Below are 72,089 nucleotides of genomic sequence, written 5' to 3'. Positions count from 1 at the left end.
ACTTGTACAATCTTGATGTCTTTGAATAAGCGTTCTTAGATCACTGTCAACCAAGTGTTCTCAAAATGACAAACTGGCTCGGCGGAAGAATTGGTGGTGATTGTCATTCTCACTGGTTAGAAGGAGTTATATTTCTTCTTGGTGAATTCCCTAACAACTTTAATCCTAATACATATGTACTTTAAGATATTGATGTTTTTCTCATAACAACTTTGTTACTGTGAATGGTAGTGATTTATGATAAACTATTTGCAAGTAGATATTTGATAAAAGGATTTTTCTTAAAGCTCTCTGTAAAATTTCTAGAATGATAATAAGTGTAAAGTTTAGATGGTAAAGCTTTGATTAAATATTTTCATGGAAATAAATGTACAAAAAGATATATTATGATGCTACAATAAAAGTCTATGTGTAAAATAATAATAATAGTAATTCCATTGTAGAAACAAGTTAGTTCCCATTATTGGGCTAGAAGTCCAAATCAGGATCAATCCTTATTTCTATAAATAAGTATACCTAAGTACCATTGAAGGACAAATGGCAGGTCGTGGTAGGAGCCCAGGTCCCGCCTGCAGTACTGGTAGTAATCTTTTAAAAGGAAAAAGGAATTATAAGAAACAAAAACCTATATTATGTAATTTGTCAATAGACAGAGTTATATGATACCTGAAAAAATATATGGTACAATAAATTCTACAAAAAAAGATATAGCCCTACTCATGTTCCCATATTATACAACTAAAACATAAGGAAGTTTCAGAATAAAAGACATGGTTTATTGTTGGTACAACTTAAATCATATACTTAGAGGGTATCAAATCCTATGCTAATATATATACATATACTTTCAAAAAAACAAGAAAAGGCATTGAGACAATGCTCGTTGGGAACATAATACCCCAATATTGAACAAAAATGGAAATAATATAGTATACACAATTGGAATAGAAACATAATGCAGTCATCACTTGAAAAGGAGAATTTCACCATAACATTCAGATACAATCGACCAAAAAATATAAGCATGTGCACATAATTTAAACAGTGATAATACCATAAGAATAACATATATCCATAAAATAAATACAAGTATAAAATTTGGTGAACCCAAACACATGTCCTGGATCATAGAAAAGGAAGCTTCTATCAAAAGAAAATAATACCCTAACATTGCAAACTCTTGTGTCAAAATGTTGCTCGAAATTGAATAATAACAACAAGATTTGTTATTCCCTAGGGTTATGGTTACCAAAAATAAAATAAAGGGATGTAATGTTATAAAGAAAATCCTTGAGATAGAGTTCTGGAAATGAAAATTAAAGGAAATCAACTGAAATAAATTATATATTCAGTTACCAACAACAAGGTTAGACCAAACCCTCAGCAAGAGGTAAGCAATTCTTTAAAATAAAAGAGTCAAATTATCATTCAAATTGTAACTACATTCTAGCCTCTATTTCAAAATATTCCTTAAAACCCTGAGAGATCACAACCCATTACCATTTAAATATTTAGGAAATAGAGAAGGAAAAACTTCGAAGTGATAAGGTATTAACCTGAAAAACCTGGAAAAAAAGAAAGAAGCCCGTAAGGACTGACATGTTGAATGGTGGAATCTTAATAGCTCCAAATATATCAACAAAATTGTATTAAATAGTACAGGAAACAAAACCCTCACCTGTAGAGGTAGCACACACAAAAAAAGAAATGTAAAGGGTTAATTCATGCAAGGGTTTGTATGAATATGATTGAAGGAAGTTTAGACTAAACATTAATTGAAAATTACCTTACGATGGATTTTCAACAAGCAAGGAGGTTCAAATTAAAGGAAAAAAGGGAAAATTGACTACATCTAATTATGTCAAGATATGCAGCATGCACAACAATAAGGATAAAGTGAACAAAAAACAAACTATTCCTAGTCCCTCACCCGGAGGATTGAAGCCTTGAACCCTATTACTCGAGGAAACTTATGCCTTATCACTCTTGTCACAATCATAACCTGGGGATTCAATAACCATAGGGGAGTAATAAGTGACCTTGTAATATACGTTGTCACATGAAATTGCAAAGATGATTGTAGTGAAAACCTTAGGTTTATTTGCTTTTGATAGAGGCCAACAGGGAGGAGGAACCCCAAAACCCATTAAGGTTTGTTACATAGTTGAAACAATGGAAAAGAGAATGAGACTGAGTGGTGGCGAGGGCAGGGAGGTGGGGTGGTTACCTCTTAACCACCCTGCTCATATGGTGATCCTTCGATTAGAATCCTAGTAATCCAACGATGCCAATTACTCCAAGTGTTGAGTGTTAGTACTCTACAAAGGGAAAGTCTATGCGAAACAACTAGCACTTTAGAGAATTCTATTCTCATCTTAAAGATTAGTTCTTTAGCCCTCCCAACAGGAAATGTGATTGTGACTATAGTCAATGGGCACATGCGGCCAATAACATTTGCAATTTATTGCAAACTTCACAAAATTGAGACTTAGGAATATATAATCATAACACAGTAATGAATACGTGCATGCTCACCCTTATTAAAAATAAAAACATACATATATGTATATTGATGTCTGTAATATATAATTTTCATTTGACTATATCAACCTAAGGAAGTATGTTCCTTATTCGTTTTAATTAAGAACAAAAATTACCATGAGGAAAGTCATTACGTAATTTTTTTTTTTTACTTGTGGTGTTAATGAGAAGTGGATGTTACAAGTGGTATCAGAGCCATGGTTTCTATGTTGTGTCTTGTTTGGGAAAGTAAATGAATAACAAAAGAATATTCACGTTCACAAAGAAAGCACGATGAGGAGAGGAACCAAAAATACACCACCAGTAAGACCATCCATAGGATCTAGTCCAATACCATTTACAGATGCGAACTCTAAAATATGGGTTCAATTGAGAGAAGAGTCCTAGATCCCAAATGCTATGCTATTAGGAAAAATTCAACATTAAGGGATAAAATGGAAGGTTTTAGGGTTGATAATGGAAGATTGATGCGAGAAGAAGAGAGGATTATGAAAAGTCTTATAGATAGGAAAAATCACAAAAAGTCTATTCCAAGCCCTCATAATGGGAATAGAGATGAAGCATATAGATAGAGAAATGATGAAATGTGGGAGACAAGTCATAACCAAGAATCTAAGGGAGGTAGAGATGAAAATGAACAAGAAATTGATAATGTTTGCGAGAGATTTTTCGGCGAAAATCACATGATCCTAAATATTACTAATTAAATTAATAAAATAATTTTGACCCCGATCCTAGAGTCGAACTAGCCGTTGGTCAAGTTAGCCATTGGAGGCTCTGCTCAGACTATTTAACATGTTAAGCTGGATCTGTTTCTTCAACTTGTCCTGACGATGAACCACACTAGTTGGTTCGAAACGCGTCGACAAATGGTATTCCATGTGATTTTCGCCGAAAAATCTCTCGCAAACTTGATATGGATCATGGAAGCCTGAACTCTAAAATTGATAATGATTTTGATAAGAAAATGGAAAAAAGATAGAAAAATCAATTGCAGGGAGAATTTAAGAAAATTAAACTCTCGACATTTGATGGTGAGGCAAAATAAGTTTTTGAAGCTTGGTTAATTAATATGAATAAACATTTTCAAATTTACGAGTATGACAACAATTTAAAGGCTAGGTTATAAATCTACCAACTTCAAGGGAAATCCACTTTATGGTGGTAAGAGATTAAGACTATGTGAGGGATTGATGAACAAGAAGCAACTTTGGAAAAATTTCAGAAACGTTTTAAAGATAAATATTTAACGAAACAATTTTTTGACAAGAAAGAAAAGGAGTTTCATGCCTAAAATTGGGGCAACTTTCTATGGATGAATTTATGACCAAGTTTACATATTTATTAATAAGTATTCCCTATATACATGAGAAAAAGATAAAGTGAAACATTTCATTAGTAGTATGCTTATATTCATGAAGGAGCGTTTGGAATTTGACAATACCAAAACTAGGGATGAAGCTATTCAGAAAGTTCGAATATGCTACCAACATATGAAACAAAATGGGGAAGGTGGTAAGAACTGGTTGAAAAAGAAAGGACAGAAGAATTTTCATAGTGACAAGAACATAAGAGTTGACAACCACAAAATTTCACATAAAAATCAGCAAAAAAAGTTCTCTGAGAAATACCAGCAGAAGCTCTGACCACAAAATGAGCCTAAACTGGAAGAATTACCCAATAAACCAGACTTCATCTAGACATGGAAACCCCCATTGCAGTGTTGGGGTTGTGGGGAACCACATTACTATTAAAAAAATCCCCATTGTACCAGAATAAAACAAGATGCTAACAATCAAGAAACATCTATAGTTGGAGAGGCGGAAAGAAAGATACTGAAAATTAATTTTTCTTTGGAAGATCATTAGGTTGAGTATCAACCTATGGGTTTTTTAGACTTATTAACTTGTGAGTGATACAACTAGCCACAGAAGCTTAGAGAAGGGTGATTTCTAAGGTAAAAAATTTCCCTGTTGAAATAACAGGTCAACAAATTAAGCTAAATCTAAATATGTTGCGTTTAGGGTCCTATGATATCCTAATTGGTATGTACTAGTTAGAAGGACATTGGTCCTTGGTAAAATGTAAGGATAAAACTATTAATTTCCTTATTGAGGAGGGTGTTAGGCAAGTGATTTAGGGGGTGAGGAGGCCTATAAACTTGTGAACAATTACAACCTCACAATTAGGAAAATGTATTAAGAAATGTTTTTTAGTATATGTTGTCCAAGTAGGATATACTAATTCTAAAGACAAGACAAACCACCTTAGAAAATTTACCAATGGTTCAAGATTTTGCTAATGTGTTTCCAAAGAAAATTATGGGGTTGTCTCCTAAGAAAGATATTGATTTCACTATAGAATTTGTCTCGAGAGATACCCCGGTGTCAAAGGTTCGCTACCACATGAGGAGCCCAAATGTGTCACCTTGGGGAGCCGTTGTGTTGTTTTTTAAAAAGAAAGATGGCACTTTGAGACTACATATTGACTATCGACAACTAAGAAATTTAACTCTTAAAAACAAATATCCATTGCCTAGAATTGGTGATCTGTTTGGACAAGTCAAAGGTGTTACAATGTTTTTTAAGATTGATTTGCGGTTAGGTTATTATCATATAAGAATGAAAGAGGACATATGTAAAATGACATTTAGGACTCGTTATGGTCATTATGAGTTTTTTGTCCTATCATTTGGGATTACTAATGCCCCGAAGTCATTTATGAGTCTTATGAATGGTATTTTCCATCAATACCTAGATAGATTTGTCTTAATTTTTATTGATGGCATTCTCATCTATTCAATGAGCTTGGAGGATCATAAGAAACATTGACAAGTAGTAATATAGAATCTCAAAGAACATAAACTATATGATGAGTATAATAAGTGTAATTTTTACAAGGATCATATACAATATTTGGGATATATCATCTCATCAGAGAGAATAGTTGTGGACCCCAAGAAAATCAAAATTCTTATGAAGTGGCATGTTCCCAAAAAAATTCTAGACCTTCGATCCTTTATAGGTCTATATGGTTATTAGCATCGTTTCATAGAGGGATTTTCTAGAATTATCTCATCTTATCACCTCCTTGTAGAAGAACGGAAAATATTTTAAGTGGACAATGAAATGTCAACATAGTTTTGAACAATTGAAACATTTAAAAACTACAACCCGGTGCTAACAATTGAATACCCAGAAAAATAATTTGTAGTTTACAAAAATGTATGCCAAGAAGGAGTAGGAGGGGTATTGATGCAGGATGATAGAGAAATTGCTTATGAATCTTAGAAACTAAAAGATAACAAGCAAAGATATTGATTGTGAGAATAATTTTGGCAAAATCACATAAAGAATCATTTGTTGCCCGGTCAAATATAACCGTTGGAGGACCTACATGCACTATTTAACTGATCGCTCAGATTTGTTCTTCAACTTGTCCTGACGATGAACCACACTAGTTGGTTCGAAACACGTCGACAAATGATTCTTTATGTGATTTTTCCGAAATTATTCTCACAATCAAAGTATGGATCACAGAAGTCTAAACTCTTTAAGCAAAGATATTTTTGTTTATGAATTACAGTCGACTTTTGTAGTTCATGCCATAAAGGTATGGAGATATTATTTGATAGGTAAAATTTTCATTCTAAGGGTTGACCATAGTAGTTTAACTAGTTTCTTCAAGTAGCCCAACCTTAATGCACATCAAGTACATGATAAAACATGCAAGTACAATTTTTATTAACAAATGATTTACATTTATAGTACATGTTGTGATTGTTGGGTTTCACATCCCAAGGTCTCTTGGACTCCTTTTGTCCATTCGGCTTCCACACTAACCCATTGAGGATTAGGTGTCCAACATTCCCCCCCTTAATCCGAAGGGTTATGTATGAGTCCAAGAAGAGAGCTGTAATACAAAATGTGCAAAAATGCATGGCAGTACTAGGCTGAATGTGCTCTATGAAATGTTGGTATAAAGGGCGGTGGTTTAAGGATGACCACCAACACTGGAATGCTTAGTGCAGTTCCTGGAACTCTTCCAAAACTGGCAAGAAACTGAAGTCTTCTGCTAGAGGAAGTGCTCCTATTGTTTTAAAGAGGGAAACCTTCAACCATGAAACGGAGGTCTCACCCCGCATAAAAGGGAGAACTTCAACTTGAAAAGGGAAGTCTCAACTTGTGATGGTTTAAGGATGACCAAAAACTCTGGAATGCTTAATGCAATTCCTGGAACTCTTCCAAAACTGGAAAAAAGCTGGAGTCTTCTGTTAGAGGAAGTGTCCTCAATTTTGTTCCTGGAATTCTTCCGAAACTGGCAGAAAGTTGAAGACTTCTGCTAGAGGAAGTGTCCCAGATTGCCAACTAAAGGCATGTTCATGGGCATCTTTGTTTCTGTCTACAACTCTAAAACTGGTGTGGCAGGTTGTGGCTCAGGCTCGCTTGATGTGACTTTGAAGCTTGTAGATGACCATCATTTCCCCCCCCCCGTCAGATACAAGGTGAGATGATGGAGAAAACTCAAGTGCAAGATTGTTCAATACTCTGGAACAAGTTCTGAAATGCGTTTGGAATATCTTCTTGGCTGTTGATGCCCATTGCCAAGAAGCGATCCATCCAAGATGAATCTTTGTTCTTGCAGGACATTTATTTCTGAAGCATCTGTGTGAAGAATGACTGGTTTTATGACAGTGCTTACATGGATGAAGATCAAAACAGTGATCTTTCAAATGGCCAACTCGGTCATAGTGTTGGCATTTCACATTCTGTTGTTGTTGTTGTTGTTGTTGTTGTTGTGGAAGAGGGGCAGAATCTAGAATAGCTGGAGGTGAACTGTCATGAATGAATCCAGCACTCTGAAACTGAATGGGCTTTGAGTAGTTAGGAATATGAAAGGACAAGTCCTTGTCATATCCAAGACCAGTTCTGTGCTTGTTGTAGACAAGCTGTTCCCAAGGTCTAATGATGGGCTTGGGAAGTGCAGACTGAGTTTTTGCATCTGCATGAAAATCTGTTGTTTTATTGGGCACTAGATCTGAATGAACTTCAACAATATTGTCTTGTTGTTTATGGGAGTCTATATCAATCTTCTGAACAGAAATAGGTTCAAAATGATGACTCCACTGTTGTAATTCTTCCTGCTGTAGCTTTGTCTCAAGCTGCAAAAACTCAATATTCTCTTGTACATTATGCAAACAGGTTCTAATGTTAACAAGAGAAGTTTTGCTTATTCTTACTGTACCATGATCAGAGGAATGTATCAGAGTTTTTAAGAACTCCAATACTTCACCAATTCTAGCTATTTTATTCATTGTCAAAATTACACTGATCACAACTATGAACTTGTAGAGAAAAATCAACACTCACTCGCCATATGTCAATACAATTGGATTTTACAACAGATTGCAATTGTCTTCAAAATAGTGATGGCTCTCGATTTCAGTTGTGTTTGGTTATATAAGCAAGACTTAGTCGTTGTATGTTGCAGGAGTTTTCAAAGTTACATATATACAAGTAGCAACCAAATATATTCTATGCCACAGTTCGTAGTTTTCGAGTTCAATGATCCTCAGCAACAAAGATCCTTTGCTTTCCCGGATGTAGATGTCGATATGTGAGGAAAATATTAGGTCGTAGCTTTTCTCACCGAATGTATGAAATGATGAGAAGTTTCCTCTTCTATAATGAAACGCCAATGCACATCCTGTTTTCTGCATGAGCCTCAATTCTTTTGGCAGAAAATCTTAAGTTGTTGATGTAAATGCCAAATCCATATGATCCTTATTGCACCTGTGTTGTTCCAGCTTGTTTGACCAACATTAATAATGTGAACTCATCCAGGTTAAATATAACGATCCTCCCACGTACAACAGTGAATAATATATCAACCTTTAATGTTTAAAGATACAACCTAGGAATTGGCCCACAGAAATGGAGATGACAACATCCTCTTTCCTGGAATGGAACTCAGTCTAGCAATTCTAGAAAAATTCGTCAACAGAAATGAACTTAGCTACACTGTCCAATTCACGCAACAAATAATTTTTCGTTTAAACATACTGATAACCATTGCAACGTTTGATGCTCGATCTATTTCCTGCAGCCCTAGCTCTTACATCCATCAGAAAAAGAAAAAAAAAAAGTCCACGGCTTGTCTGAACAATGTCTGCACCACCCAAAAATTAAAAATACAGATTTTGAGGGGGTACGTTATCCAATAATGCACTGTATACACAGTAGGGAAACTCGATCAAGACTATCGATTTAGAGATCGATATCCGTCCCTTCATAGATGATTGAATGCGATCTTTGAAAATGAAATCGGCTCTACCTTTAATAAAATTCGATCACTTCTTAGCGTGTTATGCCAAGCGAGTTCCTCAAGAAATTGGCTTCACTGATGTGATTCGACAACTTTCGCCCTTGCAATAAAGCAATAGTCCAGTTTTGCAAGCAATTAGATGTCGGCCCAGTTCTTTTGCTGCTACGAATTTAGACATAAATTTGGCTACTACAGGATCAATTCAACATGGACCACGTCAATCCACTGTGGAACACATCTTGGTATAGTGAAAATTTATGTCCAGGAGATCCTACTTGGCCAAGTCGAAGGAATCATGCAAATTAAATTCACCCAACATAGAGATATCCCTCGGCGTCAAGGATTGAGGCTTAATAACTCGCCTTTGTGACCATACAATTCGTCGGCAAAGGAAACCTCAAATTCATCTTATATTCAGTGGATGCAATGGAGCAATGGCTTATGAAGATTCATGAACATGGCCCTCTGATATGATAAAAATTAGTCTAAGAGAAATGCAAGCTCGGCCCTTGATCTTGCGGACGGCTGGAGGGGCGTTTGAGCTTCAGGGTCCTCTCCAGCTTTTCTTCGAATCTGACTTCGTCCAGGACTTGGGAAAGCAGAATCCGTGCGATGCCAACCAATGGTTTGGTGTGCTCTAAGGTCTTTTCGTGCACGACTTCTATGGTCAGTTCAGCATCTTCTAGGGACCTATTGCAAATTCTAAAGACTGTATCCGACTATTTTTGCTATCATTCAAGAATTGACAATTCTGACCTCAGGTGCCTCCACGCAAGACAGATGCTGCGTTGGTAAAGATGTGTAATCCAATGTCACGTTCCAAACGTAAATCCAATGTCAGATTACAAGACCAACATGTATACAATGTTCAGAAAAAACACAAAGAACGTTTTTCAAATGTCAGATTACAGGAGAATATAAAACGTTTATGACACTGACGCAGTGACACAGTGTTTGCAGCAAGTCTGTTGATAGAGGGCGTTCATCATAGAGATTCAACGCTCTAGTTCTGGAAGACCAAGAGACGTTACACTCATAAAAAAACGTGCTAACAATGATGAGTGCTAGCGGATGCCACGACAGTTTTTGTAATTGTAGAAGCATGTAACTCTTATCAATCCTGTCGATTACGTTACACGAAATCTATCATTACTTTATCTTCATTGCTGGAGAATACTAATGGCTACCAATTATGGAACATTCCGGTGGATACACAACCTCCCAAAACAAATGGTTCAGATATCCATTACTCTTCTTCAAAATAATTCATCAAGTTTTTTTTTCTTCGAAAAGGAATCCAACACTGACAGTCTCGGTATGTGGGATATATCGACACTTTAAAAAGCAATCTATTAAACATGAAACACACAGTGATATGGAGGCAGCTTGACAGAGGGAGGACTAAGGTATGCGCGCAGTGGAATAACATGTATAGCATGTCAGGCCATACGTTACAAAAAACGGTTGTTAACCAATGCAATAACGTAACTGCAATGACACCAGTATAATAAAATTTCAGAGCTAGAAATGGTAGTATGGAGATAGTGTTAACGTATGAGGTCTGCGTATGCAACGTTTTGAATATGGAGTGTCTGGTAGTGCAACATGTGCCTCAGATTTGGGCGCATTGATTTCCCAAGATTTCAGTTTTCCATCTTGAATGTTATTGTGAATTTCGCAAATGACTGCTCCATCATCGATATTACCGGTTGGAGAGTAGATGTACCAGGAGGACGGGTTATTACTGTTTATATTTCTGAATCAGCGCTCTACAAGACCGCTTTTGACTATACAGTCTCCATTATGACTGTAAGATTACATCGAGTCAAGCATATTCTAGATATACATCTTCAAGACGAGCTTCAGGATCACGCAGCTGCTATGGCCACCCAATTCATTAGATGTTGCTACTAGCAAATGAGAGAGAGTGCCAAAGTGCACAACCTTCAATTCAGGGTTTGTAACAGGAGTTTGACGCATACCATGACCATCAAGGTTTCAACACACAGAGATGCATAAGTGAAGACATTTCAGAGTTACACATAAAGAATTCATCAGAGGATTAATGCATTATTCAAACGCATAGGTGGTGCAATAGTCAATGTACAGAGAGATGTATAAGCAATGTGCAACTGGGAATATAGTCGTCAGAAAGGAGTTAAAAACACCATTTTTGATATTTATCTGAGAGAAGGAAAAAACAAATGTGAATTACGCAGAGAGACATAGATGAGAAACTTTTTGTATTCCCATGAACTACACTCAGACTTCAATCTCAATGAGCAATATGAATTTATCCTAACAAATGATCACAAACCCACAAGCTTCATTAAGACATAGAAGCGTTGGTTTACACAGGCCACAAAAACAAGTGGCTTACACAATATTGAGAAGGTTATGAATGTACCATCTCTAATACCATGTTAAACACACATGGGCTGCAAGAATAATTTGAAGGATAAAACATGCAAGTACAATTTTTATTTACAAATGATTTACATTTATAGTACATGTTGTGACCGTTGGGTTTCACACCCCAAGGTCTCTTCGACTCCTTTTGTCCATTCGGCTTCCACACTAACCCATTGAGGATTAGGTGTCCAACACTTAGCAAGTTTGATTTTGACATTAAACATCTAAAAGGGAAAGAAAAACAAGTGGCTGATGCATTAAGTAGGAAGCTACACTGTGCATACGAAATTTCCTATAGTCAAATAGAATTGAACTTTTTAGATCAGATTAAAGAGGATGTTGTAAAATATCTAAAATATGATTTTTTATGGAAGAAAACTAAACAAGCAAGCAACTCTAAAAAATAGCTTGAATATGTTATTAATAAAAGTAATTTATTGACCTATAGGGAAAGAATATATGTTCCTAATAAACAGACTATTAGACAACTAACTCTGGATGAATTTCATAGGAGCCCTTATGTTTCCCATCCTAGATATCAAAAATCATTTTCTGGAGTAACGAATAATTATTTTTGGCTGGCCATGAGAAAACACATTGTAGAATATTTAAATAAGTGTCTGGAGTGTCAACAAGTTAAAGCTGAGCACCAACACCCAACTGGTGTACTTCACCCATTACCCATTCCTGAGTGGAAATAAGACACTATTACATTAGACTTCATTACATGTTTTCCTAGATCAAATAAGTAAAATGATTCAATTATGGTTGTGATGGTCAAACTGAGTAAATATGCACACTTTATACTTGTGTAGTCTACTATAAAATTGTCCAAATCGCAGATATATTCATGAAAGAAATCTTCTGGTTACATGGTATACGTAGAGTGGTGATTTCCAATAGAAATGTGAATTTCACTTCTATATTTTGGAAGGCTCTTTTTACTAGATTGGGTACCCAAGTCCAATTCAGTACCACATGCCCTCTATAGACAGACGAGAAAACCAAATGAGTGAACCAGGTACTTGAAGTTATGTTAAGGATGTATGTTATGGAAGACTACCTCCACCTAGTAGAATTTTCATATAACAACAATTATCACGCCTCATTAAAAATAAGTCCTTTTGAAGTGTTATAGGGAAGGAAATGCAATACACCTATCAATTATAGAAATCCTAAAGATAAATTGATACTAGGACATGATATGCTAGCGAAATGGAACAAATTGTAAGAAACATTTGGTAGAATGTAAGGGCTGCCCAAGACAGGAAAACTGCTTATGCATATAGAAAGAGGACTTATAGAGAATTTTGAGTAGGAGATCATGTATATGTGAGGGTGGAACCCAAAAGGAACACCTTGAGGTGGGGTAGTTGTGAAAAACTAGCTCACCATTTTTGTGGCCCTTTCCAAATATTGGAAAGAATTGGACTTATAACATACTAGCTCATACTACCTAGTCACATATGAATCCACAATGTGTTTGAAAATTCATTGTTAAAGAAGTATGTATATGATCCTAGACATATCATTAATTGGCATGAGGTGCATGTAAAAATTAAACATTATTAAATGTTATGATATGTATATGTCTTTTGTTTGAAGATTGATATAAAGTAATGAAAATCTTTACGATTATGAAACAGGTCGAACCAAATGAAGAATTTCTAGTAGAGCCTCTGTGTATTCTTGATCAGAGAAAAATAATGTTATGGAGGCGGGATATCACTTAGGTTAAAATGTAGTGGAGGCACTTTAGCCCGGAAGAGGCTAACTAGGAGGATGAAAGTTTTATAAAAAAAGCATATTTTGGCCTGTTCCAAGGGCAAGGTTGAACACCTGGGATAGTGTTTCTCATGGGGGGGGGGAGATGTAATGCCCCTTATTTATTGTAAATATTATATTTACTTTTACTACATGGACTTGGTAAATCGTGGGAAAAATGGAAATCTTAGTGGAAAACTTTAATGTTTGAAATTTTATTTAAATTTTATTTTAAAAGCTTATGACAAGTCTTGGAATTCATGGGGAAAAGACACTAAATGAATTTTTTTTCACTCACCAGACAATTATAGGACATTTAGTTCCTTCCCTAGAGATAAATCATCTCAGTTAGGAAAAGAAACCAAGGATGGTGTGAGAGAAACACTTGAGGCATCTACAAAGGATGAAGAGAAAACTATTGGTCATTGGATAAACCAAGGCTCCCCGTGTGTTTCACGACATGAACTTACTACCTCTCGTGGATTCTTATCTCTGGAAATGCGATTTTTGACTAACACCTGAGGGTTTTGGTCTAATGGCAATCGTGATTCCAAACAAGTGGTATCATAGCATAGGTCATGAGTTCGATACACACTCAACTCATGTTGGGGGAGATATTGTTGGACATTGGATAAACCAATGCTCCCCATGTGTTTCATGACATGGACTAACTGCCTCTCATGGATCCTTATCTCTAGCAATGCGATCGTTGACTAACACCTATGAGTTTTTGTCTAATGGAAATCATGATTCCCAAAAAAAACTTATACACTGAACAAGACATTATTAAGGTAAGGCAAGACACTACAAATTAGGGTATTCTTGAGTTGGTTGGTGGCCAGTGGAAACCCTAAGAAATACTTGTGAGTCTCTAAGTTCTTTCGATGGACTTCTATGGTCTTGATGCCTTTAAACAGACCTTGTTAGGTCACTATCAAGCAAGTGTTCTAGGAATGAAAATCTAGCTAGGGTGGAGAATTGGTGGTGATTACCATTCTCATTGGATGTGGTTGGGAAGAGTGTTCTTCCTTCCTTGTGAATTTCCTAACAATCTTAATCCTAATAGATAAGTACTTTAAGATATTGATGTTTCTCTGAGAATAACTTTGTTATTGTGAATGGTAGTAATTTAAGATAATATGTTTGCAAGTAGAGATTTGACAAAAGGATTTTTCTTGAAGCTCTATGTAAATTTTCTAGAATGGAAATAAGTAAGGTTTTGATGGTAAATCTTTGATCAAATATCTGCATCGAAATAAATGTATAAAAAGATGTATTTTTATGCTACAATAGGAGCTTGTGTGTAAACTAATAATAATAGTAATTCCATTGTAGAAACAGGTTATTTCCCATTATTGGAAAAGAAATCCAAATCAGGATCAATCCTTATTTCTATAAATAATTATACGTAAGTACCATTGAAGGACAAAATGGAAGATCCAAGCAGGATGTCCCACTTGTGGTACTAGTGGTAATCTTTTAAAAAGATAAAGAAATTATAAGAAACAAAGAACTGTATTAAGTAATTTGTCAATAGACAGAGTTATATGATACCTGAAAAAAATACATGGGACAATAAATTCTATAGAAATAAAACCCCTACCCATGTTCCCATATTATACAACTACAACATCAAGAAATTTCAAAATAAAAGACAGAGGTTATTGTTGGTACAGTTTCAATCAAATACTTTGAGGGTATCAAATCCTATACCAATATATATACATATACTTTATATATATATATTCATATACTGAGACAATGTTAGCTAGTAGTGAACAATTATACCCTAAGATTGAACAAAAATGGAAATAATATAGTATACAGAGGTAGAATAGAAACAAAATGCAATCATCACTTGAAAAATAACATTTCAGCATAATATTAAGACACACTCAGACGGTAAATATAAGAATGTACATATAAGTTAAACACGGATAATACCATAAGAGTAACATATATCCATATATAAATACATGTATAAAATTTGGTGAACCCAAAAACATCTTCTGGGTCATAGAAAAGGAAGCTCCTCTCAAAATAAAATAATACCCTAACATTGCAAACTCTTGTGTCAAAATGTGGCTCGAAATTGAATAATAACAACAAGATTTTTTATTCCCTAGGGTTAGGGTCACCAAAAAAAAATTAAATGGACACGTACTATTATAAACAAAATCCTTACGAGAGTGTTATGGAAAAACAAATTAAGAAAATTAAGTGAAATAATTTATATGTTCAGTTACCAACAACAATTTTAGACCAAACCCTCCATGGGAGGTAACCAATTCTTTTAAATAAAAGAGTCAAATTATCCTTCAAATTCTAACAATTACATGATAGCCACTATTTCAAAATTTTCCTTAAAACCCTAAGAGCTCAGGACCCGTTACTATATAAAAATTTAGGAAATAGAGAAGGAAAAACTTTGAACTAATAAGGTATTAACCCAAAGAACCTAGAAAGAAAGAAAGAAGCCCTTACGATTGGCATGTCAAATGGTCGAATCCTGATAGCTATAAAGATATCAACAAATTTGTATTAAGTAGTACATGAAATAAGACTCTCACTTGTATAGGCAACACACACAAAAAAAAGAAATGTAAAGGGTTAATCCATGCAAGGGTTTGTAAGAATTTGAGTGAAGGAAGTTTAGACTAACATTAATTGAAAATTACCTTGCAATGACCTGTCACAGAGTGAACAAGTTCGCACTCTAGGACAAAAGAAAAGTTAGACTGCATCTAATTCTGTCAAGATATGCATCATGCAAAACAACAAAGATAAAGCGAATAGAAAATAAATTATTCTTATCTCTCACCTAGAGGATTGACACCTTGAACCCCATTACTTGAGGAAACTTACACCTTATCACTCTTTGCGCAATCATAACCTCGGGATTCAATAACCAGAATGGAGTAATAAGTGACCCTGTAATATAGTTTGTTGCATGAAATTGCAAGGATGACGGTAGTGAAAACCTTAGGCTTACCTATGTTCGACATAGGACAATAGAGAGGAGGAACCCCAAAAATCGTTACGGTTTATTGTAGAGTTGCAACAACAATAGAGAGAATGAAATTGAACGATAACGAGGGCAGGGAGGGGGGTTAGTCACCCCTTAAACACCACGGTCATATGATGACCGTCTGATCAGAACCCTAGTAATCCAACAATGTCACTTACTCCAAATGTTAAGTGCTAGTGTTGTACAAAGGGTAAGTCTATGTGACACAGATGAAATTTTAGAAAATTCTATTCTCATCTCAAAGATTTGTGCCTTAGCCCTCCAACAAGCCATGTGACGATGAGTATAACCGATGGACACATGTAACGAATAACATTTGCAATCTATTACGAAATTCAAAAAATTAAAACTTAGGAATATATAATCATAACATAATAATAAATACATGGCCCCTCACACTTGTTAAAAATAAAAACATACATAAATGTATATTAATACTTGTAATATATAATCTTCATTTAACTATATTAACGTATGCAAGTATTTTCTTTATTCGTTTTAATTAAAAAAAAATACCAAAATTATTTTTTACTTATCAGTGGATGTTACAACAAATTTTATTAAATTAAATTAAATATTAATATTAATATTAATAAAAAAATATTTTCATTTAAAAGATATAATTTAATAATTATATATATATAGATAAATATGAATGATAATTGTGAAATTCCATAAATTTAAAACCAGTCTTATAATAATTGGGATGTAGTATATTTATATTTTACATTAACACAACTCAAATTTACAAATGTTTTTAATTATTATATTTTCAGACCCATGACACGGTTAAAATTATTAAATTGAATTTTTGTTTTATGTTTGTTAATATAAATTATAACTTTGTGTCTTCATTGAATGTTTGTTTTTATGTTTTATAATATAACTTATAACTTTGTGTTTTCATTGTATGATCATCACGAGGAAAGCACATTGTTGGGTCATGATAGACAAATGATATTTACAATGGAAACATTAGTAGATGCTACGAGAAACTTTCATGATGATAACAAGCTCGGAGAGGGCGGCTTTGGCCCTGTATACAAGGTAACATAAGCTAAGAAAGCTATCACTAGTCACTATAACAGTCTTAGATTATAGAAAATATGCAGTTGCTCTAATTTTATTTTTTATACTTAAATGAAAGTGATAAGATTATCAAAAATGTAATTTGAAATGAATAAGAAGATGATGTTGAAAATAATTAAGTTACAAAACTTGAAAATATTATACATAATGAAATTTATGTAAACTTGTTAAGTGTAAGAATATTTTGAATCAGATTAGATCTTAAATATTATATGTATGGATTTTAATATTGATTATTTTTTTTCTAATTTTTATATTATAATATTAGAAAATAATGAAATAAAATTTTATTATAGTGTTTTAATATTTTCCATTTCATTTTAGTTTTCGATTTTATTTATATGATTTTTGAACCTCACGAATTATAAGTGAGTTTGATCATCACTAATTAGAAGTGTGTTGGTTGAAACCAATTAAGTAATTTGAAAACAAAAGATACAATTTACAAAATCATTACATCAAAATATAAAAATGTTGGAGGGTTCCAAGTATAAAGTGCAACGAATGCTATTGATATAATTGGTTGAGAAAATAAATTCCCGAAAGATGTTAAAAATAAAATCTAAATTAATAAATCTTAAAAGGATAATGTGTTTTTTAATTCGATTTTTCGTTTTAAGAAATTACTTCTTTGCTTGTCACCATTTTGTGTAGTAAATTGGTAGGTCTTGCAATCATTCCTTTAAGCTTTATCATTTAGAAGCTATAACTAATTTGAAATAGGAAAAGTTTGAAAATGACAAATACATGCTTCATGAGATAATACATAAAGAATTTGGAAAATAAATCATTTTTAGAAAATGAAATATTGTATCTTACTTGTCTTGTAGGAATGGTTTTCTTTTTGAGCTTTGGAATGGTCTATTTTTTGAGCTGTGAGCTAGGGAACTCATCTTTGTCATTGGAATATTATGGATTTGATAGTCATATAGACTAAGAACTTCCAAAATAAAAATTACATGATGGAAATAATGAATATCACGCTACAACAATGTAAGTAAATACACAACATAGTTTATACCAAACTTTTTCATGGTATTTTATTAAATAAAGTGGTTAATGCTCATAAGCCTTGTAAAATCACAAAGCCAACTCTTATATACTTTGGGTTCTTTGTACTTACTATCATAAACTACAGAATAACAAATTATATTGAGACCAAAATACCCATTGTTTCATTCTTGGATCCTGTTGGAGGAGCTAGTCGACTAAGTCAACTAGCTTAGTCGAGTTGGTAATCCACATTGTAAAGTTGGTCGACTCTCTAGTCGAGTCGATAGTATAAGTCTGATAGTTTGAGTCATTTCTAATAGATAAATTGTCTCGAATGAATATATAGATGTGTTACAGATCCAATTGGGCACATAAACCCCAACCCACGGATCAGTGCTATTAGGGCCCATCAAACCGTAACTCAGTTGTTACATGCCCTAAATGAAGTCAACCATCAGAATGCCTCCTTCCCAAGAGATTCCATGACTAAAATCATCCAAAAACTACCTCTAAGACGATCATCGCAGGCAGGCCTTCATTAGGTTACGCTACAGTGTAGTGCACATGAGCGCTCTTTGGTCTGCGCTGGGCGAATTTGAGCGAAATTTCATTGGGGTTTGGGAATATTATTATTCATTGGGTGCATCTAGAAGCTTCCCAAGTTTATCTACTCCTTTGAGCTCGAATTTGGATGAGGCAGGGAGTTAAGGAACATCAATCTCTTTATCCCTTCCTCCATGGAACTAAATTCTAAGTTTGGGAGGGCATTCATTATCACCATTTATGGCATAACTTTCTTCATTCACCTATAAAAAGACCACTCATCTAAGTGATCAGGGGCTGGAAATCATTGAATTATAGGGAGACGTTGTTAGTATGAAACTTGAGTTGGTTTCAAGTATTGTAATGATGTCAAAATATATTGCTTGTTATGAGGAGAGGATGGGATTGAACTGGAGGAGTGATACTGAATCAAGCAAATTGGGTTGTAACTTTTCCTTTTACTAATAAAGTGTTCAAAGCTTTTTCCATATGTTTGTATTGTCCATTGATGCTTTCATATGTGTATTATGAACTTTATTCCATTCTATGTTTAATCAATATATCATTATCATATGCTTTGAATAGTTTTTGTCTTTTATCTGTGTGCAGGTACTTTTCAAGCAGATTAACTATGAAAAGGAGCGATAGAATTGGTCAAGGGAGATAAGGAGTAAGTGAAAGCTATAGGTAGGTTTCTTTACTGTCTTATTTAATCTATTGGTTATAGAAAAGGTAGAGAATGCTTTGCACTATTGTTCTAGACTTAGCTACTAGTCTATGGGTTTAAGCGTTTATCCGTAGCCACTAAAACTTCCAAAAAAAATTGGTGACTCCACTGGGGAGTGATCATCCATCTTAGTAGCTTATCAACCTCTTTAGACTCCTTGACATACTTTACTTGTTGTACTTCAGCCTTTTGCATTGAATTTTGGTCAAAATTTGAGGTTAGATGACTTTTAAGTGGCCTCACAGGAATCAACGAATGCTAGCCTTAGAGACAGTGCGCTGCAATGCACCCTCCAGTTAGAGACACTACACTACAACGCAGTTACTCCCTCTTTGGCCTGCGTTGATCTTCCTAGGGTCATATTCCCACCCTTGGAATTAAATTTTTTGACAAAATTCTTCTGATTGTTTGTTTGTTGATTGTAAATGGATGTCATTTATCAGAAAATAGGTTTTCATCTCCTTAGCCGGCCCTACTTAGACTAGGATTGATAAATGTTTCTTATGTATTTACTTTGTCATTTTCAATCTATAGTCGAAAGTTAGTTTTTGGTTGATTGATCTTTGTCAAAAGAAAGTGTCGTAAAATCATCTTTTCCTTCAAAAGTTGAATTGTTGTAAAGTCCTCATTCATGAAAGATCGATTGATTGATGTATGCATATGATTAGTATTTTCATTGAAAGTGTTGTAATTCCTCATTTCTTTGAAAATGAAAGTGTCGTAAAGTCTTCCTTTCCTTGAAAAGAAATTGTCGCAAAATCGTCATTTTTATGAAAAGAATTTATTAATCGATTGTACATTAGTTTTCCTTTTTGTTCATTCACATTAAGGGAAATCGAAAAGAAATACATGCATGTTGCATTGAAAAAGTTTGTGTGTGTGCTGATAGGAATAGTGTAGGGAATTTGCATTTAGATTGTGCTCTTTGGTCTTTGATCAAAAGAAATCGGATTGCTCTATCCCTAAGTAGCTAGGGTTTTCATCGTTAAATTGAATGGAAAGAATACTTATCATGATAGTTGCATTTCTAGGAATTTTAGAATACATCACGTGGTGAACTTGAAAGGAAAATTCCTAAGAATATCGACTTAAAATTTATCTAAATTCACCTAATTGAGAATTGTCATTAACGAGAACATTTAGTGGTTCTAGGCTAGAGACGTGTTCCGACATCATAAAACAAAGCAGCTGTCACTAACTTGTCTGCAATACATCCTGAGTGTGATACCTCATTCCACGTATGTGAGTATATCGTAGCTCGTCCATGTACCTTTGGGTATATAGGGCGGTGTTACAGTACGTAATGTATATGGGAATGATCTCATTGTGCGGTTTTGCATTAGACATCGCTTATATAGATTGGGCCTCCATGTAGTTTCGGTATATATGGGAGGAAAACACTAGGTTTCTATCCATCCTTAGGTAACCGAGTCGACCGCCTTGTATACTGTGATACACTGAACACAACATTCAGGGAGATTACCTGCCCGTACTTCTTGGTTCGCCGGGAGGTATTTTGCAGTTCACAGTTACTTGGTAAACCTTTTGACTAGATTATCTTTTTTTTGTTTTGTTATGGTACTTTGATTAAAATAAATTTAATTGACTGTGGATAACCTCCTCCACGCTCGCTCCTTAGTTGATATTAGGTTGAAACATATGGCGATAAATCTGGAGTTCACTGATCAAGGAATTCCTTTTGATGGGAATCTTAGTCCTTTTCCTTCTTTTGAAAATATTGGTGCTCCTTATATGGCTACATTATCCCTACCGAGACTTACCATTGGCTTGCCAGTATGGTTGTTTTCAACCTCCTTGGTTCAAAATGTCATGATTTCTCCACAATCAAGTACACCTCCAACTGGACAAAATCAACCTCCAGTTGATCCTAAAGTTGACCATTTGCCTTCTTCCTCAGTTGTTTCTTCCTCCCCTTCTTCCTCTTCGCCTGGTGAAAGTATTGGTACTAGTAACTAGGTGGCTAAGAAGAAGAAGAAAGGGAAGAAGAAGAACAAGAAGAAGAAGAAGCAAATTCAACAGAGGGGCAACCAAGCAACCATTGCTTTGAATGCAACATCTGATGAGAAACCGCTCGTCAAGCCTCACAAAGTTCGATATCCATGCAAACTTTGTACGGGACACCATCTTCTTCCAAATTGTCCTGATATTCCTAAGATATTAGAAGAATGGTCTTCCCGTTCACATCATCCTGTGTCGTCAACTTCTCGAGATCATGTTGGTGATACACCGTTAACTAGTGGTAGTAAAGTTCATGGAAAGGAGGGAAAAATCAAGTTTCTCTATAGGTTATGTGAAGGGAATCACCCCATTCACCTTTGTCCCTATCTAGATGAAGCCAAAAAAGTGTTGGATAACCATCCTACTTCACCACAGTGACTTCCATCCGGTTACAGGAGACTCTCCTATGTCCTTCACTAGTTGGTGAATTGACTAACCAAAATCAACCATCGGTCAAACCCACTCTCTCTGAAAGTGAATACTATGAGTCTATACCCGACCCAAATCAATAGGTCGAGGTAACAGTTGACCTGATTTCACCTTCAGTAAATCATACCTTTCCCGAAGAGAGTGAATATGATACCACTCAAGTTCATTTTTTTTCTTCAGATTCTAATGAGCTTGGGGGCAATCCTCCTATTCCATTAAGACAGGAGGAAAATCCTCCCGCTATCATAACTTAAGGGGTTAATTCTCCCATTTCTATGGTACCCCCTCCAAGTAGTCTAGTCAGTTCCTTTGATTGGAATCGACTGGCAGGATTCCACATTCCTTCTTATGTGCCTTTAGAGATCATAGTACAAGTTTGTAATATGATTATGTCTCGCACTATTATAGATGAAGGTACCTTAGTGAGTATCCTTTCCTCAACTGCTTGGCAAGTGCTCGGTTTGCCGCCACTTGTGCCTGTCACCCAGAATCTATTGGCTTTTAACAAAGGAACCGGTCAACCATTAGGGATCCTCCCTCAGTTACCTATTACTTTGGGAGGAAAAATTGCTTATCTAAACATGATGGTAGTCCCAAGCCCTTTAGATTACAACTTACTTCTCGGGCGGGACTATGTTTATGACATGGGAGCTATTGTTTCAACACTCTTTCGAGTGATTTGTTTCCTGCATGAAGGCAGAATTGTCACTATTGACCAAATTTCATTTTCCAATCCAAATATGCCTCCCAGTCGACCATCTCCCCTAAATGGTCCTTTTGTACCAATGGTATCATCCCCGCTACGGGTTAATTATGTGGCAACCTGTTCCATACCTACATCAACTGACGATCAATTCAATGATGTTGTACATCATGTACTGGGGGCATTAGAACTAGATCTCACCTTCATGACCTCATATGGGTCGTGAAACAAGGGGTATGAGGATAGTTCATGGTCTTGTGTCAACCTCAGTAAAAAATGAAACCAAGGATATGAGGATAGTTCCTGGTCTTGTGTCGACCTCATTAAAAAATGAAACAATGAATATGAGGATAGTTCTTTTACTCTGTCAACCTCGTTAAAAAATGAAACAAAGAATATGACGATAGATCATGGTCTTGTGTCAACCTCATTAACAAATGAAACAAGGAATCAGAGCAAAGTTCCTTGTCTTGTGTCAAGCTCATTAAAAAATGAAACAAGGTCCCCTGGAGCAAAGTTCCAAGTCGAGCCTCTGATTAGATCTCCTAAAATCCCAATTGAGTCTTTCACTTGATCTTGTAAAAGAACCTTCATTCCATCCACCTGATAGCCACAAGTAGTCTACTTGGGTGAATGTAATGAAGCTTGGGGGGCATGCACCAAGTGGTAAAGTTAAGTTTCCCTGTAGGTTATGTGAAGGGAATCACCCCATTTACCTTTGTCCCTATCTGGACGAAGCCGAAAAGGTGTTGTATAACCATCCTTCTTCACTGAAGCGACTTCCATCTGGTTACAGAAGACTCTCCCTTTCATCATGTTCGGGGCATGTAAACTAATCTCAATCATAATTTTTCATTTTAAGCTTGTGTAAAAATGAAACTGAATCCAAGCATAGTTTTTTGCTTCAAGCTTGTGTAAACATGAAACTGAACCCAAGCATAGTTCCCTATGGTTCAAGCTTGTGTAAAAATGAACCCATTTCCATTTTTAACCCTCGTGATTTCCATTCTATCAACCTCTTTCATCATATGATCCTTGGTTCTTTTCATCCCATCGCCACCATCCCTTTGGCCGATCATACGCGTTCACTTGGTTGTTTTACCCTTTTTGAGGAACAATTGCAATGAGTGGTCTTATTAGCTAGCCTCTTCACACAAATCAACATGTTTTGAGAAGTTCCAACATCTTTGGAACTAGTTGCTATCCTAGACACCACTCGTTCCTCAAAATGGAGTCCTCTTTAAGCTCTTTTCAGACTCTCTAAATATGAAAAGATTGTTGAGCGCTTGTCCTCTCCAACTCATTAACACACTGGAAACGATATCTCTCTTGTATTATTTTATGCTTTTTCAGGCTTGAGAGATTAATTTACGAAAAATAACTTGTGGAGATTTCTTTTTGTCCCTTTTCAAACTATCTAAACATGAAAGGGACCAAGTTATCTTTGTCGTTAAACTCGTTAAAAACATCAAATAGCGACAAAACTCTTCATCTAGACAAGACTGAGTTTCACCTTAACTAGACTCATTAAAGCATCGAATAATGATGGATTCACCCGAAGGGTGGAATTATACAACAGGCATATGTTATCTTCCTCAAGCTTGATAAAAATAAAGAGGTACTGGTCAGCAATGATTAGGGAAAACTGGAAAAAGGGGAAAACACTTTATGGTAGCAAGTCGCTCTTGAACATGACACTTTCACCTCATCGGTGTGACTATGTGGGTTGGGTCATTCAGCTTGATGGTTATCACACCCTTGGTATATCATACCATCCATTACTTTGTTTTGGGTCAATGCTACCAATTCATCTTAGTGTCGCTGACATGTTCAAGAGAAATCATTCAGTTCAAACTTCATCCTTTGCAATACCGTAAACCTTTATTTTCATTACTGCCATTCCTGAACCTTCTTGCGTCAGTCGATTTTTCATCTCCAAAATCATTTACCTCATTTCATGTCGTTTACATGTGATACATCAAGGCCCTCCTGCAACGAGTCACTTCTTATCGACATCAGCACATCATCCAAGAAGTTGACTTAGAAACACCCCTTCAGTACCTTGAAGCTTGCATACATCAATGGTAGGTTTCTCGCTTTTGTCGATAGGTTTACATCACTGGCCTTCGACCGAAAGACTTTGTATGGTGTTTGACATCAAATCATTTATTCACACCATGCGAAATGTACTGTAGTACCTTGAGGATCATTATCATTATCAGTGATTCCTCTCGCGTCTTTTAACGGCTTATATCATTGGCTGGTAATCAGACGATGTCTTCCCATGTTTAACTTCACATCATCTATTCACATGGTTAGACTTGTACTTGAGCAAAAGATTGAATGAGATTGAAGACCCCAGATCTAGTTTCATCCATCCGGGCTGCGATATTCTCAGGAGTACTAAATCAGATGTACAATGGCCTTATATTCATGGTCATCCATTCATGGGTCTATATCTGTAGATGACTATATTTATACATGTTATGAAATTTTATAAGCTAAGAATGGGTATGCCTTCCCTCAGCAAGTTCATGAGAAAAAAATCAAATTATCTGATATATGTATTGTAATTGATGCAAGTCACCTTTCGCTTCGAAACTTCTCTCCACATGATAATACATTTCACTCAACATACATATTTACGACTTCATGCTTTAGGGGGAAACTGTTACAGATCCATTTGGGCACATCAACCCCAACCTACGGATCAGTACTATTAGGGACCATCAAACACTAACTCAGTTTTTACATGCCCTAAATGAAGTCAACCATCAAAATGCCTCCTTCCCAAGAGATTCCATGACTGAAATCATCCAAAAACTGCCTCTAAGAAGATCAACGTAGGTAGGCCTTCATTAGGGTGTGCTGCAGTGCAGTCCAGTACATTGTTTGGGTGCTATGTAGCACACTTGAGCCCTCTTTGGTCTGCGTTGGGAAAATTTGAGCGAAATTTCATTGGGTTTTGGGAATATTCTTATTCATTGGGTGCATATAGAAGCTTCCCAAGTTTATCTACTCCTTTGAGCTTGAATTTGGATGAGGTAGGGAGTTAAGGAACATCAATCCCTTTATCCCTTCCTCCATGGAACTAAATTCTAAGTTTGGGAGGGAATTTATTGTCACCATTTATGGCATAACTTCTTTCATTCACCTATAAAAAGACCACTCATCTAAGTGATCAGGGAATGGAAATCATTGAATTATAGGGAGATGCTGTTAGTATGAGACTTGAGTTGGTTTCAAGTATTGTAATGATGTCAAAATGTCTTTCTTGTTATGAGGAGAGGATGGGATTGAACTGGAGGAGTGATACTGAATCAATCAAATTGGGTTGTAACTCATCCTTTTACTAATAAAATGTTCAAAGCTTTTTCCATATATTTGTATTGTCCATTGATGCTTTCATATGTGTATTATGAACTTGATTCCATTCTATGTTTCATCAATATATCATTATCATATGCTTTGATCGGCTTTTGTCTTCTTTCTATGTGTAGGTAATTTTCAAGTGGATTAAGTATGGAAAAGAGTGACAGAATTGGTCAAGGGAGATAAGGAGTAAGTGAAAGCTATAGGTAGGATTCTTTACTATCTAATTTAATCTATTGGTTATAGAAAAGGTAGAGAATGCTTTGCATTGTTGTTCTAGAATTAGCTACTAGTCTAGGGGTTTAAGCATTTATCCGTAGACACTAAAACTTCCTAGAACAAGATGATAATGAATGTATCAATGTACTAGTTCTGATTGGATTCTCAAGAGAATATAATATAAATTACTGCTTTGAAGGTTCTCTACTACTTTGTGTCTCTTCTATTAATCTTATGTTGCATATGTTCATGTGACTTATTGTATCCATTTTATTGGTAACAAATGCACACAATCTACTAGACTACACGATTGGTTTCATTGCCAGCAGTATTGGACTCAAGCTCTTGCAACATGCAAACATAAATGTTAACTTTATAAGAGATGCAACAATGGTGGTAGACAAGGATTAACAATTATTTGAAGAACTACACATGGCGAAATGAAATATCAATTACAAAATATAGTGCAAATTGTTTCACGGAAGCACATGAAAGTTTTGTTGAAGATGCCCTTCTAGGATTAAGAAACTCCTTGACCAGAACATTAATGTGATAGAAAGAAGATGAGAGCTGACTAACACTGAAGCTCACAAACAATGATAAAATTAAGTTGCATGAGTGAGTTTAAAAGATCTTCAATAAATCTTGTGAAGAACAAGAAAAATAAGAGCACACTTCTATTCATCAAATTAAAGCAAGGTTTTTTTATGATTTTCGAAATAGAGTTTTATGTACTATAACAACCTTGCTTCAAAATTATCTCCTTCATAAAGGAGTTGATCATATATTAGAGTACCAATAACCTGCTTAAGAACCACTAAATGATAAACATTGACAAAAACATATCAACTAGGAGAAGTTTCTTGACTCTCGTTGTAAAAGTACAAAAGAAGCGCGGGATTATTTCTTGAGAAAATAAAAATGGATGTTGATTTTTCTCTTGTCAACAGACACTAAGTCAACTCAGCATGGGGGGTAATGATTTGTGACGAATAAATAAAAAAAATGAAAGAAGAAAAGGAGATGTATTATAAATTAAAATGGGGGGAAGTAGTCGAATGCCAAGAAATGATAAGAGGAAGATAGTAGAAAGAAGAGCTTAAATGGACTTTGACCATACAAACAGTCGACCAACATTAAAAAACTAGCACACAACAAGAGACACAAAATACAAGAAGAAATAAGGGAAGATTACTAGAGTAAGAAAGTTCAAGCTTAGAAGCATGAGAGTGAAGATGCATGGGGCTCCTAGAATACTCAACATCATGGGTTGAGAGGTGTAGCACTACTTGTTCTGACAAATAATAATGGTCTACAAATAGTTCCTAGAAGGAAAGTAGGCAAGATGTAATTCGATGAATCTGGCCCTGCAATATCATGAGTTCCAGTTGTATCAATATCAAGTCCTACCATTAAATAATTCCTTCAACAAAAATTGTGTGTGTATTCAGAAACAACCATTGTTTGGCACAAAGAAGATGAATAAATAAATTTAAATAAAGAACTAGAAATTAAAGTTCATGTTGTAAACCAGATATGGAGTGATAATCAAGAAAATGACGACATACTTCTCCAAATTAGACATCTCATGATCGTGCCCCGTTACTGCAATTATTATCTATTGAAGTAAATAAAGATACAAGTCGAGACAGTGAAGAGTCATGTCCCAAAACAAGTCGATTCACCAAATATATAGATAAGGGGTGTCAAACCAATGACTCGTCTTTTTGTAGAAGTTAAAGCCTACAACCAAGAAAATAGTTCAAGAATGACACATCAACCAAAAGTAAAATGTGATAAAAATGTCCAATCCATCAACCAGAAAGAAACACATCCACTAGTAAAAATGGGGTTGAATCATATTCCTCTTTATGAATGAGATGAAGACCTGAAGAAGCATCGATTTGTATGTGAGAAGTTATAGGTAGTGAATTCTATTAGAAATGAAGATAAATAAAGGCTCATTTTGTATCCTCTCTTTGGAAGCAAGCACTAACTTGGTTCATGAATATCATAGAAAACCAACAAAGAAGAAAACATTATATTAAAATGAGTTTCTTCTCCTTCTTTAAAGCACAATTTTCCAAACATTCTTGAGGCTCAAAAACTGAAAGAGATTAAACAATGAGTCCATGAGATAGTAATAAAATATGATAAGCAATTCAAAGATTTATTAAGGAAGATTCCAATATGTTATTGATGAAGAATTATTAGTTCAGTGATATGTTGCTAGCATATTGTAGGTGTTATATAAAATTTATTGAAGAAGAATTATTAGTTTAGTGGTATGTTGCTGGCATAATTAAATGCAACATATCTCCATTAATGTTGCATTTAATTATGCAGGGACCTATTTATTTGCGATATCATGCCCGATTGAGATCACCTGACAACAAAATAGAATGACTAAGACATTCTAATATCAATCCCCAATCCAGATGGTCATGCATGCAACTTCGATGCAATTTATAATGTTACAAAGTATGAGAAAATACCCTTCCTCCTTGCAGGTTGGTGAAGGGTTTTGGGCCTAATGCAAAATCCTTCCGATCCAATCAAGTGATCTCTTTCACCCACTCCCGATCCAAAGCCTGCAAAAAAGCACAACCAATTAGAGACAACAAGTGATCTTCCACAGAAGATAGTCAGCTCAAAACATCTAGAAATCACACATATAAATAACTTCAAAACTAATATAAGGGGAAGGAACATATATTTTTATTAACCATATAGTGAAAGTACATCAATATACCTTCAAAAAATAAGATCGTCTCCTCCAGCTTGTACTATGGTCTCCTCTCCTAATACAGTAGAGCTCTCACGCTATAGTTTGGATACTCTCCCCTCTTTTTTTCCCCTTTCCTCTTGGTGAGATTATATAGGTTCATTCTGTCCTCTAGGAGAATGTATCTAGACACCTAAGGGCTTGAGAAGTTAGGAAAAGTCTACAATAATGGACCCCTAGCCAATTTATACACAAGTGGTTGAAGTTGATCTCCTTGGGAATGGAAAACTCTAGAAACCTTTTTCACAATTATGAGCTTTTTCTCAATTATCTCAATTATGAAATAATTATTATCTCATAATTATAATATTTTGGCAAATTAATTATGAGAAATTGCTCAATCATGTGATTTCATCCCTTTATCATGGGATAAATCTCTCATAAGTAAAAGAATAGGTGAAAAGGGATGCATTTTAGCCAAAACATTGAGGTATGTTGATATTGGGTTAGGGTTATAACAGATGCCCCCTAATGCATGAGGTCAGAAGAGAAACTGATGGTCGAAATGCATTACAATAATACTCAATGCTCAAAATGGGAGGAAGGAGCCAAGACTACGAAGCTGTATTGGAGGAACTTAAGTGCTTAAGTCTCAAATCTGCTGATAACATCCATGAGGTAGGCATACCCATGGTCATTCAGAAGAAGATAATGAACATGGCTTTCATAAAATACACTACAGATCCATGACATGAAATGCTAGAACATGGCCATGAATACATACATAGTGGATCCACGTGACTCAATAAATAGATCATAGCGACCAACAAATACAAGGTGGATCTATGTCACAGTATACATCAGTAGGACTATGGACACATGACAAACAAATAATTGTCTCAAGATAGCCCTCAAAGTATATAAATGATGGATAACTCTCATGCAGCCTGGGAAGGATGACCTATAAGAGTGAGATGTCCCTAACCCGGGGTCTTCAGCATAACCTTGATGGTACAAAGATACATCATGAAATTATATGAGTTGAATTCATGCATGGTAGAAACTGTCTGACTACTAGCCAATGAGGTAAACTAGTGATAGACGTGAGGGAATCCACCAATGAGGAGAATGGACCCCAAGGTACCTAGTACAATCCACTAAGTATGAATAAATGAGTTGACATCGAACACCAGTGAGCTCGACCAATCATGAGCCAATGATGTAAACCCACTGTCGATCGCGAGGAAACCTACCACTGAGGTCTTCAATCTCCAAGGTACTACTGGTTTCTAGATCAGGCTCTTGGATAATGAGATGAAGTCGACAAGACAATATTTGTCGAAGGAGGGCCTTGATGTATCCCCTATCAATCAACACGGGACAAACTAGGATAATGTGATGTATGGATGAAGTCATGAAGCAATGAAGTACAACTGACATAGGGATGGCCGACTCAAAAAGGTCAACATACTACTACAAATGGTTGACATAGGCTAAGACTTCCTTTGAACACATAGTGATATGACACAAGAGTGACTTGGTAGCATGAATAATGAGCACCATGTGATATCATGCAATGACACAGGAGGCATCGAAGCACACTCCATATGACTGGAAGAGTAACTAGCCAAAGGAGTAAATAAACTCGTATGGATGGTATGGCTCCTAGGCAAGCTAAAATCCAAATGTGAGAATCAAACAGAGAGGTTCCATGTTTAAGGGTGACACAACTAACGTTTCCATTTCAATGACTAATGGAAATAGATGCTCCCTCCCTTCTCTTTTTATAAGTTTTGTTTTCCTAAATTTGTCCCCCAACCCCGAAAAAGAGATAAAAATATACATGGGGGAACCTCCTAGCCAAAGTAGACTAGGGTATTCCTTTTTCGTTACTAGTCTATTCCAATCCAAGAAAGGGTTAAACTTATACTAGGTAGATGACACTTAATGTAATTTAACGAGCCTGAAGTAGACATGTTTGATTAAAATATTTTCTAAATTGAGGAATCTAAAAAGATCTTAAATTAAACTCCTCTTGGAGGAATGAGTGGCATAGAGGGTAGCAACTGGTTCCAATAAGGTTGGAACTACTCATGACATAATGAGGACAAAAGGATGGCTAATATGACCACTCAGCGCAGCGGTTCCTCCAAGAAAGGGTAAAAACCAAGTGAAAGCAGATGGTAGGCCAAGAAGATGAGGATGATGGAAAAACGAACCCAAGGCTCAAACTACAAAAATAGGTTGATAAAAGAGTGGCAATCACAAGGGATAAAGATGGTGGAATCCTCCTCGGGTAAAGCTAGAAATGAGACGAAGAAGAGGACATGTGGCTTAGATTCTAGGTCATGGTAGGTCAGAAGGAGGAATTCTAAGAAGAAAATAAAAATAACTGCTTGGAAACCAAGATGAAAAAGAGGTCCTAGCTAGGGTATCCATGATTAGGTAAGCTCTATTGTCAAGCTACTACATGAATAAAAGAGAGGGGATAAAGTCGTAACTTGACGGGGTTGTACCTAAGGCATAGGGATGGCATTCATAGTCAATAATGCAAAAGTGATAGTGATAGATGACCTACCCCTATATGTCAGGTTCAGAGAAATGCACTTAAGGTCCAATGGATGTCACAATAGAAATGCCTCCCTATCCTGTAAAAGCCATCTATAAAGACTAGACCGATGGTTAATGTAACAACCCTGGTGAAAATTCCATGTAATAAAAGTTAATAAAGGAAAAATTTATAACCACGGTTGATGGGACACATCCAAGCTGAATGTTGGGAAAGACATCCTAGTGTGGGTGTTCATTTGGTTTATTATAGTTAAGGAAATTGGCAAAGGCAATGACTACGGCTTTGGAAAGGAAAAATGGAATTTTTGGCACATTTATTTATGAAAAAAATGGAAATTAGGAGAAAAAGGAGGTGAAAGGTCACAGGATTCATGTGCGGAGGAAAATGAAGGAAACTAATGGAAAATGAAGAAAATAGAAGCCTCATTAATAAAACGGCTTCTAAGGATCTGTGGGTAACCTTTTGTTAGTTTAGTTTTGGAGCTCTCTCATTATTATCTCTCTCCCTCTCTCATTCTTGGACACTTAGATTTTTATTGGAGCACTTTGGCATTGGATCAAGAAAGGTAAAGAAGGCAACAGGAAGCAAAGATCAAGTGGGAGAAGGTAGGGCCAAGCAGCTACAACAGGATTCTTTGCAAGTATTTATTTGCATGTATATTTTCCTTACTATATTTGGCATGCATGGTGTTGCATGTGGTGTTTTTATATCATGGCATGGGTTTTTCCAAGCGTGACAGTGTTTTTAGCCTAGCTTTGCCATTTCCTGATAGCCTTGCTGAGATGGGTTCTCATACTTCGGTTGAGATGGATTGCCAAATGGATTTGAAGCTTAGTGGGGTGGATATCCAAAATGAAAAACACATGGCCTAGTGGTCCTTTAACTAGACTATGGATCACAATAAAGCCACTAGCCTAGTAACCCCTGAGCTAGACTGTGGGTTGTGGTAAATCCAGAATTGTGTGCCTCGGTGGGCCTAGGAATCCTTGCCAATGAATGGCAAGATATACGATAAATAAAAGAGGTGGATTTTTCTCTATTGGGCCTAGTTGATCTGAAAATGGGGCACTTAGGCTTCTTATCCAACTTACAATAACCTCTCCCACTTCCAAAGCTTTAAAATTTCCCAAGTCTTATTCATTAACCAATGCAGAATTAAGAAATGCTTGAAAATATGGTGTATGCTGGCATTTGTTTTTAACTGTTCATGTGTTGTAAATTAATGTATAAATACATGTAACAGAAAATAAAGCAGCAATAAACAATCACATAGAAACAACAATTTAATTAGGAGTTCACCCACAACTCTTGGGCTACATCTCCGTGAGCTCTAGCCAATTCAACTAGGCTCTCTGGGATTATGGTATAAGTCTTTTTTTTACAAGCTCTTGGCTTAACTCCTACTATTTTACACAGAAATAGTGGGTTCAGACACCATATTATTCCCTAGCTCTTGAAGCTCTAGCTCTTGGCTCTTGGTTTTGGCTCTTTGGCTCTGACTCTAGCTCTTTAGTTCTGGCTCTGGCTTCTTTCTACCCTATATCTGTTTACAACTCTCTAGGCTTTTCACTTGAACTCCAAGTGACTCCCTTGGCTTCCTTTTTGCTTTTGCACTACCTCCTTCACCTTAGCTTCACTTTTAGCAACATAAACACCAACAACACCCTCAGCAACCAACAGTCCCCTCGTTCTGCTGTTCTATGGATTTTTAAGCCAAATCGGTGCTGCCTGTTCATTTTCCCTTTCGAGCTTCCTATCTTCCAGCCTTTCTCTGCTAAAATCCTTTCTTTGAGCATTAGCAATCATTGCTAAATGCCCTTAGGGATGGATGCCACCTATTCTGTAACGGAAGGGGCAATCGATGCTTGAAATCCCCAAACTTTTGCATTCTCGGCTTACACAGGGAAATATACTGAACACGGGAAAAATCCATAGAGAACACTGTTCCTCGGACTTCAAATCTTCATAAATATGCTTTATAATACCATCGGGTCCACCTACAATCGCTATCACAAGTCGCTTCGACCCTATTCCAAGGTTTCCCTTTGTATTTTAAAATTACATTAAAACAGTGCAAATATCGTAGAAATGGCTTATGGCGGATTTGAAATATTATTCGTTTTCATTAAAAAACCCCTTCAGGTCTAGATTTCATCGCATTGCGCTTCCCTTTGTATTTCGTTTAATAACGCAATATACGAAAATACATAACAAAATTTCTTTCGGCGGATCTCAAATCTTTGCAATAGCGTTTATTATCCCATTAGGTCCATATATATATATATATATATATATATATATAGATCACAAGTTGCGTATTGAGGGTACCCGGGTAAGCCATATGGTGTGACCAATGCCAATGTCGATTGCGATCCGCCAAAATTGGCGATCGGCACATCGCGTGTTGCGGGGTCTTGTCTTTGCCTTGTGGCATTACCAATTGCAATCCGCTGATATTGGCGATCAGCATATTGCTCGGCCCGATCCCATCACATGTTAAGCCTTTGATTGCCCCTCGACTACCTTCGCTGATGGCGATTTCCGATCAGATCTGGACCGTTGATCGGCTAGATCCGACGGCTCCTGTGTAGATTTGGTTTAAGCCTTCGATAGGCCTTATTTTCACTATTTTCTCATGTTTTTTCCTCTTTCCCAAAGAACAAAAGGGGAACTTTTTTTCATGATAAATTCTCCATTTGAAGTCTGTTTTCACCCATTCAAGTTGCATTGGATTCAAAATGAAGGGATCTATGCAAAGAGACTATTTCTGAGAGCAGCCTGCGATTTTGATTTTCCTCTGATTTACAAAGGATTTGTGCCATTTGGCACCTTTTACCTCTGATATGAAGTCTTTTCAACTTAGAGGTTTATCCAGGATCCATTTTTGGATCACGCCTTCCCACTAAGAGAAATTTTGGTCTCCAAAAGACTGATATACTGATCTAAACAGTAAATGAGAGTGACTCACCCTCTTCTTTCAGCCTCCCTACACTTACCTTTGCATAGTGCCTCCGCACCAATAGTTTCTGACCACTTCCCTTCTTGGATGGGCTGGTCTTCGTAGGAAGAACTATCTTCCCCCTTGCCTTCCTACAGAACTTCTACTGAAATGGTTGCAGAAGGTAGTTTGAGCATCTCTACCTTGATCATTGATCCAAGGTGGCTCAAACAAATGTGAAGTATATCTGCTCCACAAAAATTTCATTTGTACCTATTTGACAAGTTCTCAACAACAACTTTTAACAACAACAGAAATACCAACAAAAACTGGATGGCCTAAACTCCTACTTCAACAAAAGAAACATATTTCATAGCTTGTGAACACCTCCATATCTTCATCTACATACAAATGATGGACTAGATAACAAGCCCAAAAAAAATTCCTTTAAACAAATGTCCCTTCAAGTCAAGCATGTAGAAAAAGACCATTAGGAATCTTTTTCAAAAGATGAAACACTTCATCATTATCTCCATTTGGAGACCAAGTTAACTTCTCCCAACTCAACATGGCATCACATGCATGTCAAAGCAATCAACCCTGCAAGTTAATTACACATACATGTTCAAAAACAAGGAAATCATCAACATCCTTGTGTTCATGCATCTCATGCTCATGCATGCATTTCATCCTTCAACTTTCACTTAAGCCCACTGTACTTTTGAAGCTAAAATGAAATATAATGTAGATGCACTAATAGACATGCAATCTCAATCGGATAAGAACTCTAACCATTCCTTACCAATCCCTTTCAAAGGTAATTCCTTTGTCTGCACATCAGCATCATCATGTGAATCATTTTGAGACACGTCATTCATGGAATCTTCACTTCCCTTTTTGCCATCTTCTCATTCCACTTTCTTTAGCTTCCTATATGTGGCCATTCTCTTCTAACATCTTGAAACATTATGGTTATCCAAACCTCAAGGAACATGCAAATCTTTCCCCATTATTATGTGGAAACTTATCATGCTTTGCAAAATCAAAAGGAAAATGTTTAGAACCAGATTTATACCTTTCTCTTTCACCTTTATTGCCTTCATGAGGAGGTGAATCAAATGAAGAAGTGGTTCCCTTTGGAACACCATCAATTCGTTCAAGGTTGTTGGAATCTCCCAAAATCGTTGGTTCAAGTGTGTGCTTATAAACATCTGCATCCTGCAAATGATGTTTCAAGCTATTCCATTCTTCCTGAATACAATCTTCACACTCTGTATTGCAACTTCATCTTGGAGCTATTTCAATGGCCTTCATGGCAGCTTTGTAACTCTCTCCATAAGACTATCCATAGTCAAGACCCAAATCCTTAGGCCTTTCCTCATTCATTATTGGCTCAACAATACCTTGTGCATGTCTACCCAAGCCTTTCCCTTCATAGCCCATCTTAGACATTAGCTTGGAACCTATGCCTCTAGTATGTTTTTGAAAAGAACCAATATAAGCATCCTTAGAGGAATTTGAAGACAAACTGGAATTGTTTACCTCTTCTTCAAGCTGATACTTGACTAAGGATTAATGGACAACAAAGAGCTATGTTTCCAACTCGTGCATCCTCTTCAAGTTCATATTTGCAATATGAAGTTGCCTCTCCGTTTCTTGCAATTTGTCAGCAAGCAACTGCTTCTCTTCCTCCACGGAATTCAACTGTCCTCTAAGTATGTCACTCTTCCTTCCATCCTCATACATTTCTCTCACCAAATCCATCATGGTGGACAATTCTTGCTTCATGTCCTCATCAAATAATCTTTTGAAGAGAGTAGAATTTGAGGACCCACTTGTAGAAGTTGTCATTATGCCAATGAACGAAAAAAATTCAACAAGATAATTAAAGAGCTTATTTAACAACCTTTTGCAACAAACCTCTTGTGCTTTAAGGACTCCCTTGAGGTCCTTTGGGATAGAGGAATGCCTTTAGCCCTTCTTCCTATTTGTCCTTCCTGGACTGAGCTAGCAACAACTTTCCCTTTACCTCTGTAAACTCAGAAAATAGTCAGTCTGCAACAAGCATAAATCAATTAGACAATCAATCCTTGACTACCTAAACACCTTTTAGACAAGCAGTCTTTGCTTTGCTAATCAAGCATTCTGATATAACCTTCTTAAAGGTGTGGTTAACTAAACTGAAGCTCCGATACCACCCGATCTGAAAATGGAGCACTTAGGCTTCTTGTCCAACTTACAAGAACCTCTCCCACTTCCAAAGCTTTAAATTTTCCCAAGTCTTATTGATTAACCAATGCGGAATTAAGAAATGTTTGAAAATATAGTGTATGCTAGTATTTGTTTTTAACTGTTCATGTGTTGTAACTTAATGTATAAATACATGTAACGGAAAATAAAGCAGCAATAAACAATCACACAGAATCAACAATTTAATTAGGAGTTCACCCACAACTCTTGGGCTACATCTCCGTGAGCTCTAGCCAATTCAACTAGTCTCTCTGGGATTATGGTATAAGTCTTTTTTTATAAGATCTTGGCTTAAATCCTACTGTTTTACACAAAAACAGTGGGTTTCGACACCATATTATTCCCTGGCTCTTGAAGCTCTAGCTCTTGGCTCTAGCTCTTGGCTCTGGCTCTTGGCTCTTACTCTTGGCTCTTGGTTATGGCTCTTTGGCTCTGACTCTGGCTCTTCGGCTCTGGCTCTAGCTCTGGCTCTTCGGCTATGGCGTCTTTCTACCCTCTATCAGTTTACAAATCTCTGGGTGTTTCACTTGAACTCCAAGTGACTCCCTTGGCTACCATTTTGCTTCTACGCTGCCTCCTTCACCTTGGCTTCACTTTCAGCAACAAAAACCCAAACAACACCCTCAGCAACCAATAGTCCCCTCTTTCTGTTGTTCTGTGGCTTTTTAAGCCAAATCGGTGTTGCTTGTTCATTTTCCCTTTCGGGCTTCCTTTCTTCTAGCCTTTGTCCGCTGAAATCCCTTCTCTGAGCATTAGAAATCATTGCTAAATGCCCTCAGGGATGGATGCCACCTATTCTGTAACAGAAGGGGAAATCGGTGCTTGAAATTCCCAAATTTTGGCATTCTCGGCTTACATAGGGAAATATACCAAGCACGGGAAAAATCTGTAGAGAACACTGTTCCCTGGACTTCAAATCTTCATAGCTGCGCTTTATAACACCATCGGGTCCACCTGCAATCGCTATCACAAGTCGCTTCGGCCCTATTCCAAGGTTTCCCTTTGTATTTTAAAATTAAATTAAAACAATGCAAATATTGTAGAAATGGCTTATGGCGGATTTGAAATATTATTCGTTTTCATTCCAAAACCCCTTCGGGTCCAGATTTCATCACATCACGCTTCCCCTTTGTATTTCGTTTAATAACGTAATATACGAAAATACATAACAAAATGCCTTTCGACGGATCTCAAATCTTTGCAATAGCGTTTATTATCCCATTGGGTCTGTAAATATATCTATATATATATATATATATATATATATATATATATATATATATATATATCTATATATATATCGCAAGTCATGTATCGAGGTGACCCGGGGTAAGCCCTATGGCGTGACTGATGCCAATGCCGATTGCGATCCGCTGATATCGGCAATCGGCATATCACTCGGCCCGATCCCATCGCATATTATGCCTTCAATTGACCCCCGACTGCCTTCGCCGATTTCGATTGCCGATTAGATCTGGACCATTGATCGGCCAAATCTGATGGCTCCTGTGCAGATTTGGTTTAAGCCTCTGGTAGGCCTTATTTTTGCTGTTTTCTCATGTTTTCGCCTCTTTCCCAAAGAACAAAAGGGCAACTTCTTTTTATGATAACTTCTCCGTCTGAAGTTAGTTTTCACCCATTCAAGTTGCATTGGATTTAGAATGAAGGGATCTCTGCAAAGAGACTATTTCTGAGAGTAGCCTGCGATTTTGATTTTCCTCTAATTTACAAAGGATTTGTGCCATTTGGCACCTTTTACCTCTTATATGAAGTCTTTTAGACTTAGAGGTTTATCTAGGATCCATTTTTGGATCACCAGTAGTCCCAAGATGGGATGTACGGTAAAGACTGGAGAGTGGGGATTGGTGTAGGGCCTAGTGATCCCTGGATCAGACTGTGGATTACGGTAAAGCCTGAAATACTAGAAGGCACTCAAATTCCTCACGATGTAGGTGGAGAAATATTGTAGCATCCATGTTTGTTTGGTTCTTTTTGGTTGGTTATGGGTCCCACATTCATGATTGGAATATGGAACGGGGGTGATTGGCTGAAGAGTGATTTGGCTCAACTTATCTATGGTCGGGTGGAATGTGGTAGTCCCATCCCTTGTTAGTTTCTACATTCATTAATGATATTTTTGTTGTTATTATGCTGGTTATGTATATGTTTTATGATAGCATCTGTGTATAGCTCTCATCATGTTTTTACTTGTAAATGAATGGACAATGTATCTATGACCTAATAGATGATAATGCAACAAATCACATGTGGGAACGATGGTTCTTACCGATTATTAGACAAGTATGAGATCCCTTTGATTAAATCTATTGTTTACACCTGTAGACCACATGCTTGTGATATGTTTGACAAAATGTTTTTCATGACTAGTAGGGGTCTCGTTAAGGGATTTTTCAACTAATTTATTTTGCATCATTGTTTCCCTATTATTTTACTACTTTGAAGACGTCATTCCATTTTGGGCAATGATTTGGGTTCTGGGCTTGAAAAAATGGTTCAAATCCTAGGGAAACGGACACAAAACTAGACAAAATGGTCCCTGAACATTGGCTTGCAAGCCTATGAGAGCATCTAGAGGTCCCTAGATGTTGGCATGCCCATAGCATGAGAGCGTCCAGAGGTCAAGTGATAAAAAAATTCAGTGGGACCTGTTGAAGCCCCGAAAATCAGGTCGACAACAAGGGGGATACCCGCCCGATCCGGACCTTGGTTGGCAGCTCCTTATCCGTTTGGTATAGCGGGTCTGACTGGGGATAATGGGACCAGTTTCCCAATCTATGAGTGTGTGTGTGTAGAGTTGGATGTTGCTGATCTAACAATTCCTATCTAAGTTATTCTAATTCAAACTTTAATCTAATTCTATGCTATTGTAATCTAATAAACAACACATCTAAATCTATGCTAACCCGGGATGTAATTCTTCGATTATGCAATCTAAAGAGATTTCAAATAACAACTGGTAATAAAGATCATTCAGCGATTGTAAGAAAGGAAATCAATTAAGATGAACCACTTCGCATAAGAAGTTAGACGAAACAGTTGTGAACAGCATATCGCATAATGAGCTATTCATACATTAAACATAAATAAATAGCTACCACCGTACCAAAAGTGCCAAATGATAACTCAAGCATTCATGCAATAATACATAAACAACTAAAAACTGTATATTACTTTAACATATAAGCAGAAATAGTCAAGAGATAAAAGTACCATTTATGATTGGTCCTACTCATAAGCTTCAAGCAACAATGATTTATCTCTCCTTGCTCTAACATCTACTAAGAGTACAGAAGTGCAACATCAGTAGCAGATATCAAATGCAAACATCAACAAATCTTGATCCATTCATTCACCAAAACCTCCTCTGAGGGTGCAAAAGTGCATGTTCTGAGGACAAGCTTTTGATAAATTTCTGGACCCTTCTCTAAATGCATGAGAAGGGTTTAAATACTACTAACTAAATAACTTAATTACACAGATTCAGGATACGGTTTAAATGACCGCCCTTTTTCTAAGAAAAACTATTGCTACAAAATTAAATCTAATATCTAACTATTTTTTCATTTGCTCCTTAATGTTGCGAGCATTCAATATTTGCCTGGGTAGAGACAGCTAACTATCTTCCACTTTTGGTTGAGCTAAGCAAACAGAAATGGTAAGAGCTGGCACCATTTTTTTCAGCAAAATAGATGATATACTCAAGACTCATCCTCTGGCTATGTGGATTTACTGTGTATGCCCAGTAATAATCCAATTTCCACTTGGTTAATCCTCGAATTGCTTCTGCCTTTTCTTTCTTGCGTTTTCCAGGCTTACGAGTGACTGAGCAGTTAGAGACTTTGCTTTTTGAGAAATTTTCTCAGCGATGCGTGATTAGTGCTAGGCACTAATCGCGCATCGGAAACTGCCTCCGTTCTTTGATGCGAGCCTTTCTGATTCGTTTTTCACCTTTAGCGCCTTTTCCTTCACCGGGTATAATCTTCAAAATTTTGTAAACATACTGCTTTCGTGAGCTTCTGACCTTGAGCGCTAAACCGCCTATTGATATCACCACTTTTCAACTACTCATTCAACCATGGCTGTGAGTGAAATATCTGTAATGGATAGCTCAGCAGCGCTCTGTAAATTTGTGGCTTTGTTGCATGCGATATCCGTTTCTGAGGGCATCTTTTCTCTATTTCTAAGCATTGGAGCTTTACCCTTTTCCTTTATGGCTTCCTGCACATTGCTTCGTATTGTTTCTGTTTTTCGTTCCTGCAGTTCACACATGAGGAGAGAGTAATGATAATAAAAATCGACAATAAAGCTCTAAGCTCTACGGATGTAAAAAAACATGCCACCTGACGTGAACTGACTCTTCGAAAAACACAAAACCGTCTTTCATCAACAACTGGCACATCATCCATTAATTATCATTAAAGCGCGTATCCAATTTTTGGTTTATGGACAGCTTTTCTTGAATGTTGAGCAGGGGAAAATCTGCGATGGAATGTTTCTGCGATTAGCATCGTAGCATCGCAGTATCGCATTATCACACATTTCATTAAGATGTGTTATCGCAGGGTTGCCCGATCATGCTTATCGCAGAATCGCAGATCGCAGTATTGCGCGATCGCAAAATCACAGATCGCAGTATCGCGCGATCGCAAAATCGCGGATTGCTATAATCGTTAAATGGTTATGTGTTTTTCATGCGACATTGCGATATGCGATATCACATATCGGCTATCGGCAATTTTTAGAAGTTTTCCAATGTGAGTGTTTCTTAATGTATGCGATGCGATGGAATTCACGTCGCACTCTCACAATTTATCATTTTACTCATAAGGAAATGTCCTATCATTCTTCGTGCGATGCGTTGTTTTCTTACAGAGTAAAATACATGAGTTTTAACTGAATTTTTTGAATTTTTACTAAGGGTCCCCACTTACCTAGTGTTATTGCTAATACTAAATAAGGAGGGGGGTTGTTGGTGGCCACAACAATTGGCGATTCACTTGGAAGAACCAGTTATCTCTGTTTTTCTATTGAATTTTTCAAACTTCCAAAACAGAAAATTTTTCAGAAAATTAAACTTTGTTATGGAAAGATAGAGTACATTATGCTCTAAACTGTCAATGATATTTTGTTTCAACCACTTTCTACTCTAATTATTTGCTTCCTCAGGCTAGTCCTTGTATTTACATCAACCATTACTTGGTCTTGTAAAGATAAAACAAAGTCTCCTCTATAAACCAGTTTTAAATATGCTCATTTGTCGTAGGTAGAGCCTCTGCTGCCAGCAGGTGTTTATAGCCTCGACAGGGTTACCTGTTACCCAGCAATGATCATGTATCCTACTTAAGGTGACCTACAACTTTCAAAGAAAAATCCATATCCACACTTATTTCTTTGATTTTCTTTTTATTCTTAAAGAACAATGTCTTGGTTTGGTAGCCAAATTATGACACAGTCATTCACTTGATTTATAACTTTGCTGAACAAGCTAGCTCGTGATGAGACCCCTTGTCTTTTAATTGCAACAATCTTGAGTCATTGCCCTGTTGTGGTGTACAGTTTTGGCAAAGTCAGCAAGTTATAATATCTGTGATAATGATAAGTTGGCTCGTGATGAGACCTCTCATTCTTTAAGATAAAGTGTATCCTTGGATTATTCCTCTGGAAGCTGCAATTTCCTTAGCTGGGAGGAAGTCATTGTTTCCTTAAGATAGCTCTAGACGACAATAATAGAGTTTTTGGAAACAGCTGTTCTACAGAGAATTTTTATTTTTTTTTGATACATTTCATTGTAGTGAGATAAAACAATTTCTTCACTAAAGGTTGCTTTCATAAAATTCTTTGAAGTTGAAACTAGTATCATATCTAGGCTAAAGTTTTTAACCGTATCTGTCAATAATAAAGATCAGTTTTCCAAAAGATTTGCTATTTATACAACCGAAAAGTTCAAAATCTGGGAGAGAATTGGTGTCTTTTTCGTAAATTCCTAATGTAACCATTCACAACGGGTTTTATTATGAAAAAGAAAAACTATTCTACAAAAATAGAAGAATAATCTTCTATTGAAAATATTTCTTGAGAATTTGTCCATTAACAGGCAAAGGATCCCTCTTACCTGCTAAATCCTTTAACACAAACGTTGATGGACCTACGATTTCAACAATCTGAAAAGGACCAAGCCACATCCTTTGAAATTTTGTATGTTTTCCCTTTCCTCATGAGCCTTGTCCCACTTTAAAACTAAATCTCCCATCTGAAAATCTTTTCTGGTCATTATGTTTGAATCAAAAGAGGATTTTACTAGTGCTTGATGATGAGCATGCGTTTTCGTAGCTTGTTCTCGTTGTTCTTCCAATTTAATTATTTCCATTTGTCTTAGCTGTAAGGAGGAAGCGAGTACTTCATCAATGTATTGTACTAAAGACAAAGAGGGAATGGTTAAGTGAGTCGGAAGAACCACTTCTTTCCCATAAACTAAATTAAAGGGAGAAGTGCCGATAGAAGTTTTTTGCGTTATCTGATCTACCCATCAAGCATATATCAAAGCCTTGTGCCAATTCTTTTGATTTTGGTCAACTGTTCTTTTAATAATCCTGATTAGGTTTTTATTTGTTGACTCAGCTAACCCATTACCCTGCAGGTAGTAATTGGCTGAATATTTAAGTTTGAATCCTCTTTTAAGTGAAAATTCAGTCATTGCATTTCCAGAAAAGTATGATGCATTATCAAACATTAAAGCGGATGGCAATCCAAACCTGGTGATTATAAATTGATCTATGAACTCAATGATATTTTCAGAATTAGCCGTCTTGAGCAGAACTGCTTCTACCCATTTAGTAAAATAGTCTGTTGCTGTGAGGATGTATCTATGCTGCTTAGAAGAGTGAGGAACGATCTCACCTATTATGTCCAAGCCCCACTGACTGAAAGGTTGCTCGATGTTTACCGGCTGTAGTGGCAGGGACGACTTCTTTTGTCTTCCAGCAGTAGTTTGGCAGACTTGACATCTTCTCACGTAATTGTGCGAGTCTTTAAACAGCGTGGGCCAGTAATATCCTGTGCATAAGATTTTATGTGCAGTAGCATCTCCAGCATAGTGTCTGCCTGCTGGCCCATCGTGGAGTTCCTGCAAAACTTTTTCAGCTTCAGCTTTCTCAAGACACCTAAGAAGAACAGAATCATAATTTTTTCTAAAAAGAATATCATTTATGAGCTGATATTGTTTAGCTTTCAACCTTAGGGCTCTTTTCTTTGTATGATCAAGGTGTGAAGGAGCATACCCATTCTTAAGATAATAAATGACATTAGCATATAATGATTTTGCATTGTTTAGGCTTACCTCACACATTTGTACCTCTTCAGATGGGATTTCAGAAATTTGCGATGCTCCGACCAGCATTTTACAGAAGCCTTGACCTCTTACAATGTTTGCTGGTTTGATCTCAATGTCATATTCCTGTAAGGAAGTAACCCAATTGGCCCTTTTCTCACCCACATCTTTCTGTACTAGAAGATTCCTTACCATTGGAAATGGTACTATGATCTTAGTATGGGTTTTAAGTAAGAAAGGTCTGAAGTATTTGACCGCTTTGAAAACAGCATAAGCCTGTTTCTCCACGTCTGAATAATTTAGTTCAACACCCTGTAAATTTGAGCTAAAAAACGAAATTGGAGCTTCCGCTTTTTCTTGATTTGCTTGAGTTAGAATGGCAGCATATGACTTATCTGAGGCAAATGTGTATAAAATAAAAGGCTCTGAAAAATTCGGAGTCGCTAAAGATGGAGCATCAATAATAGCTTGCTTGATCAGGTTGAATGCTTCATGTTCATCTTGACCCCATTTAAAACTTGAATTCTTTTTAATGATGGTTTGCAAGGGAGACACGATTCGTGAAAAATCTGGAACGAATCTCTTTACAAAATTGATTTGACCAAGGAAAGATTGCATGGCTTTTTTGTTATGAGGTAGGGATATTTCAGAAATTTCTTTGATTCGGTCGGGATCAATGTGAATACCGTATTTTGACACTATGAATCCTAGAAGTTTCCCTTCACTTAGTGCGAAAAAAAGATTTCTTTGGGTTAATTGAAATTCCATACCTTAAACACCGTTGAAAGATTTGTTTCAGGTCTTTGAGATGGTCGCTTCGCTTCTTCGAGTACACTGTTATATCATCCAAATAAATTACTATAGATTTATTGACTAAACCTTTGAATGTGATGTCCATGGCTCTCTGAAATGTGGCACCAACATTAATCAAACCGAATGGCATCTTCCGATATGCATATGTGTCCCATTTAGTTCTGAATGTGGTTTTCAACTGATCATCAGGATGTACCAACACTTGATTGTATCCTGAAAATCCATCCAAGAAAGACATTAATTCTGAGCCCGCCACTGCCTGCAGTATCTGTTCCAGAGGAGGTAGAGGAAAATTGTCTTTCTGACAGGCTTTGTTAAGGTTCCGAAAGTCAATGCAAATCCTAATATCTCCATTTTTCTTTCTAACGGGTACCATAATGGAGACCCATTTGGAATGTTTGACAGGAAAGATTATCCTGGCTTTCAATAACTTATTGAGCTCAGTTTTTATCTGATTTTCTAAATTGGGGTGGATCTTTCTCAGCTTTTGTTGGATAGGTTTTTCATTATCAATCATGGGAATAGTATGCTAGAGGATGGAAGGGTCATATGTTTTCAGCTCATCATAATTCCAGGCAAGAACATTTTTATATTGTCTCAAAAGACGAATATACGCTAGTTTCTCTTCAGTGGCTAGGCCGAGGCCTAGATTAATGTTTTGTGGTTTAGCATCGATCCCTAGGTTTACTAATTCGTAGTTCAAGGTTGAACTTTGGAGTTTTCAATTGGTAGACCTCTTAAACCGATCTTTCAAATCATATAAGTCTTCTAACTTGACCACCGACTTAGGTATAGCATTATTAGTGCTATTTTGTTGCAATTGTTGATCGTGCTGGTCTTTGTCAATTATTTGATTGGAGTAGGATCCTTCAGACGTGAGGAAATTTACGATATCAGGATCGTCATTGTATATTCTCCAATTTGTGAAGTTGCCAGGAATGGATGGTCTAAAGATTAATTCTATTGAGAATCTATCTGAACTAAAATCTTCGGAGGGAATAAGCTTAGAAGCTACGTTAGCCAAAAGATCTGCACTTGCATTTTGGAGCCTAGGGATTGAAGAAATATTAAACGCTATGAAATGCTCAGTCAGATCTTGTACTAAGCATTGATAGTGTTTTAAATGACCTGATAAGCAATGTATAGTGTTACGTACATGTTTAACCGCAATATCAGAGAATCCAAAAACTTGAAGATACTTGACGTCTAACCCGATTGCTTTGTACACGCCTTGAACCAAAGCCTCGTATTCTGATGTATTGTTTGTGCAATCAAATTCGAGCCTGCATGTGAGCATGATCTTATCTCCTTCTGGACTAATCAGAACGCATCCTGCTCCTGCTCCTTCGTTAGATCTAGAGCCATCAAAAAATAATTTCCAAAATAAAGATTTATTTACAGGTTTATCTAAAAAATTGATACATTTCGACTTATGAGTTCGAGAAAAATTTTCGACTTGGGACAAAACAGAGTGTTCTAAATAGGGTGACGGATGAGCATTGAAATTGTCGAGGAAAGAATCTGCCGAGTAATTGCCAATAATGCTGCTGTTATACGCTACTGGTTCATTTTCTCCCTCTAACTCCATTACTATGTACTTTTGGTGTAGCTCTCGTTCAACTTTTATTTGATTCAGTTTACCGTTATAGGGTAGCCACATGTGCGACCAGTCAGTTGCGAAGTATCCATGGAGTTTTTTTGACCAATCCCTGCTAAGAATTAAGCCATAGAATTCTGGGATATCGACAACTAGAATGTCAATAACCTGACATACCTTAGGGTTGGATGACAATCTTATGGTTACTTGATTTAGTTCGCCAATCATTTCGACTTGAGATCGATCTAGCTGAACTGTGCGCACTGCGGATTTTTGTGGTTGAACATTTAACTTGGCACATATAGATTTGGGTAAAATATTCGATGAAGCACCAGAATCTACCAAACAATTGTGCACATTTTTATTGAAGATTTCATAAGTAAGGATAAACGAGGGAGTGTGAGATATTGATCTTCCTCCAATTAGGGAAATGTCATTTGGATCAATCTTATTGATCACGTTAGTTGGAGGTCTTCCCATATTATGGGAAGCTTGAGAAATTACAGCGGCAGGCAAAGGTGCAACTGGTACGGCATGTAATTCTTTCATCATTATCTTCTGTTGATGTTTCAACTTGCTCAGTTCGTAAAGGGTGATATTAGCCCTAGTCTTCTTCATGTCATCAATAATATTGTACTCCACTTCATCCAACACTATCAGTGTTTTAGATGGAGTTGTTTCATCTATTTGGACTGGGCTAGTTTGAGTCACTTTAGATGTCATTTTCTTTGTTGCGACTTTATCCTTTGTTGCAGAGCTTGCGCTCTTCGGCTTAGGGGTAGTTTGGGGAGGATCAAGCTGATTTTTGCTTCGTGTGCTAACTGGAAATACTTCTTGATATTCTTCTTGTGGGAGGATGAAATCCCACATTCCTTGTAATTCCACAACTTCTTCGTCATCAGTCTGCCCTTCAGTGGAAATTTCCTCTTCCTCTTCCTCGGATTCAGCATTTGAAATGGCATTGGGTGGCTTTGCATCCGTTGAAGGACCTCTTTTAAAAGCTCTGTAGGGCTTTTTCGAAGAAGTTTCTGCTACTTGCTTTTTTATGTCGACCATCTCATTGGACATGGTCTTTAGAACTTTTTGCAATCCTTCCAAATCAAAAGGATCTTTTGCTTGTTTCTTCTTGGAGTCTTCCTTGAAGGTGACTTTTTGGACTTACGTTCCTCTATCGCGGATCTCTTTTCCAGGGCTATTATTCGTTTCTCTACTGCTATCACCTCTTTCATGTTATCATCTAATGTTATTTTATTTGCCCTATCGATTAAGATTGCTATATTCAATGGTAGAGCGGTAACATACCATTCACATTGTACTTCTTCGCTGGGCTGGGAAGCAGTAAGAATTTTGTTGAAAATTTTGTTGAACCGTAAATTGAAATCCTTGATAGGCTCTCTAGCTTCAGCTTTAAGATTGGATAGGTCATTGATTAACGTTGCGGTCGACCTGTCATCACCAAACTTGGTTAGGAATTGGTCCTGGAAGATGTCCCAACTTGTGATGGATCCAGAGGGTAGTGAAAAGTACCATGACCCGGTTGTTCCTTGCAGTGTATAAGGAAAAAGCCGAACAACAGCATCTTCATTAGTAACTCCATTGAGATTAATGGAAAGCATGAAGTTGTTTATGTGCTCTTCTACTAGCATTCCTGCCTCAAGATTGAATTTAGGCAGCCATTTCTCAGGATGGGCCGGTATTTGACTCAAGGGTGCAGGCATTAAGACTGCCCCAGGGTTATTCTATGGAGACTGAGCCATTACTGAGCTGCTAACAGAGGAAAGTGTAGAAGATGATCCCTGTGGCTGGGAGGATGAGGATACTATGATTGTAGATGATTTAAGAGGAGTTGTGGGGGTTCCAGTGGACGGCTGGACGATGATCTAGAGTGGAGGTGTGGATGGTTGACTTCGTGGTGAAGTAGTTGAGATGGATGATGTTGACGAAATAGTCTCACTATCAGACTCTTGCGGTGATTTCCTCACTCTTTTCCTGGTCTAAAGAGGTAATTCGGTTGGTTGGACGCCAAACTTTTCACTCTTTAGCCTGGTCAGGGGATGAGCAGGATTGTACTGCGAAGTCACGTTGCCTTGAGATTTCTCAGACCTCTGAGGAGAAATGGAAAATCGTTGAAGTTTATGAATCAGGGATTCGACTTCAGGAAGTTCAACGGTAGATTGTTCTGAAATATCAGGGTGTGTAGCAGCGGTTGATACTCGAGCGACTTCTAACTCTGGATTTAAATGTAATGGGGAAGTCGGGGGAGATGATGAGGGTGATTTACTCTCAGAATGGTATTCAGATTTGGATTTACTTGCCATTCATAGTTCAGGCCCTCCTTCTAGCACCAAATATGTTGAAGCCCCGAAAATCGGGTCGACAACAAGGGGGATACCCGCCTGGTCCGGACCTTGGTTGGCAGCTCCTTATCCGTTTGGTATAGCGGGTCTGACTGGGGATAATGGGACCAGTTTCCCAATATATGAGTGTGTGTGTGTAGAGTTGGATGTTGTTGATTTAACAATTCCTATCTAAGTTATTCTAATTCAAACTTTAATCTAATTCTATGCTATTGTAATCTAATAAACAACACATCTAAATCTATGCTAACCCGGGATGTAATTCTTTGATTATGCGATCTAAAGAGATTTCAAATAACAACTGGTAATAAATATCATTCAGCGATTATAAGAAAGGAAATCAATTAAGATGAAACACTTCGCATAAAAAGTTAAACGAAACAGTTGTGAACAACATATCGCTTAATGAGCTATTCATACATTAAACATAAATCAATAGATACCACCGTACAAAAGTGCCAAATGATAACTCAATAATTCATGCAACAATACATAAACAAATAAAAACTGTATATTACTTTAACATATAAGCAGAAATAGTCAAGAGATAAAAGTACCATTTATGACTGGTCCTACTCATAAGCTTCGAGCAACAATGATTTATCTCTCCTTGCTCTAACATCTACTAAGAGTATAGAAGTGCAACATCAGTAGCAGATATCAAATGCAAACATCAACAAATCTTGATCCATTCATTCACCAAAACCTCCTCTGAGTGTGCAAAAGTGCATGTTCTGAGGACAAGTTTTTGATAAATTTCTGGACCCTTCTCTAAATGCATGAGAAGGGTTTAAATACTACTAACTAAATAACTTAATTACATAGATTCACGATACGGTTTAAATGACCGCCCTTTTTCTAAGCAAAACTATTGCTAAAAATTAAATCTAATATCTAACTATTTCTGCATTTGCTCCTTAAGGTTGTGAGCATTCAATATTTTCCTTGGTAGAGTTGGCTGACTGTCTTCCGCTTTTGGTTGAGCTAAGCAAACAGAAATGGTAAGAGCTGGCACCATTTTTTCAGCAAAATAGATGATATACTCGAGAGTCATCCTTTGGCTATGTGGATTTACTGTGTATGCCCAGTAATAATCCAAGTTCCACTCGGTTAATCCTTGAATTGCTTCTGCCTTTGCCTTCTTGCGTTTTCCGGGCTTACGAGTGACTGAGCGGTTAGAGACTTTGCTTTTTGAGCAATTTTCTCAGCTAATCGCACATCAGAAACTGCCTCCGTTCTTTGATCCGGGCCTTTCTGATGCTTTTTTCACCTTTAGCGCCTTTTCCTTCATCGGGTATAATCTTCAAAATTTTGTAAACATACTGCTTTCGTGAGGTTCTGACCTTGAGCATTAAACCGCCTGTTGATATCACCACTGTTCAACTACTCATTCAACCATGGCTGTGACTGTAAGATCTGTAATGGATAGCTCAACAGCACTCCGTGAATTTGTGGCTCTGTTGCATGCGATATCCATTTATGAGGGCATCTTTTCTCTGTTTCTAAGCATTGGAGCTTTAACCTTTTCCTTTATGGCTTCCTGCATATTGCTTCGTATTGTTTCCGTTTTTCGTTCCTGCAGTTCACAAATGAGGAAAGAGTAATGATAATAAAAATCGACAATAAAGCTCTAAGCTCTACGGATGTACAAAAACATGCCACCTGACGTGAACTAACTCTTCGAAAAACACAAAACCATCTTTCATCAAAAACTGGCACATCATTCATTAATTATCATTAAAGCACGTATCCAATTTTTGGTTTATGGACAGCTTTTCTTGAATGTTGAGCCAGGGAAAATCTGCGATTAGCATCGCAGTATCGCATTATTGCACATTTCATTAAGATGTGTTATCGCAGGGTTGCCCGATTGCGCTTATCACAGAATCGTAGATCGCAGTATCATGCGAACGCAAAATCACAGATCGCAGTATCGCGCGATCGCAAATCACGGATTGCTATAATCGTTAAATTGTTATGTGTTTTTCATGCGACATTGCGATATGCGATATCGCATATCGGCTAGTGGCGATTTTTAGAAGTTTTCCAATGTGAGTGTTTCTTAATGTATGCGATACGATGGAATTCGCGTCGCACTCTCGCAGTTTATCATTTTACTCGTAAGGAAATGTCCTATCATTCTTCGCGCGATGCAATGTTTTCTTAAGGAGTAAAATACATGAGTTTTAATTGAATTTTTTGAATTTTTCTAAGGGTCCCCACTTACCTAGTGTTATTTCTAATACTAAATAAGGAGGGGGGTTGTTGGTGGCCACAACAATTGGCGATTCACATGGACGAACCAGTTATCTCTGTTTTTCTGTTGAATTTTTCAACCTTCCAAAACAAAATTTTTTTCAGAAAATTAAACTTTGTTATGGAAAGATAGAGTTTATTATGCTCTAAACTGTCAATGATATTTTGTTTCAACCACTTTCTACTCTAATTATTTGCTTCCTCAGGCTAGTCCTTGTATTTACATCAGCCATTACTTGGTCTTGTAAAGATAAAACAAAGTCTCCTTTGTAAACCCGTTTTAAATATGCTTATTTGTCGTAGGTAGAGCCTCTGCTGCCAGCAGGCGTTTATAGCCTCGACAAGGTTACCTGTTACCTAGCAATGATCTGGTATCCTACTTAAGGTGATCTACAAATTTCAAAGAAAAATCCATATCCACACTTATTGCTTTGATTTTCTTTTTATTCTTAAAGAACAATGTCTTGGTTTGGTAGCCAAATTATGACACAGTCATTCACTTGATTTATAACTTTGCTGAACAAGCTGGCTCGTGATGAGACCCCTTGTCTTTTGATTGCAACAATCTTGAGTCATTGCCCTGTTGTGGTGTACAGTATTGACAAAGTCAGCAAGTTATAATATCTATGATAATGATAAGCTGGCTCGTGATGAGACCTCTCATTCTTCAAGATAAAGTGTATCCTTGGATTATTCCTCTGGAAGCTGCAATTTCCTTAGCTGGGAGGAAGTCATTGTTTCCTTAAGATAGCTCTGGACGACAATAATAGAGTTTTTGGAAATTGCTGTTCTACAGAGAATCTTTATTTTGTTTTTGATACCTTTCATTGTACTGAGATAAAACAATTTCTTCACTAAAGGTTTCTTTCATCAAATTCTCTGAAGTTGAAACTAGTATCATATCTAGGCTAAAGTTTTAAACCATATCTGTCAATAATAAAGATCAGTTTTCCAAAATATTTGTTATTTATACAAGCGAAAAGTTCAAAATCTGAAAGAGAATTGGTGTCTTTTTCGTAAATTCCTAATGTAACCATTCACAACGGGTTTTATTATGAAAAAGAAAAACTATTCTACAAAAATAGAAGAATAATCTTCTATGGAAAATATTTCTTGAGAATTTGTCCATTAACAGGCAAAGGATCCCTCTTACCTGCTAAATCCTTTAACACAAACATTGATGGACCTACGACTTCAACAATTTGAAAAGTACCAAGCCACATCCTTTGAAATTTTGTATGTTTTCCCTTTTCTTCATGAGCCTTGTCCCACTTTAAAACTAAATCTCCCATCTGAAAATCTTTTTTGGTCATTATGTTTGAATCAAAAGAGGATTTTACTAGTGCTTGATGATGAGCATGCATTTTCTTAGCTTGTTCTCATTGTTCTTCCAATTTAATTATTTCCATTTGTCTTAGCTGTAAGGAGGAAGCTGGTACTTCATCAATGTATTGTACTAAAGACAAAGAGGGAATGGTTAAGTGAGTCGGAAGAACCACTTCTTTCCCATAAACTAAATTAAAGGGAGAAGTGACGATAGAAGTTTTTTGCGTTATCTGATCTGCCCATAAAGCATATATCAAAGCCTTGTGCCAATTCTTTTGATTTTGGTCAACTGTTCTTTTAATAATCCTGATTAGGTTTTTATTTGTTGGCTCAGCTAACCCATTACCCTTCGGGTAATAATTGGCTGAATATTTAAGTTTGAATCCTCTTTTAAGTGCAAATTCAGTCATTGCATTTCCAGAAAAGTATGATGCATTATCAAACATTAAAGCGGATGGCAATCCAAACCTGGTGATTACAAATTGATCTATGAACTCAATGATATTTTCAGAATTAGCCGTCTTGAGCGAAACTGCTTCTACCCATTTAGTAAAATAGTATGTTGCTGTGAGGATGTATCTATGCTGCTTAGAAGAGTGAGGAACGATCTCACCTATTATGTCCAAGCCCCACTGACTGAAAGGTTGCTCGATGTTTATCGGCTGTAGTGGCAGGGACGGCTTCTTTTGTCTTCCAGCAGTAGTTTGGCAGACTTGACATCTTCTCACGTAACTGTTCAAGTCTTTAAACAGCGTGGGCCAGTAATATGCTGTGCGTAAGATTTTATGTGCAGTAGCATCTCTAGCATAGTGTCCGCCTGCTGGCCCATCATGGAGTTCCTGCAAAACTTTTTCAGCTTCAGCGTTCTTAAGACACCTAAGAAGAACAGAACCATAATTTTTTCTAAAAAGAATATCATTTATGAGCTGATATTGTTTAGCTTTCAACCTTAGGGCTCTTTTCTTTGTATGATCAAGGTGTGAAGGAGCATACCCGTTATTAAGATAATAAATGACATCAGGATATAATTATTTTGCATCGTTTAGGCTTACCTCACACATTTGTACCTCTTCAGATGGGATTTCAGAAATTTGCGATGCTCCAGCCAGCATTTTGCACAAGCCTTGACCTCTTACAATGTTTGCTGGTTTGATCTTAATGTCATATTCCTGTAAGGCAGTAACCCAATTGGCCCTTTTCTCACCCACATCTTTCTGTACTAGAAGATTCCTTACCGCTGGAAATGGTACTATGATCTTAGTATGGGTTTTAAGTAAGAAAGGTCTGAAGTATTTGACCGCTTTGAAAACAGCATAAGCCTGTTTCTCCACGTCTGAATAATTTAGTTCAGCACCCTGTAAATTTGAGCTAAAAAATGCAATTGGAGCTTCCGCTTTTTCTTGATTTGCTTGAGTTAGAATCGCAGCATATGACTTATCTGAGGCAAATGTGTATAAAATAAAACGTTCTGAAAAATTCGGAGTCGCTAAAGATGGAGCATTAATAATAGCTTGCTTGATCAGGTTGAATGCTTCATGTTCATCTTGACCCCATTTAAAATTTGAATTCTTTTTAATCATGGTTTGCAAGGGAGACACGATTCGTGAAAAATCTGGAACGAATCTCTTTACAAAATTTATTTGACCAAGGAAAGATATCATGGCTTTTTTGTTATGAGGTAGGGATATTTCAGAATTTTCTTTGATTCGGTCGGGATCAATGTGAATACCGGATTTTAACACTATGAATCCTAGAAGTTTCCCTTCACTTAGTGTGAAAAAAGATTTCTTTGGGTTAAGTCAAATTCCATACCTTAAACACCGTTGAAAGATTTGTTTCAGGTCTTTGAGATGGTCGCTTCGCTTCTTCAAGTACACTGTTATATCATCCAAATAAATTACTACAATTTATTGACTAAACCTTTGAATGTGATGTCCATGGCTCTCTGAAATGTGGCACCAGCATTAATCAAACCGAATGGTATCTTCCGATATGCATATGTGCCCCATTTAGTTCTGAATGTGGTTTTCAATTGATCATCAGGATGTACCAACACTTGATTGTATCCTAAAAATCCATCCAAGAAAGACATTAATTTTGAGCCCGCCACTGCCTGCATTATTTGTTCCATAGGAGGTAGAGGAAAATTGTCTTTTTGACAGGCTTTGTTAAGGTTCCGAAAGTCAATGCAAATCCTAATATCTCTGTTTTTCTTTCTAACGGGTACCATATTGGAGACCCATTTGGAATGTTTGACGGGAAAGATTATCCTGGCTTTCAATAACTTATTGAGCTCAGTTTTTATCTAATTTTCTAAATTGGGGTGGATCTTTCTCAGCTTTTGTTGGACAGGTTTTTCATTATCAATCATGGGAATAGTATGCTGGATGATGGAAGTGTCGTATGTTTTTAGCTCATCATAATTCTAGGCAAGAACATTTTCATATTGTCTCAAAAGATGAATATACGCTAGTTTCTCTTCAGGAGCTAGGCCGAGGCCTAGATTAATGATTTGTGGTTTAGCATCAGTCCCTAGGTTTACTAATTCGTAGTTAAAGGTTGAACTTTGGAGTTTTGAATTGGTAGACCTCTTAAACCGATCTTTCAAATCGTATAAGTCTTCTAACTTGACCACCGACTTAGGTATAGCATTATTAGTGCTATTTTGTTGCAATTGTTGATCATGCTGGTCTTCGTCAATTATTTGATTGGAGTAGGATCCTTCAGATGTGAGGAAATTTACGATATCAGGATCGTCATTGAATACTCTCCAATTTGTGATGTTGTCAGGAATGGATGGTCTAAAGATTAATTCTATTGAGAATCTATTTGAACTAAAATCTTCGGAGGGAATAAGCTTAGAAGCTACGTAATTATTTCATCATTATCTTTTGTTGATGTTTCAACTTGCTCAATTCGTAAAGAGTGATATTAGCCCTAGCCTTCTTCATGTCATCAATAATATTGTACTCCATTTCATCCAACATTATCAATGTTTTAGATGGAGTTGTTTCATCTATTTGGACTGGGCTAGTCTGAGTCGCTTTAGATGTCGTTTTCTTTGTTGCAACTTTATCCTTTGTTGTAGAGCTTGCGCTCTTTGGCTTAGGGGTAGTTTGGGGAGGATCAAGCTGATTTTTTCTTTGTGTGCTAACTGGAAATACTTCTTGATCTTCTTCTTGTGGGAGGATGAAATCCCACATTCCTTGTAATTCCACAACTTCTTCGTCATTAGTCTGCCCATCAGTGGCAATTTCCTCTTCCTCTTCCTCGGATTCAGCATTTGAAATGGCATTGGGTGGCTTTGCATCCATTGAAGGACCTCTTTTAAAAGCTCTGTAGGGCTTTTTCGAAGAAGTTTCTGCTACTTGCTTTTTTATGACGACCATCTCATTAGACATGGTCTTTAGAACTTTCTGCAATCCTTCCAAATCAAAAGGATCTTTTGCTTGTTTCTTCTTGGAGTCTTCCCTGAAGGTGACTTTTTTGGACTTACGTTCCTCTATCGTGGATCTCTTTTCCAGGGCTATTATTCGTTTCTCTACTGCTATCGCCTCTTTCATGTTATCAGCTAATGTTATTTTATTTGCCCTGTCCATGAAGATTGCCATATTCGATGGTAGAGCGGTAATATACCATTCACATCGTACTTCTTCGCTGGGCTGGGAAGTAGTAGGAATTTTGTTGAAAATTTTGTTGAACCGTAAATTGAAATCCTTGATAGGCTCTCTAGCTTTGGCTTTAAGATTGGATAGGTCATTGATTAATGTTGCCGTTGACCTGTCATCACCAAACTTGGTTAGGAGTTGGTCCTGGAAGATATCCCAACTTGCGATGGATCCGGAGGGTAATGAAAAGTACCATGACCCGGCTGTTCCTTGTAGTGTATAAGGAAAAAGCCGAACAACAACATCTTCATTAGTAACTCCATTGAGATTAATGGAAAGCATGAAGTTGTTTATGTGCTCTTCTGATAGCATGCCTACCTCGGGATTGAATTTAGGCAGCCATTTCTGAGGATGGGCCGGTATTTGACTCAAGGGTGTAGGCATTAAGACTGCCCCAGGGTTATTCCATGGAGACTGAGCCATTGCTGAGCTGCTAACAGAGGAAAGTGTAGAAGATGATCCCTGTGGCTGGGAGGATGAGGATACTATGATTGTAGATGATTGAAGAGGAGTTTTGGGGGTTCCAGTGGACGGTTGGACGATGATTTGGAGTGGAGGCGTGGATGGTTGACTTCGCGGTGAAGTAGTTGAGATGGACGATGTTGACGAAAGAGTCTCACTGTCAGACTCTTGCAGTGATTTCCTCGCTCTTTTCCTGGTGGGAAGAGGTAATTTGGTTGGCTGGATGCCAAACTTTTCACTCTTTAGCCTGGTCAGGGGATGAGCAGGATTGTACTGTGAAGGCATGCTACCTTGAGATTTCTCAGACCTCTGAGGAGAAATGGAAAATCGTTGAAGTTTGTGAATCAGGGATTCAACTTCAGGAGGTTCAACGGTAGATTGTTTTGAAATATCAGGGTGTGTAGCAGTGGTTGATACTCGAGCGACTTCTAACTCTGGATTTAAATGTAATGGGGAAGTCGGGGGAGATGATGAGGGCGATTTACTCTCAGAATGGTATTCAGATTTGGATTTACTTGCCATTCATAGTTCAGGCCCTCCTTCTAGCGCCAAATATGTTGAAGCCCCGAAAATCGGGTTGACAACAAGGGGGATACCTACCTGGTCCGAACCTTGGTTGGCAGCTCCTTATCCGTTTGGTATAGCGGTTCCGACTGGGGATAATGGGACCAGTTTCCCAATCTATGAGTGTGTGTGTGTAGAGTTGGATGTTTTTTATTTAACAATTCCTATCTAAGTTATTCTAATTCAAACTTTAATCTAATTCTATGCTATTGTAATCTAATAAACAGCACATCTAAATCTATGCTAACCAAGGATATAATTCTTCAATTATGCGATCTAAAGAGATTTCAAATAACAACTGGTAATAAAGATCATTCAGCGATTATAAGAAAGGAAATCAATGAAGATGAACCACTTCGCATAAAAAGTTAGTCGAAACAGTTGTGAACAGCATATCGCATAATGAGCTATTCATACATTAAACATAAATAAATAGCTACCACCGTACAAAAGTGCCAAATGATAACTCAAGCATTCATGCAATAATACATAAACAACTAAAAATTGTATATTACTTTAGCATATAAGCAGAAATAGTCAAGAGATAAAAGTACCATTTATGACTAGTCCTACTCATAAGCTTCAAGCAACAATGATTTATCTCTCGTTGCTCTAACATCTACTAAGAGTATAGAAGTGCAACATTAGTAGCAGATATCAAATGCAAACATTAACAAATCTTGATCCATTCATTCACCAAAACCTCCTCTGAGGGTGCAAAAGTGCATGTTCTGAGGACAAGTTTTTGATAAATTTCTAGACCCTTCTCTAAATGCATGAGAAGGGTTTAAATATTACTAACTAAATAACTTAATTACACAGATTCAGGATACGGTTTAAATGACCACAACTTTTCTAAGAAAAACTATTGCTAAAAATTAAATCTGATATCTAACTATTTTTTCATTTTCTACTTAACGTTGCAAGCATTCAATATTTGCCTGGGTAGAGTCGGTTGACTGTCTTCCACTTTTGGTTGAGCTAAGCAAACAGAAATGGTAAGAGCTGGCACCATTTTTTCAGCAAAATAAATGATATACTCGAGAGTCATCCTCTGCCTATGTGGATTTACTGTGTATGTCCAGTAATAATCCAAGTTCCACTTGGTTAATCCTCGAATTGCTTCTGCCTTTGCTTTCTTGCGTTTTCCAGGCTTATGAGTGACTGAGAAGTTAGAGACTTTGCTTTTTGAGCAATTTTCTCAGCGATGCGCGATTAGCGCCTAGTGCTAATCGTGCATCAGAAACTGCCTCCGTTCTTTGATCCGGGTCTTTCTGATGCATTTTTCACCTTTAGCACCTTTTCCTTCACTGGGTATAATCTTCAAAATTTTGTAAGCATACTGCTTTCATGAGCTTCCGACCTTGAGCGTTAAACCACCTGTTGATATCACCACTGTTCAACTACTCATTCAACCATGGCTGTGACTGAAAGATCTCTAATGGATAGCTCAGCAGCACTCTGTGAATTTGCAGCTCTGTTGCATGCGATATCCGTTTATGAGGGCATCGTTTCTCTGTTTCTAAGCATTGGAGCTTTACCCTTTTCCTTTATGCCTTCCTGCACATTGCTTCGTATTGTTTCTGTTTTTCGTTCCTACAGTTCACACATGAGGAGAGAGTAATGATAATAAAAATCGACAATAAAGCTCTAAACTCTATGGATGTACAAAAACATGCCACCTGACGTGAACTGACTCTTTGAAAAACACAAAACCATCTTTCATCAACAACTGACACATCATTCATTAATTATCATTAAAGCGCGTATCCAATTTTTGGTTTATGGACAGCTTTTCTTGAATGTTGAGCCAGGGAAAATCTGCGATGGAACGTTTCTGCGATTAGCATCGCATTATCGCATTATCGCACATTTCATTAAGATGTTTTATCGCAGGGTTGCCTGATCACGCTTATCGCAGAATCGCAGATCGCGGTATCACGCGATCGCAAAATCACATATCGCAGTATCGCACGATCGCAAAATCGCGGATTGCTATAATCATTAAATGGTTATGTGTTTTTCATGCGACATTGCGATATGCGATATCGCATATCGGCTATCGGCGATTTTTAGAAGTTTTCCAATGTGAGTGTTTCTTAATGTATGCGATGGGATGGAATTCGTGTCGCACTCTCACAGTTTATCATTTTACTCATAAGGAAATGTCCTGTCATTCTTCGCGCGATGCGATGTTTTCTTAAGGAGTAAAATACATGAGTTTTAATTGAATTTTTTGAATTTTTACTAAGGGTCCCCACTTACCTAGTGCTATTGCTAATACTAAATAAGGAGGGCGGTTGTTGGTGGCCACAACAATTGGTGATTCACTTGGACGAACCAGTTATCTCTTTTTTTCTATTGAATTTTTCAAACTTTCAAAACAGAAAATTTTTAAGAAAATTAAACTTTGTTATGGAAAGATAGAGTACATTATGCTCTAAACTGTCAATGATATTTTGTTTCAACCACTTTCTACTCTAATTATTTGCTTCCTCAGGCTAGTCCTTGTATTTACATCAGTCATTACTTGGTCTTGTAAAGATAAAACAAAGTCTCCTCTGTAAACCAGTTTTAAATATGCTCATTTTTTGTAGGTAGAGCCTCTACTGCCAGCAGGCGTTTATAGCCTCGACAGGGTTACCTGTTACCCAGCAATGATCCGGTATCCTACTTAAGGTGATCTACAACTTCCAAAGAAAAATCCATATCCACACTTATTGCTTTGATTTTCTTTTTATTCTTAAAGAACAATGTCTTCGTTTGGTAGCCAAATTATGACACAGTCATTCACTTGATTTATAACTTTGCTGAACAAGCTGGCTCATGATGAGACCCCTTGTCTTTTGATTGCAACAATCTTGAGCCATTGCCCTGTTGTGGTTTACAGTATTGGCAAAGTCAGCAAGTTATAATATCTGTGATAATGATAAGCCGGCTCGTGATGAGACCTCTCATTCTTCAAGATAAAGTGTATCCTTGGATTATTCCTCTAGAAGCTACAATTTCCTTAGCAGGGAGGAAGTCATTGTTTCCTTAAGATAGGTCTGGACGACAATAATAGAGTTTTTGGAAACAGCTGTTCTACAGAGAATGTTTATTTTGTTTTTGATACCTTTCATTGTACTGAGATAAAACAATTTCTTCACAAAAGGTTGCTTTCATCAAATTCTTTGAAGTTGAAACTAGTATCCTATCTAGGCTAAATTTTCTAACCATATCTGTCAATAATAAAGATCAGTTTTCCAAAAGATTTGCTATTTATACAAGCGAAAAGCTCAAAATCTGAAAGAGAATTGGTGTCTTTTTCGTAAATGCCTAATGTAACCATTCACAATGGGTTTTATTATGAAAAAGAAAAACTATTCTACAAAAATAGAAGAATAATCTTCTATGGAAAATATTTCTTGAGAATTTGTCCATTAACAGGCAAAGGATCCCTCTTACCTGCTAAATCCTTTTACACAAACGTTGATGGACCTACGACTTCAACAATCTGAAAAGGACCAAGCCACATGCTTTGAAATTTTGTATGTTTGCCCTTTTCTTCATGAGCCTTGTCCCACTTTAAAACTAAATCTCCCATCTGAAAATCTTTTCTGGTCATTATGTTTGAATCAAAAGAGGATTTTACTAGTGCTTGACGATGAGCATGCATTTTCTTAGCTTGTTCTCGTTGTTCTTCCAATTTAATTATTTCCATTTGTCTTAGCTGTAAGGAGGAAGCGAGTACTTCATTAATGTATTGTACTAAAGACAAAGAGGGAATGTTTAAGTGAGTCGGAAGAACCACTTCTTTCCCATAAACTAAATTAAAGGGAGAAGTGCCGATAGAAGTTTTTTGCGTTATCCGATCTGCCCATAAATCATATATCAAAGCCTTGTGCCAATTCTTTTGATTTTGGTCAACTGTTCTTTTAATAATCCTGATTAGGTTTTTATTTGTTGACTCAGCTAACCCATTACCCTGCGGGTAGTAATTGGTTGAATATTTAAGTTTGAATCCTCTTTTAAGTGCAAATTCAGTCATTGCATTCCCAGAAAAGTATGATGCATTATCAAACATTAAAGTGGATGGCAATCCAAACCTGGTGATTATAAATTGATCTATGAACTCAATGATATTTTCAGAATTAGTCGTCTTGAGCGGAACTGCTTCTACCCATTTAGTAAAATAGTATGTTGCTGTGAGGATGTATCTATGCTGCTTAGAAGAGTGAGGAACAATCTCACCTATTATGTCCAAGCCCCACTGACTGAAAGGTTGCTCGATGTTTACCGGCATAAGTGGCAGGGACGATTTCTTTTGTCTTCCAGCAGTAGTTTGGCAGACTTGACATCTTCTCACGTAAGTGTTCGAGTCTTTAAACAGTGTGGGCCAGTAATATCCTGCGCGTAAGATTTTATGTGCAGTAGCATCTCCAACATAATGTCTGCCTGCTAGCCCATCATGGAGTTCCTGCAAAACTTTTTCAGCTTCAGCTTTCTCAAGACACCTAGGAAGAACAGAATCATAATTTTTTCTAAAAAGAATATCATTTATGAGCTGATATTGTTTAGCTTTCAACCTTAGGGCTCTTTTCTTTGTATGATCAAGGTGTGAAGGAGCATACCCATTCTTAAGATAATAAATGACATCATCATATAATGATTTTGCATCGTTTAGGCTTACCTCACACATTTGTACTTCTTCAGATGGGATTTCAAAAATTTGTGATGCTCCGGCCAGCATTTTTCAGAAGCCTTGACCTCTTACAATGTTTGATGGTTTGATCTCAATGTCATATTCCTGTAAGGCAGTAACCCAATTGGCCCTTTTCTCACCCACATCTTTCTGTACTAGAAGATTCCTTACCACTGGAAATGGTACTATGATCTTAGTATGGGTTTTAAGTAAGAAAGGTCTAAAGTATTTGACCGCTTTGAAAACCGCATAAGCCTGTTTCTCCACGTCTGAATAATTTAGTTCAGCACCGTGTAAATTTGAGCTAAAAAACGCAATTGGAGCTTCTGCTTTTTCTTGATTTTCTTGAGTTAGAATCGCATCATATGACTTATCTGAGGCAAATGTTTATAAAATAAAAGGCTCTAAAAAATTCGGAGTCGCTAAAGATGGAGCATTAATAATAGCTTGCTTGATCAGGTTGAATGCTTCATGTTCATCTTGACCCCATTTAAAATTTGAATTCTTTTTAATCATGGTTTGCAAGGGAGACAAGATTCATGAAAAATCTGGAATGAATCTCTTTACAAAATTGACTTGACCAAGGAAATATTGCATGGCTTTTTTGTTATGAGGTAGGGATATTTCAGAAATTTCTTTGATTCGGTCAGGATCAATGTGAATACCGGATTTTGACACTATGAATCCTAGAAGTTTCCCTTCACTTAGTGCAAAAAAATATTTCTTTGGGTTAAGTGAAATTCCATACCTTAAACACCGTTGAAAGATTTGTTTCAGGTCTTTGAGATGGTCGCTTCACTTCTTCGAGTACACTGTTATATCATCCAAATAAATTACTACAGATTTATTGACTAAACCTTTGAATGCGATGTCCATGGCTTTCTGAAATGTGGCACCAGCATTAATCAAACCGAATGGAATCTTCCGATATGCGTATGTGCCCCATTTAGTTCTGAATGTGGTTTTCAACAGATCATCAGGATGTACCAACACTTGATTGTATCCTGAAAATCCATCCAGGAAAGACATTAATTCTGAGCCCGCCACTGCCTGCAGTATTTGTTCCATAGGAGGTAGAGGAAAATTATCTTTTTGACAGGCTTTGTTAAGGTTCCGAAAGTCAATGCAAATCCTAATATCTCTGTTTTTCTTTCTAACGGGTACCATATTGGAGACCCATTTGGAATGTCTGACGGGAAAGATTATCTTGGCTTTCAATAACTTATTGAGCTCAGTTTTTATTTGATTTTCCAAATTGGGGTGGATCTTTCTCAGCTTTTGTTGGACAGGTTTTTCATTATCGATCATGGGAATAGTATGCTGGATGATGGAAGTGTCGTATGTTTTCAGCTCATCATAATTCCAGGCAATAACATTTTTATATTGTCTCAAAAGACTAATATACGCTAGTTTCTCTTCAGGGGCTAGGCCGAGGCCTAGATTAATGTTTTGTGGTTTAGCATCAGTCCCTAGGTTTACTAATTTGTAGTTCAAGGTTGAACTTTGGAGTTTTCAATTGGTAGACCTCTTAAACCGATCTTTCAAATCGTATAAGTCTTCTAACTTGACCACCGACTTAGGTATAGCATTATTAGTGCTATTTTGTTGCAATTGTTGATCGTGCTGGTCTTTGTCAATTATTTGATTGGAGTAGGATCCTTCAGACGTGAGGAAATTTACGATATCAGGATCGTCATTGAATACTCTCCAATTTGTGAAGTTGTCAGGAATGGACGATCTAAAGATTAATTCTTTTGAGAATCTATCTGGACTAAAATCTTTAGAGGGAATAAGCTTAGAAGCTACGTTAGCCAAAAGATCTGCACTTGCGTTTTGGAGCCTGGGGATTGAAGGAATATTAAACGCTATGAAATTCTCAGTCAGATCTTGTACTAAGGATTGATAGTGTTTTAAATGACCTGATAAGAAATGTATAGTGTTATGTACCTATTTAACGACAATCTCTGAGTCTCCAAAAACTTGAAGATACTTGACATCTAACCCGATTGCTTTGTACAGGCCTTGAACCAAAGCCTCGTATTTTGTTGTATTGTTTGTGAAATCGAATTCGAGTCTGCATGTGAGAATGATCTTATCTCCTTCTAGACTAATCAAAACACAGCCTGCTCCTGCTCCTTCGTTAGATCTAGAGCCATCTAAAAATAATTTCCAAAGCAAAGATTTATTTACAGGTTTATCTAAAAAATTGATACATTTCGACTTATCAGTTCGAGAAAAATTTTCGACTTGGGACAAAACAGAGTGTTCTAAATAGGGTGACGCATGAGCATTGAAATTGCCGAGGACAGAATCTACTGAGTAATTGCCAATAATGCTGCTGTTATACGCTACTGGTTCATTTTCTCCCTCTAACTCTGATACTATGTACTTATGGTGTAGCTCTCGTTCAACTTTTATTTGATTCGGTTTACCGTTATAGGCTAGCCACATGTGCGACCAGTTGGTTACGAAGTATCCATGGAGTTTTTCTGACCAATCCCTGCTAAGAATTAAGCCATAGAATTCTTGGATATCCACAACTAGAATGTCAATAACCTGACATACCTTAGGGTTGGATGACAATCTTATGGTTACTTGATTTAGTTCACCAATCACTTCGACTTGATTTGATCTAACTGAACTATGCGCACTGCGGATTTCTGTGGTTGAACATTTAACTTGGCACATATAGATTTGGGTAAAATATTCGATGAAGCACCAGAATCTACCAAACAATTGTGCACATTTTTATTAAAGATTTCATAAGTAAGGAGAAACGGGGGAGTGTGAGATCTTGATCTTCCTCCAATTAGGGCGATGTCATTTGGATCAATCTTATTGATCGCGTTAGTTGGAGGTCTTCCCATATTATCGGAAGCTTGAGAAAGTACAGCGGCAGGCAAAGGTGCAAATCGCACGGCATGTAATTCTTTCATCATTATCTTCTGTTGATTTTTCAACTTGCTTAGTTCGTAAAGGGTGATATTAGCCCTAGTCTTCTTCATGTCATCAATAATATTGTACTCCATTTCATCCAACACTATCAGTGTTTTAGATGGAGTTGTTTTATCTGTTTGGACTGGGCTAGTTTGAGTCACTTTAGATGTCGTTTTCTTTGTTGCAACTTTATCCTTTGTTGCAGAGCTTGCGCTCTTCGGCTTAGGGGTAGTTTGGGGAGGATCAAGCTGATTTTTGCTTCGTGTGCTAACTGGAAATACTTCTTGATCTTCTTCTTGTGGGAGGATGAAATCCCACATTCCTTGTAATTCCACAACTTCTTCGTCATCAGTCTGCCCTTCAGTGGCAATTTCCTCTTCCTCTTCCTCGGATTCAGCATTTGAAATGGCATTGGGTGGCTTTGCATCCGTTGAAGGACCTCTTTTAAAAGCTCTGTAGGGCTTTTTTGAAGAATTTTCTGCTACTTGCTTTTTTATGTCGACCATCTCATTGGACATGGTCTTTAGAACTTTCTGCAATCCTTCCAAATCAAAAGGATCTTTTGCTTGTTTCTTCTTGGAGTCTTCCTTGAAGGTGACTTTTTTGGACTTACGTTCCTCTATCGCGGATCTCTTTTCCAGGGCTATTATTCGTTTCTCTACTGCTATCGCCTCTTTCATGTTATCTGCTAAGGTTATTTTATTTTCCCTATCCACAAAGATTTCTATATTCGATGGTAGAGCGGTAATATACCATTCACATTGTACTTCTTCGCTGGCCTGGGAAGCAGTAGGAATTTTGTTGAAAATTTTGTTGAACCGTAAATTGAAATCCTTGATAGGCTCTCTAGCTTTGGCTTTAAGATTGGATAGGTCATTGATTAACGTTGCTGTTGACCTGTCATCACCAAACTTGGTTAGGAATTGGTCCTGGAAGATGTCCCAACTTGTGATGGATCCGGAGGGTAATGAAAAGTACCATGACCCGGCTATTCCTTGCAGTGTATAAGGAAAAAGCTAAACAACAACATCTTCATTAGTAACTCCATTGAGATTAATGGAAAGCATGAAGTTGTTTATGTGCTCTTCTGCTAGCATGCCTGCCTCGGGATTGAATTTAGGCAGCCATTTCTCAAGATGGGCCGGTATTTGACTCAAGGGTGCAGGCATTAAGACTGCCCCAGGGTTATTCCATGGAGACTGAGCCATTGTTGAGCTGCTAACAGAGGAAAGTGTAGAAGATGATCCCTGTGGCTGGGAGGATGAGGATACTATGATTATAGATGATTGAAGAGGAGTTGTGGGGGTTCCAGTGGATGGTTGGACGATGATCTGGAGTGGAGGTGTGGATGGTTGACTTCGCGGTGAAGTAGTTGAGATGGACGATGTTGACGAAAGAGTCTCATTGTCAGACTCTTGTGGTGATTTCCTCACTATTTCCCTGGTGGGAAGAGGTAATTCGGTTGGTTGGACGCCAAACTTTTCACTCTTTGGCCTGGTCAGGGGATGAGAAGGATTGTACTGCGAAGTCACACTGCCTTGAGATTTCTCAGACCTCTGAGGAGAAATGGAAAATCGCTGAAGTTTTTGAATCAGGGATTCGACTTCACGAAGTTCAATGGTATATTGTTCTGAAATATTAGGGTGTGTAGCAGCGGTTGATACTCGAGCGACTTCTGACTCTGGATTTAAATGTAATGGGGAAGTCGGGGGAGATGATGAGGGTGATTTACTCTCAGAATGGTATTTAGATTTGGATTTACTTGCCATTCATAGTTCAGGCCCTCCTTCTAGTGCCAAATATGTTGAAGCCCCGAAAATCGGGTCGACAACAAGGGGGATACCCACCCAGTCCGGACCTTGCTTGGCAGCTCCTTATCCGTTTGGTATAGTGGGTCTGACTAGGGATAATGGGACTAGTTTCCCAATCTATGAGTGTGTGTGTGTAGAGTTGGATGTTGCTGATCTAACAATTCCTATCTAAGTTATTCTAATTCAAACTTTAATCTAATTCTATGCTATTATAATATAATAAACATCACATCTAAATCTATGCTAACCCGGGATGTAATTCTTCGATTATGCGATATAAAGAGATTTCAAATAACAACTGGTAATAAAGATCATTCAGTGATTATAAGAAAGGAAATCAATTAAGATGAACCACTTCGCATAAAAAGTTAGACAAAACAGTTGTGAACAACATATCGCATAATGAGCTATTCATACATTAAAGATAAATAAATAGCTACCACCGTACAAAAGTGCCAAATGATAACTCAAGCATTCATGCAATAATACATAAACAACTAAAAACTGTATATTACTTTAACATATAAGCAGAAATAGTCAAGAGATAAAAGTACCATTTATGACTGGTCCTACTCATAAGCTTCAAGCAACAATGATTTATCTCTCGTTGCTCTAACATCTACTAAGAGTACAAAAGTGCAACATTAGTAGCAGATATCAAATGCAAACATCAACAAATCTTGATCCATTCATTCACCAAAACCTCCTCTGAGGGTGAAAAAGTGCATGTTCTAAGGACAAGTTTTTGATAAATTTCTGGACCCTTCTCTAAATGCATGAGAAGGGTTTAAATACTACTAACTAAATAACTTAATTACATAGATTCACGATACGGTTTAAATGACCGCCATTTTTCTAAGCAAAACTATTGCTGAAAATTAAATCTAATATCTAACTATTTCTGCATTTGCTCCATAATGTTGCGAGCATTCAATATTTGCCTGGGTAGAGTCGGCTAACTGTCTTCCGCTTATGGTTGAGCTAAGAAAATAGAAATGGTAAGAGCTGGCACCATTTTTTCAGCAAAATAGATGATATACTCGAGAGTCATCCTCTGGCTATGTGGATTTACTATGTATGCCCAGTAATAATCCAAGTTCCACTTGGTTAATCCTCGAAAATCTTCTGCCTTTGCTTTCTTGCATTTTCCGGGCTTACGAGTGACTGAGCAGTTAGAGACTTTTCTTTTTGAGCAATTTTCTTAGCGATGCGCGATTAGCGCTAGGCGCTAATCGCACATCGGAAACTGCCTCCGTTCTTTGAACCGGGCCTTTCTGATGTGTTTTTCACCTTTAGTGCCTTTTCCTTCACCAGGTATAATCTTCAAAATTTTGTAAACATACTGCTTTCATGAGCTTCTGACCTTGAGCGTTAAACCACCTGTTGATATCAGCACTGTTCAACTACTCATTCAACCATGGCTGTGACTAAAAGATCTGTAATGGATAGCTCAGCAGCGTTCTGGGAATTTGTGGCTCTGTTGCATGCGATATCCATTTATGAGGGCATCTTTTCTCTGTTTTGGAGCATTGGAGCTTTACCCTTTTCCTTTATGGCTTCCTGTGCATTGCTTCGTATTGTTTCTGTTTTTCGTTCCTGCAGTTCACACATGAGGAGAGAGTAATGATAATAAAAATCGACAAGAAAGCTGTAAGCTCTACGGATGTACAAAAACATGCCACCTGACGTGAACTGACTCTTCGAAAAACACAAAACCGTCTTTCATCAACAACTGGCACATCATTCATTAATTATCATTAAAGCGCGTAACCAATTTTTGGTTTATGGACAGCTTTTCTTGAATGTTGAGCCAGGGAAAATCTGCGATGGAACATTTCTGTGATTAGCATCGCAGCATCGCAGTATCGCATTATCGCACATTTCATTAAGATGTGTTATCGCAGGGTTGTCCGATCACGCTTATCGCAGAATCGCAGATCGCAGTATCGCGCGATCGCAAAATCACAGATAGCAGTATCGCGCGATCGCAAAATCGCGGATTGCTATAATCGTTAAATGGTTATGTGTTTTTCATGTGACATTGCGATATGCGATATCGCATATCGGCTATCAGCGATTTTTGGAAGTTTTCCAATGTGAGTGTTTCTTAATGTATGCGATATGATGGAATTCGCGTCGCACTCTCGCAGTTTATCATTTTACTTAGAAGGAAATGTCCTATCATTCTTCGCGCGATGTGATGTTTTCTTAAGGAGTAAAATACATGAGTTTTAATTGAATTTTTTGAATTTTTACTAAGGGTCCCCACTTACCTAGTGTTATTGCTAATACTAAATAAGGAGGGGGGTTGTTGGTGGCCACAACAAGACCTAGGTGCAAGCTACCTAAAGTGTTGGCATGGTTCTCAAGGGTCAATAACTGATGTGGAAAGTATGTATGTTGTGTTTTCATTGATTCCATTTCCTTGAGGTCACATAGGAGGCAGAATCCAATCATACTAGCCTCTCATTGCATCTTTACATTGGTTGGATGATTACTTTGGTAGATGTGGGAGGAGGGTGTTACGGAGCAGTATGATAGCATGTTTCACCCCTCGTACTGGATGGGGTGGTGTTGGTCATGCATGCATGTCAGTTTCATGTGTTTCTCTTATTCTTGCATTCCATCTGCATGTTTCATTTTCATGATGTTGATCATGGTTGTAGTGATGTCGTCATGTGGAAGTTGAATTTTTCATTGTGGAGTGCATTTTCATGACTGTATGACTAGTTACATGTTGTTATATGTCGCTTACATGTATCTTTTTGTATGATTGGTTACATTCTTGTATGTTTGGTTACATCCTTATATGTTTGGTTGCATGTGTCCTTCTTGTAAGCTTGGTTTCAAGTATTGTTTTCTTATGCTTGATTACATTCATTCATGCATGTGTGGTTGATTACACATTGCTTATGCATGTTGATGTTTGCATGTGGCCATGTGTACAATGGAGTAAATGTTGTTTTCATGCATGAGGTCATAGTATGTGTCGTCGATATGGTCATGCATTGATCACTGGACTCTAACTAGAATGATGTTTATGCATTGATGCACTTATTTGTACATATCTATATGTTGTTATGATTATGTTATAAATATACCACACTAATTTGGATGATCTTGTAGATGAGGTAACCTCCCCAAATTATACTAACATACGTTGGTTTATTATGATTTGGTTTATCTGAAATCTTATGCCATGTAGGAAAGAGATCAAATGGCTAGTAAGATTGTAGACTACATAGACTCTCCCTATGAATCAGAAGATAAGTACGGTCTTGGGAACTCTTCTCATTTGGCCATTACCCTAAGAATCTTAAAGAAATAAATAAGGATTTGTAAGGTAGATAATGACATAATCATACAAGCACAAGAGAAATAAGCAGAGTTTAATGAAATACTCCTTCAAAGTTTGTTGAGATGCAGTGACAAGGGCTACTCTGGATCAACCATGGATAGGAGGACAAAATTAATGAGGCATATGGAAGTAGGTCTCATGGTAGACATAGTTCGGATAGAGCTGACAAAGTGAGAGATGGTAGGATGTTGGACACTCGGGATAGGAGGGGTGATGCGTATAAGTACTAATCTAGTTCTGGTTCTAACATGCATCGTGTTCGTCATTGTTATCATCCTTATAGGAGGAGTGATAGCGGATACTTGCCAGATGAATTTAAGAAAGAAAAGCCACCTACTTTTGATGGATATGTGAAGAAGTTGGAAGATGTAAAGGCTTTTATACTTGGGATCAACAAATTCTTTGAGTTGCATGAATACACAAATAACATGAAAGCCATAATCATTATCTTCAGATTGAAAGGTAAAGCAAACATTTGGTGGGATGATCTGATTGGGAAAATTAGTTTTGTTGTGCTAAAGTTCCTTTTCAGATTATATTAAATATGCTTGAGGATTTATGAAATTATTTGCAAGTTTAAACATGGGTTTTTGATTGTTTTTATGTAATTCATTTGTGTAAATTAACATAAAAAGATGACCAAACAACAACATATAATGGCCATAAACATCACCATAAACAGTGTCACAACAATACATGATGAAGGAGTTCGCCGCTCTTAGGCTACGTCTCCTTGGTCCAGCTTCCAATGGCTTAGCCCTCTCTATTATGCTCAAAAGTGTGAATACATGATTCAGTGTACAATGCTCAGAAAGCTCTTAAACTTGTTCCAATGGCTCCAGAATGCCCAAGAAAGCCTGTGTAGCCTCTTTCTACTCCTGATTTGGTTAAAAAAGGAAGAAGTTATGGACTTTCCAAATCTTCTTCTAGTCGCACCACAAATTCCCCAAGATTCAGCACCATCCTACAATTTCACCCCAAAACATGCTAACTGAGCGACAATTTCACAGAAAATCAGGAGAAATTGTCAAACACTTTAAATTTCCACTAACACCTGAATTCCGAAAATCGTGGCCACGTGGTGGCCCACTTACCCAAGGCTAAGGAAAACGGCCCGCCCTCGCCAGCCGGGCCCCCGCACTGTTCTCCACCGGTGGACGTATGTATTGGTGTGACCAAAGGGCAGCCCTCCATGGGTTGGTCATATCCCCAAACAGTACGCCATTAAAATTTAAATAAAATCCGAAAACATAATGGTTAAGAACCAATGTGCATGGTGTAATGGCAGAGGCCTTAGACTTGCTATGTGAGGTTGCGGGTTCAACCCTTGCTGCCTCTGCCTAAACTTTGGAAAATAATTTTGGTGGCCCTCGGGCTGCCACATGGCGGCCTTTGGCTGGGCCATGTTTTAGCCCATGGTTGGCCACCATTCTGACCAATAAAAAATGCCAAATTTCGTCCAGTTACAAAATGACACTTGTCACAATACCATTCACCAGAGGAGCTTGTTGACCAAGTCAAACTGCCACATACACCTACACAGTCAGTTCCATGTCAGTATTACGGATTGTTGATTGGGCTGTCACATTTTGCAAAAAATTGCCTTTTGGGAAAGCAAACAAAACATGTTTCTGGGAGCATACAGAGTCTGTTTCGCATGAAATGAGTTGCGAAGGGTTCAGGATGATGAGAACTACATAGCTGTCTAGGTTCCACACCGATACGAAAAAATTTGAATTTTGAGCTATTTTTTGAGTACATGATCATTCCTCCCCATTGGAAGCCTTTTGGACCCCAAAAGATCAATTTCAATTGTCCAACAGGTGAGGGTACAACTCCCTCGTCTTTCCAATTTCAATCCATTTGGCCTTTGAAGGATTTGTTCCCTTGAGACCCACTCAAAGGTAATCCACATTCCCTCGTTTTGAAGACTTTGTTCTTCTATCAAGTATGGTGTCTTGTTGGAGTTCATCAAGGTATTCAGGGGAAAAATACTCTATGGAAAGAATTTGAACATTTTCTCCTTGATATTCAATCAAAGGAGGCTCATACAATATTAAGTTCTCAACATTAACAACATAAATTTTCATATATGAAGGAAAATCCAACCTGAAGGCATTTTTACTAATCTTTTCCAAAATTCTGAATGGACCATATCTAATTGGTTTTATTTTTTTACCTTCTCCTTGAATCCTCTCCTTGATAATGTGAAGCCAAATTTCATGACTGACTTGGAACTTGTGATCTACACGATGCTTGT

The sequence above is a fragment of the Pinus tabuliformis genome, chromosome 4_1 (genome assembly GCF_031772625.1).
Source record: "Pinus tabuliformis cultivar Carrire ecotype Pingquan chromosome 4_1, CPIR1, whole genome shotgun sequence".
Classification (NCBI taxonomy): Eukaryota; Viridiplantae; Streptophyta; class Pinopsida; order Pinales; family Pinaceae; genus Pinus; species Pinus tabuliformis.
This window is presented reverse-complemented; position numbering follows the sequence as displayed.